We start from the raw sequence: 72,089 nt of genomic DNA, 5'->3' as shown, positions 1-72,089 counted from the left end.
AAAATTGATAACACAAGGATCTGTTGAAAGCCAGTTAAAATTTGTTCTATGAAATGCTTTTTTTCCCCTTGTCTTGTTCTCAAAATATATTTCTCCTGCCTTAGTTGACTCAAGTTTAGCAAATGAAAACTTAATGGAGAGCATGGAGCGCAATATGTCTTCACAATAGCAGTGTTTACAGAACAAATTGATCCATTTTTGCAGCTGGAAATAAGAGTTCAGAGAGATTCTAAATGTCAGGAAACTTACAAAGTAAAGGCACTTTTAAAAATGCAGGGATTTTTTCTGTATATTAAGTAATCTCATGATTTTTCTCATTTTTCCTAATTCCTTTCTATTCTATATATTTCCAAGTACTCTAATAGGCCAATTAAAAATATACTGAGATATGTACAGAGAATAATGACACAATGTTAAATATTAACTAATTAAATCTGACATAAATTTTAATTATTAGATAGTTATTTGTATCCTTTAAATTGCCTTCATAATTAGGATGATAGCCAAATAATCTTAAAAATACTTCTAATCATAAAGATTTTTTATACTAATGACACTGTTTAAAAACCATAAGCCGGTAGAGTCAAATGAGCAATGCTATTATTGTAAAATGGTCAATGTAAGCTATTTACCATATATCAAATATAGTAAATAGATTTAAGGTAATGTAACAACTAATGTGGTTGGCTAGAGTGCTAACTTAAAATGGAATGTGAGGCTGTCTTTTTTTTTTTTTTTAATTGAGTGAGCACCAAGATTGATAAGCGATAGCTGCTATGGGAGAGAAATTATAGCACTTCTACTTCAGCTTTGCCATTTCTGATATAAAGTTAAGTTTAGAATTATTTACCATATAGAAAGTAAACTGTATATGATCGGTTTCTATTAAAAAGAATTCTGTATTTGCCACAATATTTTCAATGCCTTCCTTTTACTGGTGCTTATCTCTGTACCTTCAAATATTTGTTGGTTCATTTCAAGGGAACAGTTCATTCACCTATATGTATGGCCCCATCCTGGAAATTGTTATTACCTGAAACTCTTCTGCCTTCAAAAATGTAATGTATCCACCTTAACCATTGTCTACAGCTCTCAATCAGTTATATCTTTATATCTGATGCAATTCTTCCTTGAACTCATGAAGACTCTACATCTTGGTTGCCATATTTTATTCCACTTACCATCCCTCCATGAAGTTCATGTTTTTTACTCTGTAGCTTAGATGTTATGATCTCTCATTTCCAACATAATTATGCCATAGAGAATAGAGGCTATCAAGAAAGTCGGCTTCCTTCCCCATGATTCTGTCCCTTTCCCCAGTTTTGACATTTTGTTTCTTTATACCCATCCTTACATCTTGCTCTTCTGACCCAAAGAGAATGTATCCCTCTGATGTTTACAAGCTGTTTCCTAACTATGTTTAAGAGGTCATCTCCTCCTGCTTCTCCTTAATGGTGTCATATAAATTTTCCTATTCTTCCTTATCTCCATCTCTACCAACATATTGCCCTTTGCAAATAAACATTCTTAGATTCACTTCCTCTTAAAAATTGCAGCAACAAACACAGAAATACCTCTCCAGTCTATAAATTTCACTCTAGTTACAGGCCTGTCTCTTTCCCTCCTTTCTCAGGCAAACTTTCCCAAACTGGAGTTCATACTCTGTGATTTACAAAAAAGGCAGTCCGTCACAGGATTGGACAATAATGAGCCTTGAAGTTGGTGTGGGCTAGAATCCTTCTTGCTATAGGACATTGCCCAAGTTGTTTAAGCAGTCTTTGAAAGTTTTTATATCTGTATAAGGAGATCACGCATTCTCTGTATGGATATGTGAAGACTAGACTAAATTATTTAAATTATGTAAGGAATTTAGTGCGCACAAGTGACAGCTTTTGTATTGTGCAGTTGATTCTTCTTTATCTTTTCCCACATCTTGTATCTACTCCTCATACTGCCGTAAATCAGACTTTCATCATCTTTCACCTAGATCATTCAACAACCTCCTAATTTATATTATGGCCTACTAACAACTTGTTCTAACCCATTTTGACACCCAACTACCAGAGTATTTATTATTTTTAAAAGAAACCATCCCCTATTACCACCTGGTGGACACTTTCAAAGGATTCCTATTACCAAGTAGTGGTCCAAAAAGTCTTCTCTAATTATTTGCATGAGAATTACCTGGGACATTTGCTAAAAATGAATATCTCAAAGCCTTACCTATTGAATCAGTATCTTTAGGCAATTATTATATAACACTGCATTATATGTTGGATTCCCATTTACTTTGCATTAAACGTAAGGTCCATTTTATTGGCTACTACTCTCCTTGCATATGATGTTATACCATACCAAATTTCTGTTGAAGATTCCCAAACATGAAACATTGTATCATATTGTAATGCCTTTGTATATGACTCTCCAGAAACCTGGAATATTTCTACCTTTATTGAATTAATTTTTCAAGATTCCCTTGCTTCCAGAAGTTTCCATTGATCATCAACTCCCATCTCTCTTTTTCTACCCTTGTATGAGTTTAATGCTCTTAATGCTGCTTATGCTTATATCTATCATTATACATACCCCATTTTAACATCTTTCCCATCATACTGTGATTTTCGTTAAGAAAATTGGAAAGAAGAGCCTTTTATCCCCACATCATCAGCACCTAGCACACTGTATTATTCATAAGGACTGTGCATTGATTTTGTCTATCATCACCTAGTTATTTATCTGTCCATCTACTTATGTAATTGTCTATTCATTTATTTATCTGTATAGTTCTTTATTTATATGGTTCTGGATCTAGTATAGTAAGCATCAATTAGTTCATATAATTACATAAAATATGTATAAGAAATTTATCAGCTACGGAAAAGGGAATAAACAAGGAAAGTTGGACTTTATTGAAGATGATGTATATCCAAACCTACCATAATGACTTATATACCTACATTATGATTTGTTCTTTATACACCAGACATTGTCCATAAGAAAATCAATATTATCAAATAGCTCAGTAATAATTCTCCTGGAGCTCAGAAATACTGAAATTAACAAAGAACACCATCTTCGAAAACATTGTTGAAAACCTATGCTATGTTTAATAGAACCCCAGCTATTCTATATTGCACAGCAGTTAGATGGAGCTATCTGGGTTCTGTTCAATGTAATATGGAAAGAAGTAAAGTTTATCCAATCTAGGCATGGCCTCTAAGATCCCTCTGATGAGGTATCTCATGCTTATTCTCCTCCATTTTCTCTAGTCCAGATGGGGAATACTCAGTGGGGGACCCTGATGACGTCACAGTGAGAAAGCCACTAGAATGACCCCAAGTCTCTCAATTATCAGACAGAAGGCTGCCCTACTAGACTGAGATGGAAGACATAATTAAGCTTTTATGATGTTAAGTAGCTAAAAATTGTGTGTGTGTGTGTTTTAAATCTAATAGCCATTAGCCAATTCTATATTTAAAAAAAAATTGTCAAAGTAGATTTTTCAATGGGTTCCTTAAGACAGTTTTTTTAAAGATTTGTATTTATTTATTAGGGAGAGAGAGAGTGCGCATGCACAAGCCAGCCAAGAGGCAGAGGAAGAGGGAGAAGCAGGCTCCCCACTGAGCAGGGAACACGACGTGGGACTAGACCCCAGGACCTTGGGATCATGATCTGGGCTGAAGGCAGACGCTTAACCGACGTCACCCAGGTGCCCCAGAATTTTTGTTTTTGTAATAACTTTTACCATAAGGGGCAAAATAAAATGCAATTTTTTTCCCCGAAGCACCAATGAAATGAATAGATACTGAGATTTCTGTTGATCTGGAACAATTTAAGAATATACTTTAAATGTATGGAAGATTTCATGGATTGACTATTTTTATAGTAAACTCTCTCAACATTATGTGTTCACCTTGGCTTTTGATAAATATTCAATGGCCACAGGTATTGGGTCCTCCTTCAGTTTAAATAAAAGTGTAAATTAATTTATTTCTCTTAACTAAAGCCGCAAGAAAAAAATGATGGAAAATAGAACGGAGGTCAAAAACCTCCCACATATGAAGATGAAGCACCTGTTTAAACTGATTTAAGAGCAGAATTTCAGGAATGTTTTCCCTATACCTTAAAGCTGTAACATTAATCTTTCTGCTAATTCTGATTTCAGCTGTATCTTTGGTGTAAGCTCTGAAATGCCCTGAGGATATAGAGTGACATTAAGTACAAATCTAGCTAGTAATTGGTGAAAATCAGTTTTCTCTACTACTAGCAATCTTAATGGTATTACAGACATTTAAATAATGGGTAGAAATCCTGGAAACAGAAATATCTTTATGTTATGTTTGTCTAACATAAGTTTTACAAGCTGACTCGTATGTTTCAAGGATACTAGGACTTTAAACAAATACAGAAACATGGTTCCCAAATAGCTAGTGTAAATGCCTACAAATCAAGAATGAAATCACTGATAGGTTATCCTTTTAAGTGATTGGGCTCAATGTGGGTAAAGACTAAATTTTATATTCTTACTCAAAACACTTTCACCACAACCATCACTCCTTTTACCAAAGTCAAGCTGTCATTCATTCACAGTTCTGATTTTCTCATGAGATTTTGAGTACTTCCTGCTCACAGTTCTAATCTGGAGTGTGAAATAGGAAGTTCTTCCCAGTGTTTTCCTCTTATTCTCCATCTCCTGTAATAGCTAAGGAAGGGCGGAGGCATGTGAAAACAAAAACTTGTGGGAAACAAAACAGAACAAAACTTACGGGGAAATGAATGCTAATAAATATTTGCTATGTTCTTAGTAAAGAATTGGATCAATTTATAGTTTATTCTACATAAGTCCCACTGATCCTTAGATTTAAATAATTCAGCTGCAAGGAATGATATGGAATCACAACACACAGTGCCAATTTACATGATGGGATCTGATATTCTATTATCTTCTTCATTTATCAAAATGGAAAAAGAATAACTAGCTTTTTTTTCTTTAAAAAAACATTCTATAGCTTCAGTTACTTTGGTAAGCTATATTTACATTGTGTATATAAATTGAGCAAGTACTTTCCATAAAACATCCTTTTACCTTAGTCTCATTGTCCTTGTCTAAGGGCATAAAAACATAGGTACAAGTCATTCTACCTCTTGAACATTTTAAGTGCCACGTGTGGTCATCACCTTACCAGTCTTTCCCTCATCTGCATGCATCTCGGCCTCCATTTCATTAAGCTGTCAGTGTCAGGCTGAAAGGAACTTTTCCTTATCTGAGCTGATAGATAGCAGTGAAGCTTGTTCCCTTGTGTCTACATCTTTCAGTGAAAAAGCAAGATTGGGAAACAGATTTATAACAATACATGGATGCGCTGAATTAGAAAAGACAGTTTCAGAGCAATGACATGCTTTTTTCCCCTCTGATGCACACTCCACCGAGATATGTCAAATACACCGTATTAAAGCTTTACAAGTTTTGAAAGCCTTCTCAACCTTTCTTTTGTTATTTTTGTTGCTGTTGTTCTTTCTACTTTTCCTTGTTTTGTTTTGTTTTGTTTTTCTTTCCTCTGAATAAGGAACACCCTTTCTAGATTGCTGTGTTGGGAAGAGGATTATAAATGAGAGTTTCTCCTCTTACATTCCATGCCTAATTGTTCAAACAGGAGCAGCAACTACTTCTTAAAGGAAGACTTTACAAAAAATTAAATCTGTCACATCAGCAGAGCAGCCCACATCCATCAATGAAGGATGAAGCTCTCTCAGTTTATCATAAAGGGCCACTGCTAGAATAAAAATGCTTTGAAAAAAATCATCCCCAAAATGAATTTATTCAGTTATTTGGAGGACATGAAAATAAGTTCAGTAGCTTTATTTTAAGTTGTTAATCTTTACAGCCAGATTAATCGAATAATGTGACTCATGACACATTGTAACTAATATTACCTGCTTTCACAAGTTCTGTCCAAGTGTTAGGGTTATTCAAGTTTTATATAAAATGACACAATAAATGATATGTCTTCAGGTTTTATTTACTAGCCATGAAATTTTCCTAAGCAAGATCAAACTAGGTAATAAATTTCTATTTGGTGTCTATGAATTTTCTGGAGTCCAACAACAGTCCCTCTAATATATGGACCTTTTTAATAATATCCCAGAAAGACGGTCCTCGTATCCTGTTTTGCCACTCCCACAACAGAGCAGACCACCAAACTGAAAGGCAGCACAGTAAACGCATTCCAATGGCTACCGGGTTGATAATGGCCTTCGTGTAAGATCCATCATAGACTGAGGTCATGTTGAAATACTGAAACACTGTTATGAAATTTCCCCCCATCCAACCTCCCCACTAGTTCCCTGTACTCCTCATTTTGAAACACTTATTAGAAGCCCACTGTGGTACCAGAACGTGGTAGGTGCTAGAACATACCAGTGAGCAGCACAGAACTTACCGTACCTTTAGGAACCTTATAGTCTAATTTGGGATGCAAAATATATGTAGGTTATTACAAAATAATGTAATAGGATAATGATATATACAGATGGATATGTGAATATATATAAAAATGATACCTCATTTTGTGCTGGCACTTCTGGGAAGCTTTCCTGGAAAGAACGATGCCTAATCAGATCGCTAAGTGATGAGCAAGGATTGGGAAAGTGAAGGGGTATCACCAAAAAAAGCCAAAAACGCGACCGAAACTCAAATCTAATGTGACTGTTCTGTAACTGTGCTAAGCAAATTGCAATGTTTCTGCATTTATTCATCACAACACCCCGACTTAGTAAGAATTTTTACTGTTTACAGGTAAGGAAACCAAGGCTCAGAGATCTAAGCAGATTATCCATGATCACACAGCTAATAAGTAGATTATTCATCTGACGAATACCTTTATCCTTTGTTGGATTATAATTTCCAGAAACGAGGGAACTGCCATAAAGAGTATGCACTCAATTTTGGATTGTCAAATTAATTAATGCATGAATGATTCCAATGCCATTCATTTATTGCTATATTATACTTTTATTTTACTAGGTAGAGAAAATAGTGTCTGTAAATGCCTGGAGGCTAGGTAAAGCATGATTGATGCTTTTAGATCTAAAAGTGCTTTAGCTTAACCAAAACTTTTATTTCCTATTTAAAAATTCCCAAATGTAATACAATACATTTCTTCCTCTTAAATTTTATCTACAGGGCAGGTAAGACAGAAGCCTGTTACATATTATTTGATGTCTCCAGCAAATGTGATTTAGAAGTAAAAAGTTAGTTTTGAGTTTCAGGGGAGATATTTACTAGATGTGTGATCATGGAAAAATAAAAATATGAAAGTTTTCCCATGTGTAAAATGCCATAAAATATCTCTCCACCAGCTTATTGTAAGATTTAAATTGAATCACCTATGTATGGTCTATCACAGTACCCGCCAATACTGAGCATCAGTAAATGTTACCATCCTTTCCCTTGTCCGATTTCTGAATCGAAGCTATTACTTTTCTTGAGTTGCAACTATTTTGTTATATCAACCTGAAAATCAGGTTTCTTCAACCTACACCGTCATTAATATAACGTCTAAATTTGAGGTGGTAGAAAATACATCATGTAGAGGTGTTTCTTTTATTGTATGTAAAATTTAACTTTAATATTGATTTCTAGTTATGTGATTTATTTGAAGGGAAGCTCCAATTTTAGCTTACGTTTCTGTGGAAAACAAAGGCCACAAATGATAGACTAGACAGCCTCTATTCGCCAACTACATGTGTCATGCCTAACTGGTATAGAGCACTGTACAAGGTACCCCAAGACATAAATCTGTCAGTGAGCCAATAATCTAATAGGGGGTGTGTAATGCTAGGGTAGTATTGAAAAGAAATGATAAGGGAAGGGTGGAAAAGATGTTTTGGAATTTAGAATTACATTATTTAAATATTAATTCATTGTGCTTGGTTTGAGAGAATAAGGAATGAAATATGATTGAGGTTTTATCCCTGAGAATAGGAAAAATGGTGGAATCATTAATGGAGAGAGGGAACTGAGAAGATGAGAGGTTTTAGGGAGGATGTTGAGCATAATTCTGTATATGTTGGACTATCCCCATGAGATAAGTGATGCAAATTATACAAAAAGCCCATCTGGAGTTTGATCTAGAAATAAAAATTTCACTGCTGCTTGAAAAATGGTCAAGTGATAAATGGGAGTCCCATGGGAGAAAGAGATGATTGATTGAAAGGTAGATAGATAGATAGATATGAGGCTAGGTAATAAATACGTAGATAGATTTTAAAAACTAAAGATAGAATCTAAACTGGAGGAATATTTGTACTTTGAAGAAAGAAGCATAAAGAGAAGCCAGCAAAAGAGAAAGAGGGGAGTAATAAGGAAAAGAAGGAAGGAAGGAAGGAAGGAAGGAAGGAAGGAAGGAAGGAAAGAAGGGTCAAAAAGAAAGGATTGTTCTTATAGTTAATTAAAGACTAGAGAATTCTAAGAAGCTAAAAAGTAAAAAAAGCACCGCTGGATTTGGCAATGTATTTTTGTTCATTATACGGTACTCAATTTTTGCTGCTTACCTCATACAGTTTAAATTATTAAACATATCAATATGAGGAAGATTCAGTGATGTTTGCAAATAGCAGAGTAAATAATCATCTTTATTAGAGGCATTTTAAAATATATTTCCTAAGTAGAGAGGGATTATTAGGGTACATCCCAGTTATTTTCATTAATCTAACTTCCAGGAACTTTAGGAAAACTTCAGGGAGAAGGATATTTCACATATATATAATAATAACTTTGTTAGTGTGAATCCACCGGTATTTTTATATTAATTTATTTTGGATTGAATCCTATTTTTATGATAGTTTTTTTTCAACATAATACCTTAAGATAGAAAAAAAAAAGAGTAGTAAGATAGCTCAAAATCAGGAGAAACACTTAGTTAAAATTAGTGTTAGTCATTATTAAAACAATAGTCACTTGGACCTTTAATACATCTCCTCACAGTTAAACCTGGCATCCAAGGCAAGCTTTTTTTTTTTTTTTTCTGTTGTTGTTGTAAAGACTCAAGGAAGGTTTATATAAACTTAGTCAATTATTAAAATTATTTCATTCTATTCTATTGCTTTTGTTGCTTAGAAGGATTTTTTTTCTCATGATACTTAAGTTTTACAAGTATTCCAAAAGAAAAACAAAACAAAATGAAAAAAACAAATCTTCCAAGAGTCCCCCAAACATGGTTTCTTTCAGGAAATTATTGCTTTTAATTTGTTCCACTGTGGTATTGACACTTGAGGGATAGTTCAGATAAGCAGTTTAGAGAAATAGTTTTTTAGCTAAACATTTTGCAAAATTATGATTTTAACTATAATCCTTTGGTTTATATGGGAACATTAGACATTAGGAATATGATACTTCCAGCTGTACTTTTTCCCAAATTATTAGGATTCTTTAAAAATTGCTCCAGTAAATGTTGGCAAATTCGGTGTTGATCCGAAGTACATAAGTAGGTGATTGATATCTTTAAAATGGAGAAACATATCTTCACTATTAGGGATATTTAATTTTTCCATGCCAATGTCAGAAACAATATGCAAGTATTCACATACATAGGGAAGCACCATAGCCTATATAAGTTAAAAGTAGCAATGCTTACAAATGGTTTAATGAAGAAATAAATGCGTTATCTTTCACCTTTCATTTCGCATCGCTGAGGAAATAATAGAGCACAACTGTTTTATGAAGAATGTATCAAGAGAGAAAGTTCCCATACTTTTTTGTCTCATGGCTAAATTCACCCAACCGAACAGATGTTCTAGGGGCTGGACCAATTATATCACCATCTAGGTTCAAAAGGACGGCCAAATAAACCTGGATCTATCCTTCCAGGATTACCATTACCAGGTTTGAATGCAGATCTGCTTACTCTGAGTGTCTTCGAATGAGTGGTGTATCTCCCTCAGTAATTCTATTTCTCTAAAAGGGCACTTTGTGGCATGGTGGCCATTAAGTGCCTTTCTTTTTTTCTGAGCTTCAGTTTTTGAGGGTTATTCCTCCTCTTCCACTCCATGTGGTTCATGGGACTGTAACAGAAAGATATACCTTCTTCCCCACTACTATGGTGGCTTCATATCCTGGGGTGGGACAAAAGAATAATTTGAGAAAACTTATATATACACTGTGAAACAGAGGGCTACTCCCCGCCTCTCACCCTGAGATCAGTAATTGCAAGCCTGGTGTGACTGGAGTTATACTGATAGAAATTATAAAGATACTTTCTGAAAATGAAGCCAACAGAGAATGAAAAGCAAAGAGAGAGGAAGCATCCGGTAGTATTTTGAACTCAGGTTCTAGCTTGAACACTGCCCCTTTCTCAGATACAGGAGCTAACAAATTACATTTTAGTCTAAAGTAGTTTGAGTTGAGTATAGACTATTTGCAGTTGAAAAACTGCCTTTTTGCAAGCACATTAGATTTAGTTTGAGTTTTTCTGAAGAATATTCTCGGATAAGAAGAAAAGGGAACATGATACTAAGCCATTATTCTAAAAGTCCTCTGCAGGTCCATAATGAGTATCATCTGGTATGTATTCATTTATTCAACAATTTTTTTTTTATTGAGTGTCTCCTTTGGGCCAGATGTTGTTCTAGGAAATGCACGTACAGTTATCTCCCAGATAAAGACTCTGAAACCTTTAGCGTGGAGTAGCATACATTAAACACATAAATAATTTCAAGTAGTAATAAATGCTACACAGGAAAAAAAAAAATACCAATGCCTATGAGCTATTAAGAGATGGGTAGTTAGGGAAAGCTTCTCTGAATAGAACCTTAAATGATGAGGCAGTCTAACACACAATAATAGAGGAGAACAAAGAAAAGAACGAGCTTGTCTTGCTCAAGAGACTTAAAGGTCAGTGCATTGAGACCCAGTGAATGAGGTGGAGGGCAGTTGGCAATGATGCCGGGGGCTGGGGTGTTGTTGGCTATTCTCATGAGTACGTATTCTAATTTTGAAGGAAAATGGTTGGAACATTTCCAATAATACAATGTTATAGTATTTTCTTTTTAATTCTTACTAACTGTTCTACAGAGACTATATCAAGAAAGAAAGAGTAAAACAAGAAGACCGACAAGGATACCATGTTGTAATATGAGAAAGAAAGACATTGCATGGAATACGGTAGCAATGGATATTCTAATAAGTAATCAGATTAACTATATGTCTTGGAAAATGATATAGTGAAACTGACAAATGGTTCGGGGAGTGGAGGGAAGGAATAGTCAATACTAAGAAAAATTTCAAGAATGAAACATGTGCTAAAACTGTGGGAGAACATTATATGCCCAGGCTGCTCTTCTGTTCTCAGGATAAGAGGTTACCTGGACTCCAAAAAGAGACAGCCGGAGTGGTTTAAAGTTTTGCTTTTAATTTAGAAATGTCTTAGCTCAATTCCTAACTCTACTATTTCTTAGATTAGCAACTCTTTACTTATTCTTTCGACACTTGTTAGGCAAACTGATGTCTGTTGATGTGTTAGGCATTGTAGAGACAAAGGTGAATAAGACAGCTATATCCTCTAATCCTAGTGGAGAGGCAGGCAAATGCCAACTAAACAAATATAGAGATAAATTAGCTAGAAATTATAGATAAGGGCTACACAGGAAATATGTAGGAATAAAGGAGACTGGCTTTAGAAGATATGGTAGCCATGAGAGTCCTCTCAGATGAAGTGATATCTATGCTGAGATCCCACTGTTGGGAGGAAACAAATTAAACAGAGATTGAGATAAGAATGTTCGAGGGGTAGTATGACATACAAAAAGCCTTGTGACTTGAGTTTCTTCATCTATTAAAGGGGAATGGTGATAATCTTTATAGAAACATTTTTGAGAATTAAATAACAGAAAGCCTATGCAAGACTAAGTATAGTTCTAGAGGCATAGTAAACATTAAATACAGGTTATAAAACTCTCCTAATCAGTAGAATTGTTAAAATAGGAAGTGAGTATTGCATAAGTGTTATGTGCAATGGTTTAATTTTAGACAGTGCGCCTAGTTGTGAAGCCCCCATCATTTATATACAAGCTTTATAATCTCAGGCAAATTGCTTATTAAGGTCACATAAACTCAGATTCCCCTTCTGAAAAATGGGATCAGTCCTGGGAGGTCAGCCTCCCAAGCAGGGAAGACAAGAGCAGAGACAAACTGGAGGGACAGAAGAAAATATCAGCACAGGGTCGTTATGTCAGGTTTATAGATGAGGACACTATAGTAAGAGATTTCCTATAATTACTGAGTACTAGAGGCAGATTCTGGATCCAAAGTCCATGATAGATTATACAATTGTATTGCCTGTGTATCTTAATACATTATAGTCCCCTTGTGTAATAGTTAAAGCTGAAAACTATGTAGATGACCCTGTACTGGTGTAGGAAACTTAGAAAGTTTTCTCATGCTCTAAGACAGAAGTTTACAACGTAGGATAGGAGCATGAAAGGGCCTCCCAGGGGACATTTGGCAATATGTGGAAACATGCTTAGTTTCCAGAACATGTGTAAGGAAAGAAAGAGTTGCTATTAGCATCTAGAGGCTAGAGGCTAGAGATACTGCTAAACATCTTCTAATACTTAGGACAGACTCCTATGACAAAGGATTATCCTGTTCCATATGTCATTGTGCTGATGTTGAGAAACCCAGAGTTAAGATAATAAAGAGATACATAGCCTATTGATGATGGAGGAGTGGTGTATAAAATAATAACAACAACAAATTACAGGTATTCTGAAAGGAATACAGAAAGTAGTTTCCTAAACCACAAGGGATAAAAGTTTTTACTTTCTCTGGAAGCTGTCATCTATAAAAATGGCATGAGGGATGGCCTCTATAAATAACCGCTTTTTGATGTAACTCACCCTTGGAAATATGACGTTGCTTTTCAGAAGTTGTAGTATCGAGGAAGATAATAAGTTTTAAAACCTAGATATTTTGCAAACTCACAGTTCTTATGTATAATTTGTGAACTATGTGATGACAAGTAGATGAAAGATCAATGAGCTCTTTCAGGAACGAGGGACAAAAATTCAGAAGGCCTATCTTAAATCTTACTGATGTACACGCTTCTGATCGGGAATTTGAAAAATTTAATTATTCAAAATCTTGTTTCTATCCTGCAGTGACTCTTTGTCCATTTTTTGGCCATCCAGTAACTGACAATTCTTCTATGCCCTTACATTTTGGCAGGAAATCTTTTGGTGGGATCTATCTCTTTCAAACCTCATGGGCGAGGAAGATGACAGTGGGATGGGTAGGAAGAATTGGTTGGCTCCACTAAAACCGTGAGTCGTAACTATCTGCTCAGGTGTCTAACAGAAACTGGAAAGAGCCTCAGTAAAAACAGACATGTGCTAAAGTGAATTCAGGTTTGGTTAAGAGCAAGAGCTCTGGATTCAAATCCAAATGCAGCATTTTACTCTCCGCTTATCCTCGAGCAAGTAACTTAATAGAACTCCACCTCACTGTCTTGAACGCTAAAATGGACATGAACGATAGTACTTACTTCATAAAGTTTTGGTAAGGAACAAGTTATATAATACATGTAAAGTTACTAGTAAAGGTCTAACATATTTTTGTAGTGTTATCATTACATAGGAATGCATGGTGAGCTAATGAAAAACTGGTATATTGTGATTTATTCCATTGTTAAGATCACATACTCAGAACATGTCTCTTCGTATGGATTCAAATAAAACCATTGAATATGTTATTTTACGAATAGCTTAACAGAGGAGCGCCTGGGTGGCTCAGTCTGTTAAGCATCTGCCTTAGGCTCAGGTCATGATCTCAGGGTCCTCAGATCCAGCCCCGCACTGAGCTCCCTGCTCAGTAGCGAGTCTGCTTCTCCTTTTCCCTCTGCTGCTGCCACCCCTACTCCCACTCTCCCTCCAACTCTCCAATAAATAAAATCTTAAAAAAAAAAAAAAAAAGAATAGCTAAACAGAACCTGCTGGGATTTAACAACATATTTATTAACAATGCAACTAGAAAATATTTTCTAACACATGAAACAAAAAAGAAAATCATTAAACGATACTTGTTCTGGAACGGATATAAACGCTAATTCCAGGACCAAAGGTAGTATGGTCTCAACTAATTTGAAATGCATGGCCCTTAAAAAGAATGACGCAATAGGCAAAACTGAACATTGGCACACTCTGATATGGGTTCTTCCTTTGTAGACAGTCCTTACATACACTGTGAAGAGTTTTTCTTCCTTTAAACAGAGGACATGAATTTGCCTGAGTAACGATAATGTTTCATGAGAAGTTTTTTGAAAAGGAATAAGACCTTCTTCAGTTAAAGGTGGGATAGGTTATATGACAATTATCTCCTGGAGCTCAAGCCAAGAAACACATGAGATGGAGAAAATCAGGCTCCCATGTCTATTCGTGAGTTGGGGAGCAGTCTCATGCTATTCCTAGCTGAATTGGGGGAATTGGATGTTTAGTTATTTAAATGCTGCTAGTTATCTCTCTTACTCTCTCCACAGTTAGAGAGGGGCATAGAAAATTTGTGAACATCTCACATCAGATTAGATGCTGGATCATGCACATTCTTTTTATGACATGTTTGGAGAAAGAGAGAGAACTCATTATTTTCCTTTTGAAAGGAACAACACTCCTTGGACCCATTACAGAGTGATAACTCTTTGGTCTTGGTTTAGCCACTGGTAATTGGAGAATAAGGTCTTATCTAAAAACGCAAAGACAAGAAAAAGTGGCTAGCAGCAGGAACAATAGGAGATTAGCAAAAAAAGCAGATAATGGGAAGTACTGAGAGGGAAGATTGGGTCAGCAAGGGCAGGGGTTGTGTGCAGCCGGTTCTCTGGAGTAAGAGCATAGGATCGCACAATCGCACTACTGAATACCATCTGAGGCTAGGTATTTTATTTTAGGGGCTACCTAGTGCTTAGACTCATATCTAGGATTAGCGTAAAAGTTCTGACAATAGCACAGTAATGAAACGAGCACCAATGTAATGGAAGTTATTTTTCTTTTGGTTTCCTCTGAAATAGAAGGAAAATAGGAATGAGCAGTCACTCCGTGATGAATATAGAACATCACAAAATCACTTCCCATCTGCTAGCTAAATAGACAAATAACCATCAATCTTCTAAATGATAAAACCAAGAAAATGTAGTACATATATCAAGAAAACTCTTTGACATCTCCTACCAGAAACCTAAGAAGAGGTATTTGTTTAATTTTTAATGTGCTGGGGGGTTTTATTTTTGTAGTGAGACTAATGCTAAGTTAACATTTAAAAAAATAAGAAAAAGTATTATAGAACAATGGAGAACTTTGAGGTTTTTCTAATGATACTCTCTAGGAAAGATGCTTTTTAAATGAGAAAAGTGCCTTAAGTTCATGGTTATACTCTCAATTATAAACAATATTACTATCTACTTTTTAAATAAAATACATGAAAAGTTTTACATTAGCCCTTTCTTTATGTAGTATTTTCTAAAGTCAGATTTATTAAAGTTTATTGATATTACTTTCATCCTTTTATGTGCATAGTTCTATAAGTGCTAACAGGCATGTACAGTTGTGTTTTATTAACATTTAATACTGATTTCTAGAGTCTTTGGGGGAGAAAATTGTCAATAAGTGTCGAGATCCTAAATTCCCAACTTTTAAAAACTGACTGAAGCTTGCTCAAAAATGCTTACAAGAATTTCAAAATTGAACCTTTAAGAGACTGAAATGCATATGCAGTCCTCTCACAGAACTGGGGTAAAGAAAAATGCATATATGCATACTAACATTAAAATATATGTTAATGGCTCTACAGCATAATACTTAGAAAATGATCACTAATTATTATTACATTTGACTTTAATGTTCTACTCATTTTTTAAACCCTTGATACTACAGGTATTTATTATTAAACACTTTTATATGTCAGTGATTTGGTGTCTTAATTGAGTATGTGCTGTCCCCGAAGAAAATTGTATCTTGTAACTAAATATTGGTAAATTAATTTCCCAATATATTTTGATATGTTAAATATTCAGTGCATGTATGTATAACTTAAAATAAAATACAAATATCTTTCATAGCTTAATGGTTTTAAGAAAAGGACACACATTCTTTATTAAGATCCATAAATGATAAAATTGATAACTTTTTCAAATGTTTTAGGTTGGTTGCACAAGAAAATAATAATGATAATGATATGATGCCAGAATAATGTTATATATTATGGCAAACTAATAACCTCCAGGGTGCTCAACTTCCATGAAATTCATTTCATATCTCATCTATTATGGAGGATCTGTGAAAAATAGTTTACTATTCCCCTTTTGAGGTATTTGGCAATGCAGGCCTGGCTCATGAAAACAAAGAGATTAGATATTGTCATTTTCAAAGGGTAAAATCTGTGAAAGCTGTTTTCTAATTCAAGAAATGTCTGAGTGATAAAAATCCCTTTATGCAAATAACATGGGAGGAACAAAACCCAGTCATTTTTCTCAGCTTTCAAAGTAGATATATTCTTTTGTTTTAAGCAGTATACTTCTGGGGGGGGGGGGTGCTATTTCTACATACACACAATCAAGGATATATGCTCACATAGGTGATGTTTACTTCCTGAAAGCATCTACCCTGGGAATTGTATAGTCCTTTTCAGAGAAGGGTTTTAATCCTTCCACTTCCAGGCAGTACCGTCAGAATTTTAAGTCCATATTGTATTCAGAGTTCTAATTGGTGATGATAGGATTCACATGGAATGCAGAAATTTTTTGCATTTTATCTTACTTTCGGATTCTCATTTAGTTCCCATTGCTTACAATCAGAACTTATGAATGGCTCAAGGCCCCTTGTGAAACCCTGAAACCGTGTGTAAAATGTCACCTGAATGGGCACATGTACCTGAGAAGTAAAAGTTTTTAGTGGATCTGGAAAGGAGTTTGTAACCCATATAAAGCAAATGTCTTTTAATTGGACCTGTAAAAGGTTTTAAGACCTTCCCTATTTTCTCTGACCTGAATTGCCAGTTTTATCCTCCACAAAATGCACCTTCCCTGGAAGTTGTCCCCCAACTTAATATTCCTGGGTTTATGCTGATTCCCTTCTTCTCCATCTCCAACTATACATATTCTATACACGCCTCCTGGCCCAATTTATGTACAATCTCATCCATTAGTCTGTGACATTTCTAGGAAAAATTAAACCTCTATGCTCCTATAGCCTCATTTCCCAACTATGGCTCAATTCATCACTCCTGGTTTGTGTTTCTCTCTTACGTACATCTCATCCCCCTTTGCTAAATAGTGAATGCTTATGGAGCCTTGTTTATTTTGTATCTTCAAAAGTCTGGTCCTGAGCCTTGCACAGAGTCACACACATTGAGGGAAATCAAGTTGTGTTCCCATTTTATTTCAGACCATCTCCTCTCCATGCATTCCATGATGAAGTCAGGAACCTGAGCAATCCTTATTTACCCTACCCTACCTTCTCTCTCTCTCTCTCTTTTTTTTTTTTTTCTGTCTTTATCTAGGAATTACTTTTTTCTTTTTTTCCCTTCTGCTACTTTCTCCTTTCAGTGGTGGTATTGGAGGGCAGATTTTGTTGAATTCCATTACTTTCTGCTATCTTCTAGTATCTTGTACGGAACAACACAATAATTTATTTCATAGAAACTTAACTTTTGGCAATTTTTTTAATTCCTTGAATTCAAATTACAAACTTGAACGTGCCGTTGTATGGTTTTGTTGATTTTATTTCACAATCTCAAAAGATGTGAAAATGAAAAAAAAAAGTACAGAGGTTCTCACCCATTTATTACTTTCCTATCATTTTCATGGCCACAAAGATGACACGAAAGGTCTTCTTTCCAGCTATGTATTTCTATATGTGATAAATCCAAATTTCTGGATTTTTCTTTCTCTACAGATTTGAAGACTATTCTGCAAAAGCTACAGACTCCTACCAAGTCAGCAATGTCCTTCTCCCACCATGATGCACGTCTCCCAAACCAGCTTTCTCAATCTCATCACTATATGTTGTGGATGTCCTCATCCTCCACACACTCTTCCACTTCTTTCCAACTGCTAGAAGTTGCTTTTTCTATGACCCTCTTTATTCTAGCCCTTTCCCAGCTCACAGGGAAATAGCCTCAGATATCTCATTGGATGATCGCTGAACTCTCTTGGCATAACTAATACTGGTTTCTCCCTCAAAATTGTTGACCTTTTTTTTTTTTTTTTTTTTTTTTTACAAATCCCATGAGTCTAGAATCATAATTTTCCTGTGTCTCATGTACATTTGATTGGGATGGAAACTCGATATTCTCTTAGATCCTACTGACGTTTCCTCACCACTCATCTCCCTCTTCTGAGAAGCCTTTTCCTCTTTGAAGCTTACTTCATTTGATTATATTATAAATTGTTATATTATTCTCTCTCTTCTTTGTTTCTATCTACAAATAAAATACTACAATCACTCTCCATCATTCACTGAAAGCTTTGGTACACTGAACTTTTGTAACCAAACTCTTTCTACTACTACACAAAATTTTTGTCTATATGGAGGTCCTCCCAAGGCCAACTTCAAAGTTTCTTGACTTTCATTAACAACTATTCTGCTTTAATAACCAGTCCCTTCTAACTCTAAGATAGTTATAATTCTTAGAACCAGACCACCTGCCATAAAATATCAGTAAGATCTCGGCCATTTCACTAAGGCTTCGCATTTATTAAATAGGAATATGGACCCTTGCTCTTCCCAGCTTTTAGTACTTGTGGGATGATCAGAACACATAACATGTGGAAATACTTGTACACCATGAAATCCTCATGAATATAAAGTAATATGACTTTGAAAACTATCCTTTAGTCCAGTAGTCACCACTGTAGAAGTATATGATTTTAGGTGGTCCCATGGAGGAACTTTGATTTTTATATCAGTGATTATGTGGTTTATGTGTTGAATGCACAATCTAGAACTTTTATGTCAAAATTAGAGGTCTAATCTGAAAATAATTCACTAGTATTGAAATGGCACTGCTGGGAGGATTTGGCAGACTCGAGAATTCTGAAAATCAAAATGCCGAATAACAAAACCAGCTTGAACAATCCCTCTCTTACCTGAGATAGCAGACACAGCCTTTTGCTGGAAAAATATAGCAATATCTCAAAACCATATCTAATTGTCATTTGGCTGGTTATCAAATCCAAATTCAATATGGTTAGAAGTGAACAAAATAGAGAGTAAAAAGAATAAAGGGGGTGGTTATTTTTTAAATGTATGTATTATATAATATGTAATTTTGAATATATATAATTTTGCTTCCTTATGTCTTCAAAAATATGGTAGAAATACATTTATTTAACAAAATAAAATTCTGTATTGTGGGCTGGGCATGGTACCATTTACTAGAGACAAAATGAGATGCAAAGCTGTTCATAATCACAGGCCTCTTAAAATTTTGAAGCTAATTGGACAGAGATTAGTCAAATAGTCACAAAAACAAAAATAATCACTATTTTGACAAGAGCTAAAATAGGATGTGAAGCTGTAATAGGGTGATTTGACTTGATCAGAGAGGTCAGAAAAGACTTTAAAAAGCAAGGCTCCAACGAAAGTGTAAAGAATAAACCATAATTAACTAGATACAAAGAGGAAAGAGTATGTGGGTAGAGGTAATGATAAGTAAAGGCCCTGTGATGAGGAATCATCAAGAGTACAATGGATTGAAAGACATTTAGTGTCCTTCAAAGGAGAGTGAGGGGAAGGAGGATAAGAGAAGCTAGAAGGGTAACTAAGGTATGGAAGTATACAAGGTCTTATAAAAGTCCATAATGAAAGGCTATTGATTTAATCATTATCTTACTTTTATTTTAAAATAACGGATTATTTTCATTGGATATACTTTTTTGTATGGCAAATGATTTGGTTTTCCATTTGTTTTCTTTTATCACTCTTTAGAGTAAAAACATAAATTTTCCTTTTAAAAATTTTTAAGTGAAAATTATTCAGGCAGTTTGAAGAAATTAATTTTGTGAAAATAATGTATGTAGTGCTCAGATAGAATAAAAACCTACAGGTAATGCAAGAAGACTACGATTTATGAAACACTGCTTTAGTCTAATACATGTTGTTTTTTAAAGGAGATTAAGCTTTCAGAGATTGTTTATCATTAAGTTTGGAATTTTCATTATAATCTATCAAATTTGCTGAAGGAAAATAAAACAAATAATAACAGTAATGCTGATATCATTTTAAAATATTTTTAAAGCATTTGAAAATAAAACACTTATATTTCTGAAAATTTTATGTATCTTATGACATATGAGATATAGGACCAGATAGTGATCTTTGTGTTTTCAGAGACACTTTGTGGCGTAACAAGTATATTCCTATGGAAATATTTAAGGGAGTTCTAATCTGAGGGTCCTGGTTTACGGCAAACCAAAAGAACAAGTTTCATCATTAAGTAGCAACTGTTAGTTGGGGATGGGGGGAATGTTCACAGACTTCTAGACTCTTTCTTCAGGACTAGTGGTTTGAAATAGAATTTTTCAGGCTCCATAAAGGTAATCAGAGCACAGAAATTAACAATACTGAGAAGAGTCTCTTGTGAACTTAACCCTTTCCTCCATGCATTCATAGTCTCTCTATATATTGTGCTCTCCAATAATTTATTTATAAAAAACCAACTGGGGTGTAAATTACTCATCCTACTTTACCTAGTTCATCACTTGCTGAGTGCCAACTAGGTGCCAGAAACTGTGCTAAATTCTATAAATTCATTATCTTAATTAATATTCACTGTAAAACTTTGAGGTTGGGATTTTAGTATCCCGATCTTGAGATCATTGAGAATCAATGAATATCAGTAATTTGGTCAAGTCTGCATGACTAGTTGAGGACCAGAACCGGAATGAAATCCAGGAAAACCTAACTTCGTAGTATTTGTGCTCTTTACCATTGTAAGATGCTTCTCCTCTCTCTCTGTCTCTCACACACACATTTCTACAAACTCATGTACACACATACATATATAAATATGTATAAGAATATTCATAAAGGTATTTATAAAACTATAAATACCTGGAAATAACATAAACAGATCTTATAAACTCATTACTTCGGGTGATTCAATGAGTGACTTAAAGAAGGAGCTTAATTGATAATGAATATGCTTCAGCGATCATTTACCATTTTCCTTTCTTATATTCTAATTACTCTGGGATCTATTTCCCACCTAGTAATTATGCAATATCAAGTGTTTGTACTTCTACCAACCAAAACACAAATACTGGTACCAACAGCCTAAAAATTACTTGTTGGCATATAAATCAATAAGAGATTATAAATTCGTAGTACTTTCAGATTGTATGTCAGATTCAGGAAGGACAGTTGCCAGAAAGCCACACTGCTTGGAACAAATTCTGAATTACTGGCACTGCATATTGCCATATTGATTTATTGATTAAAACAACAACAATAATCTACAAGCTTAAGTGGCATCCGAAATAAGTGAGTGATTTTTTGTGCTACTAATTGTGCAAGTAGTTTTTTTTAATATAAAATTATTACCACGCATTTAATTAACTTTGTAGAAATTATCTTTTAGGGTGTTTATCAAAAAAAATTCTAAGGGTTGAAGTGATGCATTTTTACTGAATTGATTTTTTTGGTGAGGATTCCTTAATCAAACCTAGCCACAATGCTATTATCACACATTAAAAAATAATCCCTTTATATTATAAAAATTTTCCAATTGTTTTCTTTTTTTTTAAGTTTTATCTGTTTCCTTGAAATGTGAATAAAAAGAAGGGCCATATTTTATGCTTAATTGAAATGTCTTTTAATATGAAGTTCACCATCTTGTCTCTTTAATTTCACCAAAATTTTCGTTGAAGATCCAGGTTCTCTTTCCTATGGTTTCCCACATCCTGGAATTTCTTGATTGCATCCCAACAGTGTCTTTAGTGTCTCTCCTGCATTGCCTGTTACTTGGTAATCCAGAGGATTGATCATATTCCTTTTAGGTGCTTTTGGCAAGTCCGTTTTCTAGGTGGTAGTGTATATTCCCATCAGGAAGGACATAATGGCTCTGGTTGTCTCTTTGTACTATTATTGGTCATTGTTGATTATTACCTAGATCTTTTATTTTATTACAGATTGAAAAATGATGATATTCTAGTTTTCACATTTATCTTCTCTTATTAGATAGAATAGCTTACAACAGTTCCCATATCAACTCTGATTAATAAGAATTAGAGGTTATTTAGAAAAAGGAGGGAAAAATTCCAATTGTTTCCTTTTAGGTACAAGCTATTTAGTTTCTTAGCATGTTTAAAGGTGACCAATAAAGTTTTTTCTTTAATTGTCATTATGAATTCTTGGGTTTAAGCATTTTTTATGTATTTCAATACATCAAAGCTATTATCCTTAATAATGCTCAAATGATTCCATCTTTGGCTGGTGGGAGTCTATTCCAGTTTGCTCCTGAGTGTTAAAGACATTATCCTTCAAAACTTTGTTGACACTTTTACTTTCTGTTATGACAAGATGGCCAGGCTCATTCTACAAACTTCCTACCTCAGGTCAGGAAGTAACCATTTCTCCAAGGAGGCCTAGATTGTTTCAATAGAAAAACACAAATGAACGATCACAATTAGGGCACTAAAGGAATTCATCCCTATTGGATTGGTCAGTGATTCTGGGTCTTTTCAGTGACGAGAAATATGAAATACGGGGCGTCTGGGTGGCTCAGTTGGTTAAGCATCTGCCTTCAGCTCAGGTCATGATCTCAAGGTCCTGGGATCAAGCCCCACATCAGGCTTCCCTGCTAAGCAGGAAGTCTGCTTTTCCCTCTCCCTCTGCCCCTCTACTTTGCTTGTACACTTTCTCTCTCTCTCTCAAATAAATAAATAAAATCTTAAAAAAATAGGAAATATATGTATAACTGTATGTAATTTTGGAAATATTAAATATATATTTATGTCATCTGTTTCATGTTATTTTTATTTTAAAATATTTTAAAAATTTACTTCTGTTTTATAATGAGAAAGCATATTTACACGATTTTAGTCTAATAAATAAAAAGGGTGAATGCAAAGAAATTGAGTTGATATCCTTCTCACCTTCACCCCCTTCTTTCCCTCCTTCATTACTAAGCTTTCTAAAATCGTGTGGATTATACCTCTGGAATGACCTGCAACATAGTCTATCTAATTTTCTCCACATCCTGACAGTCTTCTTCATAGAATGGCTACTCATTCCAGCTAGGTAGTCTTACCCAAGATGGATTTTTTTCACAGTTTACTTGAACAGCACACTTGGTATGTATTTGTATTCCTTCTACTTCAAATTGATTTTGTGTGTGTGTGTGTGTGTGTGTGTGATTATAATAGTGCTACCATAAATGGCTTTGTCCAGATAATTCATTTTGCATTATTGTCATTTAATGACTTGATTTTTATAATAATCATTTTAAGATAGGTAATTACTTCATTTAATACAGAAAGATAACTATTGGCCAGAAAACATAGTGCTAAGAATTGACGGATCGATTGATTGATTGATCTAGACGAATAATTGTAATGCATACTGGTGAAAGAAATTAGGACAGAAAGAAAGATCTCTTGACATTTCATTTGCCTGAAGGTCATATCTCCAATCAGTGGCAAAGCCTGTGGTAACTCAGATCACCTTCAGCGAGGTGTCTAGCGTAAGTCTTCCCTACTCAGACTCTCGTCTCTAGTTCTCTCAAACCATGCCTCTACTTTCATTGTGTTCATCTATTTTTTTTCTTTTTTTAACGCTTGCCCTTTCTCTTTTCTATCAATTGTCATCCATAATACATCATTTAAGAGAAAAATTAATGTTTAATAATTTTAGTACTGGAGCTATAGAGTGAAGTGTCATTTTCACATTAGTCAAGTAACTTGGCACACATTAAAGGTATTAAATAGTCTTCCAGGCACTTCCCCCTAGTGATGGGAAAAAAGAAATCTCCTTAACTCTTTAAAACTCTACCCTCTGCCACCCCCGTTCACCTGGCCTAGCTAGCTATTCCGTGTCCCTCGCACAGACTGCCTAATTCAGTTTCCTCAGAAAACCACCGCACTTGTTTGCACATGTTTGATGGGGATGTGTGGTTTCCCAATTTGTCTCAGAGAGTCTCTATTTGTCCCCATTTCATAACATTTTAAATTATTTAAAGTGTAACATTTGTATTGTAACACATCTATCACCATTCCTCTCCAGGATTGCCTCTGAACTGACAGTTCATTTTTCAGGGAGAATGAAGGTGACTTTTAAGCCAGATTCAAGGATCTGATTTTCATACTGCTAGAAGGCTTGCGTGGAAATGTGCGACATCAGCTATGAATCTGTGAGTCCTGACTTCTCAGTCAAAAAAGCAACTCATTTCACGGGGCGCCTGGGTGGCACAGCGGTTAAAGCGTCTGCCTTCGGCTCAGGGCGTGATCCCGGCGTTCTGGAATCGAGCCCCACATCAGGCTCTTCTGCTATGAGCCTGCTTCTTCCTCTCCCGCTCCCCCTGCTTGTGTTCCCTCTCTCGCTGGCTGTCTCTATCTCTGTTGAATAAATAAATAAAATCTTTAAAAAAAAAAAAAAGCAACTCATTTCTAGAGAATCACTAAAGCCAGATTGTTTCCTATTTAGCCCTTTTTTTTTTTTTTTAAAGACAGGGCAACAAATACCTGTCGTTTAATGCTGGTGTTTTGTTGTTTTTCTCTTTCCAATATACAATCATTTATACATAATTTGTATCATGTGAATCATAAGAAGACAGAGGATTGTAAGGTAGGAAAAGTTTGAGAGAAATGCTTTACCTCCCCATTTTCTGTCTCCCTGCATTACACACGTGCTGGCTTTCCCTTTCTGCTCCCGAAGATGCTCATGCCTCTTCTTGTTTCCTTACAAGGACCAGCATCTTTAGTGTGCTTCCTCCACTGCTATACTCAAATCTGCACCGAGATAAGTAACACAAGTTTTGCCATCAAATCAGAAATAAGTTTACTTGTTTCAATATTTCATGCATAATACAGACATAATCTTCATTATGGTTAAGTTGCTTGTTATTAGAAAAAGTCGAATGAAATATTTCTCAACTTTGACTGCATACTACTAATAGGTGGGGAATTTTTCAAAATACCAAGGGAGCCAGGCAAACCAATTAAGTCAGAATCTCTGGAGGATGGGATCCAGGCATCAGTAGTTTGTAAAGCTCTTCAGGTGATTTCAGGGTCGAACCAACCGGTCACCAGATGCCCTCTCTGAGGCTCATACACTTGCAGTTGAGAAGCCACAGTTAATAAGGAAGGTTGTCATGACCCTGAGCAGAAAAAGGAGTGTGAGTCAATGTCATCCATTCTGTAAAACAACAATTCATCAAGAACCTCATTGACCAATCTTCTATTTATAATTAAAAATAGCCAAGGTAAAATACTATTATGAAGAGTAAAATATAAAATGCCTCTATGTTGTGATTTTTTTTTAAAGAGTTAAATGTTAATATTTAAACTCTTCAAGATACAGAATACAAACTTCAGGAATAATATTCAGCTTACTCAAGGAATTTGACTAGTGTAGCATTTATACCACTTATCCTCCAAATCCATTTATACCCAGATATCCCATTTTATAGAGTTTTGCTTTTATCCACATACAAACGCCTTTAATGGAAATTGCCCATATGCCATACAATGCATGGTTGACTTATTTTACATTTGCTTAACAGCCTTATTCCATGATTTAAGGGGACTTTTGTAAGGGCAAAACAGTCAAACAATATCTTAATAACAAGATGGTTTTAAAAGGGCACTCAAAGGCAAAATGTGAATATGACATTTCAACATTGATTAGCAACATGAGTATAATGTAGATATTCTATGTAAAAATGAAATTCAGCACATCAATTTTGTTAGTGGCATACACAGGTTTTTCCCAAGTAAATGTTAATATTTTGTTTTTTTTATAAGGAAGGCGATTTTTTCACACATAAAGAATAAGGTAACATTTGTTTATATTTGCATATATGCTAGAGTTTGAAAATTCGGTTACTTCCAATTCTCATCATGAAACTTTTAAAATTTGTATCTTTTTAATTTGTGAGAGGTGATACCAGCTGCTTCATTATGCATTGTATCTGCTCAGGGATTTAACTCATGTGCCTGGGAGCATATGCTTTTTAGAAAACATTTTAGTAAACATTTGGATGTTGTCATACTTATAACTCTGGAGAGAAAGTGTGCTCTATTATTTTAATTATATTTTAGTATGTGGCTGTATGTCATTATATTTCCTTTAGGAGTTATACTGATATATGACAATTATATAAAGTAAATTATAAAAATATATGTGTATGCACACATATCTATATGTGTATGTTTACACTTACATTAAAATCCTTAGAGAAAATATGGTATTTTTGCTATCACAGTGACATCTGATTCTTATTTCCTTTAGCTTAATAATTTAACCAACTACTGAAATGGACTTAATTGATAGACCCTGGCTTATTGATATACGTTTGTTTTATTTTGGTTACAATAAGAAAATGATACCTGAAATTCACTAACTTGATTCACAAAGATAAGGTATAATTTGTTGCTTTTGAGGATCTCATTTTTAATTAATACATGCTTGTGTTCCATTATTCTTAACAATATCCCATACTATAGACTTCCGCAATACCTAAAATATACGTAGTTGGCATGTGTTCAGCTTCTATAAAGGTCACATTTGATATAATGCATTAACAAATAGAAATATGACTAAGGTCTCATTTATGTTATGGACATAGGCAAGCATGACAACTAAGGCTTGGTTAACCGCACAGCACGAGAGCATGAGGGGAGAGAATCTCTATACAGAACCTCTTTCTGGAGCACAGCAAATTCCAGGGCTCTCATCCAGAGCACGGAGATCCAGTGCAGGGGGCAGAACAGCAGTGGGTCTGGCGGTGACCCACAAACTGCCATTCTGTGAGCACTTGGAAGCATCACATGAGATCGTTAGTACTTTCATGTGTAGGTTGTGCAAACAATGAGGATTCCAGGGAAGATTCCCAAAGGAATGTCAGTATCACAGAATTTCAACAACTGATAAAAAGGCAACAACCAAAAAAGTTTGGACCAGGAATGAGTAATTTGGATTTGGAATGGCACAAGAATAAAACTAGCAAAACAAAGGAGCATCTGAAGGTCAACTGTAGAATTGGGACAGTAAGTGTAAAGGACACATCAGGTATAAGAAAGAAGATTAGTTAGAGCCAAGGATCAGGCTTAGGGTGAGACTCAAGACAGCATCAGTTATTGGTGGACACCGACATTCATACATCCCATCCTGACTCAGGACAAGACTGGTTCTAGATACACTAGGGCAGAGCCCGGGGAGGGGGGGTGGGGTACAAGGGCAGAGTTCCAATGGCGGGGCCCGTGGAAGAAGAGAGATACAAAAGTTGTGAACCAAACAACATTTCGCGTGGGTACCAGAATTCAAGAAACAAATAACATAAATGTCATTCCCATAGAGGCAAGTTTTAAAACAATCTGCAACCATGCTTCTACAGAGTAGAGTCAGGATTTGAGTCTACAACCTTATCGTGAGAGCCTACGTGGACTCTGTAAGTACCAAAGATTTATAGTAGACCCGTACCATGCAGAAATAACTTCCAGCATTTTATTCTAAGCAGTGAAAAAATTCTAGGTGCATGATTTTCTTTGTGGAGTGTTATCATTTATATCAAGACAAGATAGAAAGAATTCAGACACTCACTTTTATTTTGTCTAAGCAGCCTGGGGGCAATACATTTTCTGCAGATTCCACTAAATATTACCTATCTCCCAAACAGGAATTGAATTATAACAAACAATAAGCATTAGAATACCTAATGTGAGCAGTTTTTTTCTCCATTCACATGATGGTGAGTTTGAATTTTATCACCTAACATTTATTTTCTCCTGTGTTTTACTTGAAAAAATGGACATTTTGGAGAAATGGTATGTCGTTAGGTCACTTAAATTTATAATAACAAATATATAATCTTAAAGAAAATGTCTTTATTCCTAATGCCAAATTAAATATATATACAGAGAGAGAGATGTATGTGTTGACTTGTGAAATTCAAAGGAAAAGCAATATAATCAGGATCAATAAGATGGTTTCCCATTTCAAAGACAATATAAAGCTCAATAAATGCGAAGTTTTTAATAGTGACATCAGGAATATTATAATTTTTCCTAATTGTAGTCGCTGGAATAAAGTTTTACTTATTGCAGAAAGACCGCCTTGTAAACTTCCTCTCTCACACCCTAATTTTTTCATAAAAGTACAAATAAAGCTTCACAGCTTTCACCACATAACACAGCTTCCCTGGCTTTTAACAGCCCAATCATTCTTTTGTTGTTTCAAACAAAGGAGCCATATTCCATTTGAGCCAGATTGTTTTAATGCTTCTTCAAAATTAAGTTTTATCTTTAAGAAAAGGTGCAGTTTTTATATCACTTATTTAGTAACAAGGAAGGAGATTTTCTTTTAACCTTTTTGTAGTCTACGCATCAACAAATGACAGATTTCTGCTATTTAAGCTAGAAAACAGTCATACATTATCACCTCGATCTGGCCCAATGTAAACTTGTTAATAACTGTAGTTTATGAATATGTATCGTGAGACAAGTGGTTAAAGAGACAGTACAGTTTTAATTTTCAGGTAGCATTCCAGGTAATTATGTGACTTAACACTGATTAATCAGATTGACTGAGGCTTTAAAAATATGGGAAGGCCTGATTTTGTCATATCTTTTGTGAATCTTTCCCTCCTTGCATTTCAAGACACTCTGTTTCATCTCTACTGAAAATTACTCAAAACTCTTCTGGAGACAGAGCTTTAGTCTTGGCCAAAGCTTCTACAGGATACAAAATTGGAGCTGGGATCAGTGAGAACGGTTGACACAACTGTTGTTAACTAATCATAGTCCTTTAACTGAAAATATTAGGGGATCAAACATGGGCCTTTGAAATACGATACAGTCTTGAAAGATGTGACGTATGCCGTTACGAAGTGAAATAAAATTCCATATTCCCGAACCTCAGTTCCTTCCAGGTGTTTCTTTGGGTCCTCAGCCATTTCTCTGCTCCTTCACTCTCCATTCCTAATGCTTTCCTGTGTGTGATCTATTTTCCTGAGGAAACCTTCCAGGGAGCTCAAAGCCTGAGAACTCTTAAGTTCAGATGAATGATAATGAGCATTGTCAAAGAGGCAGTAAAATTGAGTCCTGGGTTCTGGCTGCTGAGCCCAGAGCCACAGGAGTTAATTGTGTGAATGGTAATGAGACCGGGGAGGCAGCAGATGCTCGCGTGCCTTTACAATCCAAATCCCACCAACAAATTCCTCCCACAGAAACTTTGAGGGACATCTTGGCACCCTGGAGATGGACATAGACCCAGCCATAGCCACATGCCACCTGCTAGACCTATTGTTAAAAAAAAAAAAAAAAGGCCCATTACAATAACAAAGTTGTTTGCTGTCTTTTGCAATGACTTTATGGCACTGGTTTTACCATGCTGGCAGAATGGAAGGAAAAGAAACATCTGATTCTTTAGAGAGAAACATTTGCACCCAAAACAGTTAACGACTTACGTGGAAAGACTGATGTTCAGTATATGATGCGTATTCTTCTGATAAACCATGCCTGCCTTTTCCTCTTGTAACTCCCCGTAGGCTGGTTACTCTAGAGCAGATTCACAAGGCCACGTGGTTTTTGATGACATTAAGAAAAGGAGTCATTTTTGTCCGTACAGAAAACTCAAAAGAGAAAAAAGGTTAGGATGTAGAATTGTTATAAATATTCATTTCTTAATAAAAATAAAAACACTTGACCTTTTGAATAGCCTTAGCCAAAATGTTCTGCTCTTACTGAGTTAGAGTTGTCGCTCACCAATCATTTAGTAATTTTTATTCGTTAGATATCTAAGGCTAGGAAGGCCAGCATGCCCTGTCTTAGAAAAATAAACGATCAGAATGGAGGCAAGCAAAATTAGAAGGGACTCTCACATACCGGGCATTCTAGGTTTGTGTGGCAGTATTTTCCATATGGCAGTTTAGAATTCTCCATGAGGACAGAACAGCGTGAAACAGTAAGAAACTCTATTATGCATTAGTTACTTTCACTTTTGAAGATGTATATATCTGCTTGGCAAAAATATTGGTACTATATTCTTTATAGGAAAAAGTGGACTTATTTCTAGTAGTGGGATATAGGATTTGTTTCGACCATGACCTCAGATCTGGTAGATTTGTCACGTATGTGCTGCCGGAAGAGAGAGGCTCAACGTCTCTGTGGAGGTTAAACAAAAGCTGCTTAGATTCTCACTTTTTGTTCAGCTGGTTGACCCTCATTACTATAAAAGCAGTTAGTTAGGCTGGAATTTCGGCATTCATTGTGGACAACCTTTGTCGATCTTGCATTAACAATACAGATTTTAGATTGAAATATTTGCATGCTCTGTACATTTATATCATTATTATCAGTTCAGGTTTGGGCTGTATAAACTCTATGGTGCTGGATTATTCTGTTTGTAAAAACCCAAGATTCTATAGTAAATAAAAAAACTGTGTTCTTTTCATAACAATAAAATATGTGCTTCTGACTTACTGAGAAGTCAGATATGGAAGCATGTGGGAGCAATATGTAAATGCCAGGCAAGCTGTTTATACTGGGATATGCTCCTGCATAATAATCATAATTCAGTGCTAGCAGAAACCTCTTGAATTTAAAACATCATAGAGTTACAGCAAAACAGAAAGAACCACAGCAAATGTAGTTGCTGATTATTTGGGAAAAAGCTCAAATGTGTTTACCTATTTTGCACATCAGGGATTTCTATAAGTTTAACACTATCCAGAAAAATCACTTGCAAACAATTTCATTGTGCTTTGGTAAACTACACTGGATAAATGTGGGGGGAGATGAGATTTGCTTTTCTATATTCTTATTACTAGAAGAAGCCATTAAAAAGAAATGTACAGCCATTTTGTCTAAGAAAGTTTGTATTGCGGGTCATGAAGGAAGTGAATATTATTTTATTATTTCATTAAGTTAATGTTAGAAAATCAGAAATTTGTTGTGCAGAATTGATGAGCAGACCATTCATGCTTCTTAAAATTTAAAGAAAGATTTTTTTATTGTTGTTTATTTGGATGGTTAAATTCAATACTTTTGGCAGAGCAACATAAAGCACAGTTGCTTGCCTTAAATTATGTTATTTTCTTTGCCAGGAATGTTAGTGTCTTTCATTTAGCCTCACAACAGAAAGCAGAGTTTCTAGAAAAGTTTGTCAAAATAAATGATATACTCTTGAGTTCTCAGTGTAAGCAGGATATCCAGGTGCACTTTTTATGTCTTTCTCCCCAATTTAAGATTCATTACTTTATACCAAAAAAAAAAAATTGTGGAGACTTATCTCTGAGAAGACTGGTGATGGTATGAACAATGATGCAACATCAAAGAGCTGTTGAGTGGGAAGTGGGTTTCTTTGATCTCAGGGCGGTATCTCTTGTACTGCATTATGCTACTCCCTCGTGTCAGTCCCCTGGCTAGCTTTTGCTCAAACACTGGAATGTTTCTGATTATAACGTACATATGAATCTGAATGTCTACTTTCCTTTTCTCGGTTTCCCAGACTTTCTATTTGTACCTTTTAATCTACAGATAATTCATTGTGTTCCCTTTTAGCTGAGCCTGGTCTTAAAGAAATATCACCTAGTAGGTGAAGATGTCCTAAGGGATCTGAGATTTTTAGAGTCAGAAAAATATCACCTCTACCTTTGTTTTCTTCCTCTGTTTTCCCCAGCCCCGCCTACGAATCACTTCAATTAATCTTGTAGCATTGATAATTTTCAAGGATAATATACAAAGGACAAAGCAGTGACAATTTTTTTGTTGTTGCATGGGTGACAATATTTTTCCATGAGGCAGTTTATCTTGATGTGTACTGATACATTTTCCCATAGCTCCAGTTTTGAAAAAAGAAAGAATTCTAAAATGTGACAGGCTTTCTCATTTAATATCTAAAAAACAAGTAGTTATTACTGTATAGGAAGATTTTGGAGGCAGATATAGATATATAATTCAATATCAAGTATGTATTAGCTGTGTGAAGATTTACTTAAACTTGCGAGTGTTCGTTTCTTTATCATGAAATTGTTCTAGGATTATTGTGGCAGAAAATACTTCTCTGCTCTCCACTCAGTATCCACTCTCCACTGTACTTTGTTTTTTTGTTTTTTTTTTTTAAAGAGAGAGGGAACACAAGCTGGGGGAGTGGGAGAGGAAGAAGAAGTTTCCTAGCGGAGGAGCCCAATGTGGGGCTCGATCCCAGAGCACCGGGATCACGCCCTGAGCCGAAGGCAGATGCTTAATGACTGCGCCACCCAGGTGCCCCTCCACTGTACTTTGTTAACTGAACCCCAATATTTTACCATTTTCGTGTGAAGTGAAGGAATTATTCCTATAACCCAGGCCTAAAACGTTATTAATCTAGGCCAATGACAGCAATTTCTCTCTACTTGCTGGAGATTAAAGAATGCTCATGTGACACAAATCTGACCAAAGAGCATTAAAAGGGTATCAGTAGAAGGCTCCTAGCACATTTCTTCTCCTTCTTCTTCTTCTTCTTCTTCTCTTCTTCTTTTTTCAATTTGAACGTTGTTCACACGCTGGTACATTAGTTTCACAACTTGGTGATTTGCTAAGTCTATACAGCATGCTGTGTCCACCACAAGTGGACCTTGTTCTGTCACCATATAACGCTATTAGAGTATCACTGACTGTAGTCCTTAGGCTGTGCCTTTTATTCTGGTGACTTACACATTCCATAACTGGGCAGCTGTATCTCCCTCTCCCCTTCATACATTTTGCCCAACCACCCACCTCCCTCCCCTCTGGCAACTGTCAGCTTATTCTCTGTATTTGTAGGTCTGACTCTGCTTTTTGTTTATTCTTTTTTTTAAGATTCCACTTTCGAGTGGAATCCTATGGTATTTGCCTTTCTCAGTCTGACTTACTTCACTTAACATAGTACCTTCTAGGTCTATACTTTTTTTCTTGATGAAAGAAGATCTATGAAGGAAATACTGCCTTTTCGTAACTCTATTCAGCTGAGTAGGGAGATATTTCCTAGAATTGTAACCATCTTGGGAAGGTGAAGGAACCCATGCAAAGAGGAAAAGGCAGCATATTGAAGAAGAAAGAGCAGAAGGCTGGGAGAAATCTGGTTCATGATGGCATTACTGAGTGCTTAATTATTCTGTCAGAAATGTCCTATCTCTGTGGAGTTGTTTCGAGATAATAAACTCCTTGTTGACACTTCAGGTTCTAGTAACCTGTGCAATTATAAACATTTCATTATTGAGATGATGGTGAAAATTAAATAAGGAAATATAAATAAAGCACTTGGTGCCTAATGGTGTTAAATAACTATTGCTTTTACTTGTATTGTGTTCCAAGACCCTGACATTTAGCTGCTATGTGAAATGTTACTGTTTTAGATGGTATTTCTTATGAGTAACTCGACCTCAGTGTAAACTCTTAAATTTGTCCTCTCAATTACATCTTGGAGTAGATATTTTCTAACATGTTTTACTACTTTGGAGGCTGACATTTTCTAAAATGCTTTATGGTTTAGGTGAAAATGTTCTTTGGAAATTAAATTCCTGTAAATAGAAATCAGCCATAACTGATTAGTTTATTATGACCAAATTAAATTATCTAAATTCAAAATAAATATTAGATGATAGTAGAGAGGTACCATGTTGTCACAAATGATAGCCCACTATGTGCCATACAGGAAATAGGCAGTATTTTCGAAGAAGGCCTCTCAACGTTCCTCAGTTTTATTCCAACTGAAACATTTTCTGTAGTATAATTAATATACATTCAGACATCTATTATGGAGAAAGTGTGTGCAAACTGTTCATTTTCTTCCTCGTTTGGTAAAGGAGTAGGAAGTACACCCATTTCAGAGACCAGCCATATAGCTAGGCATCTATGTTCCAAATCTTTCAATCAAGTGTTTCCTTCATTTTGTAAAATTTTAATGAATTCTTGATAAAAATTGCTTTCTGAGAGAATATCTTGAATCTTTTCTTTTCCTTGTAAAATTGAACCTCCCACAATGTGATAAACATTACCGCTCGTGCACTACAAATCCTAGATCGCTCCTCACTGAAAGTAGTTCAACTGGTGAATAGTAACGGGAAACTAAATGATTTCGCACAACTTCTCAGTAAATAAGCAATTGGACACCGAAGTCACACTTCGCTTAGCTGAATTTACTAATGGTACCTTTTTGTACATAATTGAAGCTAATATTCAGTAGACATTTACTTAAGCTTAATGTACTATATTAAAGACTCCTTTCACCCAAAAAATTTAAATCTAATCTATGTAACCCAAAGGGCATTCATTTGATTTGCATCGCTTAAATAGATGCTTATAGTTCGAAGTCATGTTAGTTCTCCTTTATACTTTCAGAAATTTTATCTTAAGAGTAGACACCAGTCTATGGAGAGTGGGATGCTCCTAGTTGAAAAACAAGTTGGATATATTATTTATTGGAGACACCCAGAAGTACTGTACATGAGATGGAAGCATTGAAAAGAAACTTCTTCTCATGCTTCAATTTCTTTTCCTAATCCTGAGCTAGAAATACTGAAGGATAAATAAAAGGTATATCAAGATTCGCTTTCCCATACACTGAAGGGTGAAGGAATACTGGCACGAACAAAACATAAGGTAAATTTGTCATTTATAGGTACTTGCTTGATGCAAAAACACACAACCAGAGAAGCCTAAGCATATGCATATATACAAATGTACATGTATGTAATGACATTGGAAGTAATTTTGCCTTCAGGAATAACTCTTCAAAAAGAACTAGATCTCTTTTTCGGAGTATTTCCCTCTCTAATGCAAACTTCACTGCCTAAATGGTTGAGGACAGGGTGATATAAAACATTGGATCCAGAGGAAAGCTTAATTTCCCTTCTCTATGAATTTAGCCAGATAAAGATGTTTTCTTATATGACTTGCACGTATATTCTTGAACAAATGGGATTTAAACCTGGCCTTTTCTGTGGTGATCTTCACCATATGCCAAGTGCTTAAATTTCCTGGAGCAGCAAAATCTCACAGTACATAGGATGGGAGTCCCGTCTTGTACTTCAGGATTTCTACCTCTTCAGACAATAAATTACTCTTTGCAACAGTGTGTCTCAAACTTTAATATGCCTAGGAATCGGCGGAGGATCTTATTGATATGCAGGATCTGTTTGAGTTGGTCTGGGGAGCCGTCTGCGAGTCTGCATTTCTAACACACTTCGGAATAACGCCCACGCTGCTGCTCTCTGGACCCTGCACTGTGTGGCAACCCTCTAAACTAAGACCTGAGACTCAGCTCACTGAAGACCCACCTCCCTGCAAAGTCCCTCACATCAGCAGCAGATTTTGGAACACAATTTATAGGCTTAGTTTTCTGCCTCAGAATTCTGCCCTGAGGCAAAGGAATTTAAGAGACTCTAACAGGTCATACGATTAATTCTAAAATCAGCCTTGCTGCCATCTCGTTTACCTTTGTGATCTGGTCTCAGCTTTGGACTCGGCTCCCGGAATGTGCCCATTTTCAAAACATTGGATCTTGGGTGCTTGTCTTACTCTCTCATTCTGATTTCTACTTCTATTACCTGTCTGGCTGGGAAAGCCTGACGTCCGAAGACAAGCAGTAGCTCGCCTTCGTGGTTCAGGTCCAGACTTAGTTGATCACCTGTTGCCAGACCCTAAGTCACTTGCTGGAACTTGGCATGTTATCTTTGGCAGGACATCCCAAGTACTGATTGCCTACTCAGACAAAATTGACCTAGCACCTGTCACTGCATTGCATGGGCTCCAACTCTTCCTGGCCCTCTGCTGATGGCCTGCTCTTGGCACTTGCAGAGCTATGCCTCCAGGTGTGTGACCCTCCTGGGGGCATTTAATTCATTCAGTTTTGATCAGAATTCCACAAAGTCCATTTCTATTCTACAAGTCTAATGTTAGTTTAGGGCCCGTTTTCATTTCCTAACCCTTGATTTTATATTGATAACTTTGTTCCAATAAAGAGGTTATATTGTTCAGTGATTTTTTTATTAGTATACTGTTGAATAGATTAGTAAATGGAATACAAGGAAAACAACATAAAGAGATGTAATATGATTGATAGAAGGTCTAATGGTGCTTTCTAAATGAAAATCTTATTTGATAAGTTTTATCTCTCCTTGTCATTGCCAAGATATCATATCAAATTATATTCTTTTGCCTTCCCAGTAGAGTGTGACATGATTTTTTTTTTAAAGTGTTCATTTCAAACTATTTGAGAACAGGCAAACACTAGATGTGTATCTTACCAAATAAAAGAGATAATTAAGCACCTGATAGACTTCTTTCATCTGTATTATTAGATATATTTCCATAGTCAGGGTCTGGAGGTACACTTTGGTATACTTCATAGATCTTTGAAAATTTTCTTCAGTGAGCCAGCAAGTTTTCAAAAACATCCTAGATCAGTACTATTCGTTTTGTCGATTATGTTTCAAAGGTGACATTCATAAATCAAAAATGGAGAGAGTTTCGGGGCACCTGGGTGGCACAGCGGTTAAGCACCTGCCTTCGGTTCAGGGCGTGATCCCGGCGTTCCGGGATCGAGCCCCACATCAGGCTCCTCCGCTATGAGCCTGCTTCTTCCTCTCCCACTCCCCCTGCTTGTGTTCCCTCTCTCGCTGGCTGTCTCTATCTCTGTCAAATAAATAAATAAAATCTTTAAAAAAAAATGGAGAGAGTTTCATCTTCCCAGCATAAAATTATATAAGCATCTAAACCAAAAGTTTGAAAAGCAACAAGGACTGCGAATATAATCCAGTTTTTTTTTTCTTCAGTGCATGTTAGGAAAAAAACAGACCCACATAGTCTAAGAAAAAGAAACTAATCTTGGTTGTATATTTACTCTTGGCCAGCCTCTATAGGAAGCTTCAATTATTTAATTCTTACAAGAATTCTTTATGGCATATTATTATTATTCCCAGAGGTTTAGACAGACTCAGGGGAGTTAAATAATTTGTTCAGAATTATACAGCTACCAATTGGTGGTACCTGCATTCACACATATATTGGGCTCATATGAAAGTCAAACTCTTTATCCTAAACAGTTCCAAAGTACTGGGATTCCTTAGCTCTCCCAACTTTTGTCTGGTAAAACTTTTGCTCTTATCTAATTTCCTAAGATAACACAGTAGAATAATTATTTAGGCTTGTTAGGGACATGTGGTATCAAACAGGACCAGGAATTCCTCCTACAAAGCATTTCACAACAAATGCTATGAGGAAAGATTGTAACATTTTCTCTATCTACAAGAAGTCTGTGAGAGTCCTGTTATTCTTTTGACGATGGGAAAGATATGATATGGTCAGACAGAAGTGAATAGTTATCTATCTACCTAGTTTTTTGCATTTCATATGCTCTAATAACATACAAATAACTAAGAATTTTTTTTAAGAACTCCACATCTGCTTATAAGAAATTTTAGTGACTTTAATTTTCTATTTCAGTATCACAAAAGACATTATTCACGTGATGGAAAGACATTTGAGCTTTGTAGTTGAGGCTTACTTTCTCATTCCTCTTCAGTAGCAAGGAAAACATTAAAGATTTAGAATTATAAGGCTTCATTTTCTTTAAAACAAAAGTAATCAAAGTAAATGGCATGATAAAACTATTAATAGAGGTGACAGGATGTACTGCAAATGTTAATGAGTATTTTTCTCTAGTTTAGCAGTTTTCAGCCAACTTAGGTTAAAGTGGTAAAAGGAGCTTTGCGGATAAACTATCCACGACAGGATGGAAATAACCAAGATTCTCTTCCAGGAGGTGAGGAGCACCTTGCTCTCCTGCCTAACGTCACTCAGAATGCCTCCGGAGGTGCAGCCATCTCTTTTCTCTGTCAACGAAGGCTGCCATTCCGAAGTGGATGGACTTTAAGGAGCATTCAGTCCTCCTTCACTGGGTATCTGAAAGTAATTTTAGAGGGTCTAAACTTCTTCATGACTACTTCTTCATGACTTTGTAAAATTCTAGAAGACTGAGAAAGTTCAATCAAATCACCATTAGGTGACAATTAACAGACATTTATCAGTTATTCTCCCCTAATGCAAACCATTTCACACACAGCAAATAATATGAGATATGGTTTTTTGTTTGTTTGTTTGTATTTTCTTTGCAGGGCTACCAAATAAGGACATTTTGAATTGCCGGAGCTAATGAAAAGTGCAAAAGAAAGATTTATTTTCTACTTTGTACTTTCTGAAAACAAGTTTGAAAAACAGAGTAGTGCACACTAAGGAGAAATCAAAAGCCCAATACTCTCAAGCAGGTACATATAATTTCTCAGGGAGAGATTGACAAGCTGAACATGAAATGGTATTTGATAAAGATGATATCGCAAGTGAAAACAAGCCATTCTCCATGAAAGAATTCCAAATTATTTAAAGACTTATTCATAGAAACACATTCTTTATGAGTATATGTTAATTTACAGCCTATTCTAAATATTTCAGTAAGGTAGTCTGAAGCTATTTTGGCAATGACTGAGTCTGTTCAAACTCATTGTCAGAAATAAAAGAAAGATTTTAAAATTTATTTTTACTTTTTAAGCATTAGGAAAAAATGTCCTCTACGTTAAGGTAATCAAGGCCATTGCTCTTAGAGATTTTGGGGGTAGACTTATCAAATCCACAAGGAAGACTCTCCTAGAACTCATGGAATTAGATTACCTTTGAATTCTCACCCCAACTTTGAATAGTCACTGATTCCTTTCTTTGCTCTTTTGGTGTTTGCCAAGGGGTTCGCTAAAGCCTGAATTGATATAATTATTGGCTCAGATTGTTAGAGATCTAGGCCAGATGGCTATGGATTTCTAAAGTCCCAGTTGCTTGTGGTAGTTTCCCTAGTTTGCCTATAGGGTTTGGGGATCAGCAATCTGAAAGGGCTACAACCTTGTAAAACAGTATTATTCATGCGGGCAGAATGTTCATCAGCGTGACCCACTGCTAAATACATTCATTATAGGCATTTCTATTCTGCACAATTTGCCACACAGCGCTGGTTTCTGGAGGGGGAAAAAAGACAATGGCTTATAAAATGCTTTTGAATGCCGAAAAAGAAGGAGAGTTCACGCTGAGACTCCTCTGCTTTCTTTCTTGGAAGGAACCTTCTTAGTGACTTTAGCTGAGCTCTGCTGAGAGTAAGCAAAGTGGAAAAATCAGAAAATTACCTTTTTTATATGTTTCTGGGGGGCAAAATAAAGAGTGGGAGAAAATAAATGGAAAAAAGTGACAGTGAGATTATGTGAAACAGCAAATCTGCAAGTGGGTGAAGACAGCTGAGGAATAATGCAAGAGGTACAAAAAAAAAAAAAAAAAAAAAAGCAGCAATAGAGCCGTGATGATAAACTTAAAAGAAATTGCAGAGCAGAGAGAACATCATAAATAATCATATTTTCAAAGAAGAATACCGTATCAGTTTCTGTGACCTGGATAGAGCACAAGCCTCCCATGATATTTCCTAGCATTTTGATGCACACAAAATGCAATTTTCAGCTCAGGCATTTTATTCTTCAATGTAAACAAGCTTTGGGTTCTTAAAATACATATCTGAAAAGTGCTTTCATAAATAATACATATATTATAAAAATTTGACTTGTAAACTATTGAGTCCATGTCCCCCCAGTATTCATTGTGAAGACTCACCATGTGTAGATAATACCTTTTGGTAGAAAATGGCACGCTAAAGCATGGAATGCCTTTTACTCAAGGTAAATAGGATTTTTTGAAGTACAAGACAAAGAAATATCATAGCCAGTTTTGCCCCAACTCAAAGAAAGAAGTGTTATATGGTAGAACTATATTGGTAGTTTCAAATCCTAAGGTGCTCCTTTAAATCTTGCTAATTAGGAGAAATCAAGAGTGGAAAATAGCCCTTTTCTTATCTTCAAAGAATAAAGATGAAAGAAAAACAGAAAATGAAACCTCCTTACTTGTTCTGTTCTTTCAAACAGAGCCCCAAGAAAATCTGCTTGTGCTCACGGGAGAAAGACCCAAGTATTTACAGAGGGGGAGGGGAAGGAGGCGGTCTGAGACGCATAATTAGAAGCAAGTTTTCAAATTTTATTAAATTCCTTCACCAACAAAATGCACTTAGAGGTATTTTAAGTTAAACCAGTACTTAAAGACTATGAAAAGCAAGATGATTACATGTTTGTGGAAGAAGAAAGGCCAATTAAGAAAACCAGAACAATTTAAAATGCCATATAAATAAAGGCGACCAGAAGTTGATTTAAAGTTTTTCTTCTGTAATTTGTCTCCCCTTTGTCGTGGCACGCTCAGAGAAAGTGAATGCAGTAGATTCAAAGGAGGAGGGGGAGGAGGGAGGAGGAAGGGAGGAGCAGTGTAGGAGCGGCTCCCATCCTCCTCCCCCAGCCCCCACCAGCCCTCCTCCCCGCTCTCCCCGCCGCGCCCCCAGCCCCCGCCTTCCTCCTAGCTGGTCTCTCTCCCTCTCCACCCTCCACTCTCGACCGCCCTCGCTTTGGGGACTCCATCAGCTTTTGATTTGGAAGTCCGCTGATTGGCTGGATGCTATTCAACACACGCCGGGCAAGAGAGCTTTGTCTGAGTTGAAGTGAAGTTGTACAGATTTTAGACTGGAGTCAGCAATCACGGGTGTTTAGTCTGCAGCCGAGCAGAGAAAGGGAGAAAGAATCGCTCGAGAAAGATTCACTGCAGACTCTGCCGGCACCCTGCAATAGATGGATTCCGACTGCACAAGGGGGGAAACGCGGAGGTGACACTCTTCTGCCTGCAGAGAGGACAAACAGCCAAACAAATGCAAGGATCGGACTCCATGCCGTTCGTATCTGGAAGTCGTGACACGGTGTGTATAAAACAAAAGTTTGCGAGCTGTTAATTGCTGTGCTGTGTTATTAAGAGACGCTTTCAAGTTTCAAGTACCAAATGTAGCTTAGCTGTAAGTTGCCAAAGGAAGTTTGGGAATTGCTTTGCTGTTCTAACTTGGTCTGTGTGAGGAATCTCCGAAACTGACCGATGTGCCAAATGAATGCTAAAATGCACTTTAGATTTGTTTTTGCACTCCTGATGGTATCTTTCAGCTGCGATGTGCTGGGCAAGAATTTGAAATACAGGATTTATGAGGAGCAGAGGGTTGGATCGGTTATTGCAAGACTATCAGAGGATGTGGCTGATGTTTTAGTTAAGCTACCTAATCCTTCCACTGTTCGTTTTCGAGCCATGCAAAGGGGAAATTCTCCCCTCCTTGTCGTAAATGAGGATAATGGAGAAATCAGCATAGGGGCTAAAATCGACCGTGAACAACTATGCCAGAAAAACTTGAACTGTTCCATAGAGTTTGATGTGATCACTCTCCCCACTGAGCATCTGCAGCTTTTCCATATTGAAGTCGAAGTGCTGGATATTAATGACAATTCTCCCCAGTTTTCAAGATCTGTCATACCTATTGAGATATCTGAGAGTGCAGCGGTTGGGACTCGCATCCCCCTGGACAGTGCCTTTGATCCAGATGTTGGGGAAAATTCCCTCCACACATACTCTCTCTCTGCCAATGATTTTTTTAATATTGAGGTTCGGACCAGGACCGATGGAGCCAAGTATGCAGAACTCATAGTGGTCAGAGAGCTGGATCGGGAGCTGAAGTCAAGCTATGAGCTTCAGCTCACTGCCTCAGACATGGGGGTGCCTCAGAGGTCTGGCTCATCCATACTAAAAATAAGCATTTCCGACTCCAATGACAACAGCCCTGCTTTTGAGCAGCAGTCTTATATAATACAACTCTTAGAAAACTCCCCCGTTGGCACTTTGCTCCTTGATCTGAATGCCACTGATCCAGATGAGGGCGCTAATGGGAAAATTGTATATTCCTTCAGCAGTCATGTGTCTCCCAAAATTATAGAGACTTTTAAAATCGATTCAGAAAGAGGACATTTGACTCTTTTCAAACAAGTGGATTATGAAATCACCAAATCCTATGAGATTGATGTTCAGGCTCAAGATTTGGGTCCAAATTCAATCCCTGCTCATTGCAAAATTATAATCAAGGTTGTGGATGTTAATGACAATAAACCTGAAATTAACATAAACCTCATGTCCCCTGGAAAAGAAGAAATATCTTATGTCTTTGAAGGGGATCCTATTGACACATTTGTTGCTTTGGTCAGGGTTCAGGACAAGGATTCTGGGCTGAATGGAGAAATAGTTTGTAAGCTTCATGGACATGGTCACTTTAAACTTCAGAAGACTTATGAAAACAATTATTTAATCTTGACAAATGCCACACTGGATAGAGAAAAGAGATCTGAATACAGTTTGACCGTAATTGCTGAGGACAAAGGGACACCCAGTCTTTCTACAGTGAAACATTTTACTGTTCAGATCAATGATATAAATGACAATCCACCCCACTTCCAGAGAAATCGATATGAATTTGCAATCTCCGAGAATAACTCTCCAGGGGCGTATATCACCACTGTTACAGCCACAGATCCTGATCTTGGAGAAAACGGCCAGGTTACATATACCATTTTGGAGAGTTTTATCCTGGGAAGTTCCATAACTACATATGTAACCATTGACCCATCTAACGGAGCCATCTATGCCCTCAGAATCTTTGATCATGAGGAAGTGAGTCAGATCACTTTTGTGGTTGAAGCAAGAGATGGAGGAAGTCCCAAGCAGCTAGCAAGCAATACCACAGTTGTGCTCACCATCATTGATGAAAATGACAACGTCCCTGTGGTTATAGGGCCTGCGCTGCGCAATAACACTGCTGAAATCTCCATACCCAAAGGGGCTGAGAGTGGCTTCCATGTCACGAGAATACGGGCCATTGACAGAGACTCTGGTGTGAACGCTGAACTCAGTTGCTCCATCATAGCAGGTAATGAGGAGAATGTCTTTTTAATTGACCCACGGTCGTGTGACATCCATACCAATGTGAGCATGGAATCCGTTTCCTACACAGAGTGGGAGCTCTCAGTTATCATCCAGGACAAAGGCAATCCTCAGCTACATACCAAAGTCCTTCTGAAGTGTATGATCTTTGAATATGCAGAGTCAGTGACGAGTACAGCAATGACCTCAGTAAGCCAGGCATCTTTGGATGTCTCCATGATTATAATTATTTCCTTAGGAGCAATTTGTGCGGTGTTGTTGGTTATTATGGTGCTGTTTGCAACTAGGTGTAACCGAGAAAAGAAGGACACTAGATCCTACAACTGCAGGGTGGCCGAATCCACTTACCAGCACCACCCAAAAAGGCCATCCAGGCAGATTCACAAAGGGGACATTACACTGGTGCCGACCATGAATGGCACTCTGCCCATCAGATCTCATCACAGATCGTCTCCATCTTCATCTCCGACCTTGGAAAGAGGGCAGATGGGCAGCCGGCAGAGTCACCACAGTCACCAGTCCCTCAACAGTTTGGTGACAATCTCATCCAACCACGTGCCAGAGAATTTCTCACTAGAACTCACCCATGCCACTCCTGCTGTTGAGGTAAGATCATACCCTGCACCAATTCACTGATCAAGTCAGCTGTTAGTGTTCAGAAGTTGTGTATGTGCTAGTTCTTAAATGTTTCCATTAGGAAGTAAACAATAGTAACAATATTCAAATTAAACAGGGTACAAGTTGCATTATGTGTATGTAGCAAGTATACATACTTTAGCTGACTGTTTTGTTTTTCTTAAAGAATTTGCTTGCATGTATTATGTATAATATTGAAAAATGAATGTGAAGCTCCCAAATGACTACCTAATTAGCAAACCCTTGCTTCCCAGATTAAGATACTGGAAGCCAAAAATAAAAGGACTTGCTTTATTCTCATAGTTGTGGTTCCTACTAACCCCCTCCCCCAAAACAAAACCAAACAAAACAACAAAAAACCCCACAAAACTGAGGCCTCCAGAATGCCATCTGAATGCATGCCACATTTGTTTAACTTTTGAAATTTTTCTGACATTATTTTAGCTGCATGTGTTCGAATGTTGTATTTTACAACATTTTTTCACATATTTTTATCCCTGATCACTTTCATCTGAGCTAAAAAATAAAGGAAATCAATCTGTTATTTATCAAGGAGTTCTCTTTCCAAAAGAAAAAGTCAGTGTATGAGATCATTCAAATCTCTCTGGGATATACGCAGTTATGTGTGGTGGCTGCCTGGGTAGTCGGCCACATTCCAGCGTGTGTAAATCTTTAAAACAGAGATAACATGTTCAATTCATTAGGATGAAATAGTGAGCAACTGCTTTTCCTTGCTTCAAGCTTGTGAGTATTTGGGGGCTTGTTTCCAGAAATCAGTTCTGTCTATTTGGTTTCTAGCAGGTCTCCCAGCTTCTTTCAATGCTTCACCAGGGGCAGTATCAGCCAAGGCCAAGTTTTCGAGGAAACAAATATTCCAGGAGCTATAGGTATGAATTCTCCTCCTTTTCTCTATTGAGTCCCACTAACATGAATGCTGAAGAGTAAAAACCTTCCTTTCTCTGATTCATCTTTCTAGATATGCCCTCCAAGACATGGACAAATTTAGCTTGAAAGACAGTGGCCGTGGTGACAGTGAAGCAGGAGACAGTGATTATGATTTGGGGAGAGATTCACCAATAGATAGGCTGCTGGGTGAAGGATTCAGTGACCTGTTTCTTACAGATGGAAGAATTCCAGCAGGTAAGAAGGTAGTGACAGATGACAAATCCTTAGTTTCAGATCTGCTACACCAATGAAGTGAACTGTTTTTCCCATGCTTATATTTTTCTTTGTCCTTTGCACTGAAGTATCTGTCACCTGTACAGTCTTAGCAATGAACATGACCTGGCACACTTCAGAATCATTTTCTTAAAATTCTTATGAAGCAGTTGGTAGAGAAGGAGTAAGCAAGAGAGCCTAGCAAGACAAGAAGGAAGGAGTGGGGAGAGGAGGCTAGAAAACCACACCCCTTCTTTCCTCTTCCTGCCCCATCCAGGACTGCCACAGGACACTCTTGAGCAACTCTTTATGAAATTACTGGGTGGTTGTTGTTATTCAAACAGCCTGTTTTGGTGCCTCGTGGTGAACTAGACTATAATTTGGAGGACACAAATTTCCTGTGATGGGAACCAACTCACAGAATCAGAGATTAAAATACACTAGGAAATGGTCCACTTCTATCACCAAAAATAGGACAAAGAATGCATCTTTGTAGGTGGTAAGCACAGAATATTTTTGCCACCTTTCATTTTCTATCTGGAAGGTGCACAGAGCACCTTCCACCATCGTGGAAGGGGAACAGGAGTTTAAGAGGGGAATTTATAAGTACGTAGCTAGCTGGAGGAGATCCTAGTAAGTTATGAGACACATCTTCCTTAGAGGCCCTCCTCTCCAGTTGTGCAGTAGAAACTCTCTGAACCAACTGGATAAATCCTGACTACACTATTGTAGCAACTCTGTTACTAGAGACTGTGATGGTAAATCAACTCTTAGGAACACAGAAATGTTGCTTTGGCTGCTTATATTTCTAAATCCCAGGGAATGTTGATCAAATGACTGCCATTTGATAAATGAAAGAAATGTGGAACAAAACTATGACCAGTCTGAGTTCCATCAAACATCCATTTTCTAAACAGAGAAGTAAGAGAGTTTAGGAAATAGTCATGAGGGAGCTTCAGAAGCCACGGAAATGCAGGTGAAAGCACGGCATAGAAAGTTCTAGTGGTAGTGGCAGCAGTTGCCACCAGTAGTAACCAATGATGTTCCAGCACTTACCCAGGCCCCATGAGGACTTTGGGACCTGCGTTCTGTCTCCTAACGCTTCGACAGACACAGGAATTAGTAGTGGGGTGGTGGTAAGAGTAGTGTTCTTGTTTTTTTGTTTGTTTGTTTAGGTTTGAAAACTGAAGCTTATAAAGGTTAAAAAAGGTGTCCCAAATCAGGCAGTTTGTACATGGTAGAGGTGGGATTTGAACCAATCCCCACACTCTTAAATACTAACTTAGTAAGAGTAATATGAAGCAACAGTTTAAAAAAAAAAAAGTTCAGTAATGTATGTGTTTATATTCTTAAATCTCACTACTGTCTATGAAATGATGGAATGCTGCCTGTTTTATTATGATATTACAGTACTAGATACACATCTAGATACGCATTTCTGGCAGATTGGAAAGGGCTTCTAGTAGCACTGAGGGCGACAGTGTATACGAGAACCAATGTTTGCACAGTAGTGTCTTTGTTTCTTTGTTTTATTCATAGACTCCCTATTTAAAGGAAGAAAATAAACCTCTGAAAATCTAGTGGGATATATACAGCCTCAGAAAACTTGCTCAAAGAGAATCACTTTTATTATTTTTACCAATGAAATGAAGGAATCGTCTGGCTGAATTTCTGTGATTCAATGATACTGATGGAACTCTAATGTTGAATATTGACCCCCAATTTTGAATAATGTGATTTCCTAACCTACATTATTTCATAAAACAGAAAAGTAGTATAATGGGCATAACATCAGTATTATATAAGTTATTTTTTTAAATTGTATGAAGTCTATTCATTGAAATTTTGATTTATTGGCAGAGTTAAAAGGAAAATAACTTTCCCTACTTAGATAACCTTCCCATTTGGGAGCCTCAATGATGCCTAAAATCCTTTTTAATTCAAAAATTGTGCAATTGTAACAGCTAATCTGTTTTAGAAAAAGGCAAGACTTCTCTTTCACTCTTTCAAAGCTTCTAACACCAGATATGTTCATGGAGGAGAGTTTTCTAATGCTTGCATTAAAAAAAATAAGATAAAAATCAATGTTAATAAAGCCATTGAGGAAACAATGGGTAAAGTCTAGGGTATAGTGAGTCTTATTTAGTGAGTGGCTTTAGGCTCCTTATAAGTTAATGTTTCTTTTCAAAGCTAGAGGTTCACTTTTATATTGTCAGTAGTAACACCACTTAATATATACACAGTCCTTTAAAAAACTCTGTATGTGCATAATCATACTTAATCTAGGTGTGTAGCAAGAGAGCTGTATTGCTGGTATATGGTGTTGTTTTACAATAGACACATTTCTTTCTTACCGGCTACTTGCCTCCATGTGGGGAAAGCATTCTGGTGGCACAGAGCACCGGGATCTCACCAGTGATTTATAAAGTATTTTAAGCTTTATTCATGTCTGGCAACTATGGAAAGAAATGTGCACATTGAGTATCTATACAGAGATAACCAGCCTTTAATTATGACCATCATTCTGATGATACTTCAACCATTTTCTGGTTTATTATTCCTTAGGGTATAAAACTTGTGCTTCGTAGACTTATATTCCCAGGAAATAGCCCAAGTAGAAAAAAAAATGCAAGTCCACATCTGAATGCCATTAACAGAATCAGTACAGTCTTCAAAAGCATGTATATTTTTAGGACTTAAGCGTCTTATTCCAACTATTTTTCTGCACTAAACTGTGATCAAATATAGATTATGCTATGTTGCATTGCCTGCCAACAAGGTCATTTCTGGTCATTCATTCTATTAATTCCCACAGAAATATCCTGCATTCTGAACAGTAAAATCAGCAAGCATTTTTGTCTGTTAGCTCATGTTTGTCAACATACTTTCTTCCTTACTCATTCAACTTTGAACTACAGTGCTACACATATTCCTGCAAAATTTCCATTTTCCCAATCTATCAGCTGCACCAGAATGATTTATAAAGGCTCTTGATTTTGTTTCTTCTTCTTTACTGGGCTCATTCCACTTTCCATTAATCTGCCATCTGTGATTACTTAACTCAAACATTTCTCTTTAATTCCATGTTCTGTCCATTGTCATGGCTGGTATCCCAGTTCTGGCCTTTTCTTCCGTGGCTGGTTTACTGTACCAGCACACAAGCTGATATTCACTCTCTAGCACCTCCTCTCTTTGTCAAATATTTCTTTTATGCAGCTTGAACAACTTTTGCAGAACATTTTCATTTACCTTTTTTGGGGTTCAAAGTCAGTAATTGACTTTTGTTGCCCAGCAACATCTAATAAAACTACTTCCCTTGGCATTCCAAGGCCAATAAAATCTACTCCTAGCTTATTAACTCTCCATTTTGGCTTTTTTTTTTTTTTTTGGTATCTTTTTTAATAGGCAGAGCCATCACTTCACATACCACATCAGTCTTTTGCTCATGTTGCCTTCCTTCCTGAAAAAACTGGCTTCTCTTCACTGTGTCTGAGTCCTTCTCTTCTCTCAAAATTCTTTTCGGGTTTCTCTTCCTTTAACTACTGCAGCCTCCCGTTCCCTCTTTTTTTTCCCTTTCTTGACATGCCTTCAGCATCGTATAGCCTGCATTTTAACTGGACATTTAGGGCTTCATTTGTTACCCTTGACTCAGAACTGGATCGGAAACCATTTGCAAACAGGGAGCTATCATATCACTTTGCATATGGCAGGCCCTGAAGACATAACCGATTGGTTACTCGGTAACTAATGGCTTGATAGACCTTAGGCCCAGGTTTTTTACCTGTTCTTCTGTTGTTAGGTGCTACCTACAAGGTATAGTACATCACAGAATTGATAGTCATATGGTGGGAAAGAGGAGTTCTCTGCTTCCTCACATCCTCCCGTTCCCAGAGGAAATTGAACCACCTGGCCACCTTCAAGAAGAGACAGAAAGATTAGCCACATGCACCACTTGCCAGTAAGTTCTAACTTATTGGCTGTGGTATGAAACCTCTGTGGCACTGAATTATGTGTACACTGAGAATGTTTTTAAATAGTTGAGTCTCCAGGGAAAAGTTGGAAAATATCAATGAAACGGAAATGCCCTATTTTGTGCCACTGCCCCCTCCCATCTCTATTATTTTTCCCAACCTTCTCTCCATTAGCTTTTCTTCATCAATGTTCCCTACTTTATGAGTTTGAAAAATTGTATGTTAATTTATTATTTTATAATTAAAGCTCCACTTATTTACTGCAAAGTTGTAAAACAGCATTCCCTGTTTTAAAAATCCCTGTAACCAAATTACTTTTGAACATGAACTATCATTTTAATCATCCAGATTGTATTTTTGGTTATGTGTTCATTACATTCAGGTCTTTAGAAAATTGAGCATATGCAGGATTCTTAGAAGCCTATGTCATTTTTCCTTTTTTTCCCCCTCTGTCATTAAATATTAAAAGAAAGCAAAGCCAATCAAACAATCAAACAATTAAGTCCTTCCCACAGAGTTAAAGGCCGGAAAACAAATGAAAGGTGTCATCAGATCTGTTTCCCTTCCTTCTAACAGGATGTGTGTAAGACAAGATAGATCTCTTCTCAATTTTCAGAGACCCAGGGAATTAGGGAAAAAACTTCATGACCACTTTGAGAATTATTTCACTGCTGAGAAAACCTCATTGCTACTAAGGCATTCTAGTTGCTTTTGACTCCTTTTGGTTTTGTCCACATTAAATGATGAGCAATAGTTGGAAAATATTTCCAAACAGTAGTAATGCATGAAGTCAGTACATCTAAACATGCTTTTATTCTTAAATCATCCATCCTTATTTAAACTTAGCCTTTCTTCACAGCAAAAGCACACAAGGATTCTCAGTATTTGCCCTTTGTCTTACCCACAGTTGGCACCCACGCTATCTCTGCATTTTCCCTACTTTCTTTGTATTTTTAGCTTTCCTGCCAATCAGACTTTCGTTCTCACCCAGTACACTTGCTGTCATTTTTGTTCCCTCGGATTAACCCCTTCTCTATTAAGAACGGAGGTCCAGAGTTGATGAGGTATAAAACTGAACTATCTCTGAAGTTTAAGTGATGAAGGGCAGTGACTTCCACTCCTTTCAACAAAGTTCTCCATTTCTTCTTCTTCTTCTTTTTTTTTTTTTAAGAGAGGGAGGGAAGGTGGGGTTAGAGGGAGAAACAGAGAGAGAAAGAGAGAATCTTAAGTTGGACATGGAGCCTGACACAGGGCTTGATCTCACAACCCTGAGATCATGACCTGAACTAAAATCAAGAGTTAGACACTTAACAGACTCGGCCACCTAGGTGCCCATTTCTCTTTTTCTGAGAGGAAACATTTACTCTTCACTTTCCTTTTTTTGTGCATAAATCTTTTTTAACATTTTATTTTATTCCATAAGGACACCTAACATGAGATCTACCCTTTTAACAAATTTTTAATTGTACAATACAGTATTGGTAACTACAGGTACAATGTTGCATAGCGGATCTCCAGAACTTATTTATCTTGCTTAACCAAAACTTGATGCCCATTGACTGGCAGCGGCCCATTTCCCCAACCCCCCTCCCCCACACACCCTTTTAGCAAGCGCCATTCCACTCTTGGATTCTATGAGTTTGTTCACTTTAGATACCTTATATACATAGAATCATGCAGTATTTGTCCTGCGACCAGCTTGTTTCACTAAGTATAATGTCCTCAAGATTCATCCATGTTGTCACATAGTGTATACTTTTCTTCCTATTTTAAGGCTAAATAATATTCCGTTGTATGCATATACTACGTGTTCTGCATCCATTCATCTGTTGGTGGGCATTCAGGTTGTTGTCACGTCCCCTATTGTGAAGAGTGCTGCAGTGAACAGGGGAGAGCTACATTTCTTTGAGATCCTGATTTCAATTCTTGTGGATAAATACCCAGAAGGGGGATTGCTGGGTAATATGGTAGCTATAGTTTTGGTGTTTTGAGGAACTTCTGTATTGTTTTCCATAGTGGCTGCACCATTTTGTGTTCTTAGCAACAAGTATTCTAATTTCTTTACATCTTTGCCAATATGTTATTATTTTTTTATAACAGACATCCTGACAGATTTGAAGTGATATCTCCTTGTGGTTTTGATTTACATTTCCCTGATGATTAGAAAATATATCGTGAATGCTTATTCTATGCAGACACATTACCCGGTGCTGGGGATACGGCAATAAACACAATAGAATACTGGCATTCCCTGATAAAGGATTTAACATTGTTCAAGAATCATCTTTTTTGGGGTCACCTGGGTGGCTCAGTCGTTAGGCATCTGCCTTCGGCTCAGGGCGTGATCCCGGCGTTATGGGATCGAGCCCCGCATCGGGCTCCTCCGCTGGGAGCCTGCTTCTTCCTCTCCCACTCCCCCTGCTTGTGTTTCCTCTCTTGCTGGCTGTCTCTCTCTCTGTCAAAAAAATAAATAAAATCTTAAAAAAAGAAAAAAGAATCATCTTTTTTCACAGTAATTTGGGAAGAAGAGAAATCTTTCCTAAGTGGCCAGATCTAGAGAATTAGCTTTGAATAGAGAGGTATGGTTGATATCAATCTAGTTTTCATTCAAATATAAGATAATTACTTTGCATTTTCTGCATCCTGTCACTTGCTGTAAAATAAAATCATGATACCGAAGAGACCTGTCACTGAAATAGATAGTTTGTGGAGTATATTTTACATTTTTATATTCCTTCATTGTTATGTAGTTTAGCTATTGTATTTGGCAAATTTAGAAATCGTTCTCCTTTTTATTTTCTGCTTTTCTAATATCATCTATTATTTTCTATGAGTGTGGCCACTCACATTCCAATAGGGCATTATAACAACTGGAAGAGATAACCAATGGATTTGTTAAATCCCTCAGCTTTTGATGACTTTTCCATCTATTTGAATTTCAAACTTTTAGAAGAAGATTTCTTAACAGACTAACTATGGATACCTGGTAGTTGAGGAAAATGTGCAGTGCTATTTTAAGTAACAAATCAATAAATAATCCAGAATACATTAGAGAGAGACTACTAAGGATAATAACCTGATAGCTTATTATATTCCCAATGCCTCCATTAAAAGTAAAGTTGGTCAGATAGACCTCAATATCTAGAAAGCTACTCATAGGTATTACTCAAAAATTATCTGGTGGCATTCTAAGATTATGAATTTCACCTTACAGCCCTGGGTTTTTGAGAATTTATGTTCAGCAAATATTCCATTACCATACCTTTACTCTTTGTCGGTCATCCTCATGTATAAGTTATAAATCCATTTCTCATTACCTGTGTAGCAGAAATATTATTCTTGAGAAGTGTGTGAGTCATAACCCTCCTTTCCTTACTTGATAAACAGGGGGGGGAAAAAACGTCCATAAAACTGATATTTAAATTAAATCCATAAGTGTAGTCCATTTAATGTGTAAAATAACGGGTATCATGGTCGTGGTTTAAAACCGTCTCGTTCTATTTTTTAAAAAACTGAAATTACATTTTTCTATCGTTTTGAGTTATGCTAAGCATGATCCATGAATCCCTATTGTTTCCCTTGGTGTAGCTATGAGGCTTTGCACGGAGGAGTGCAGGGTGCTGGGACACTCTGACCAGTGCTGGATGCCACCGCTGCCCTCGCCATCCTCCGACTACCGGAGTAACATGTTCATTCCGGGGGAGGAATTCCCAGCGCAGCCCCAGCAGCAGCATCCGCATCAGAGTCTTGAGGATGACACCCAGCCTGCAGATTCCGGGGAGAAGAAGAAGAGTTTCTCCACCTTTGGGAAGGACTCCCCAAACGATGAGGACTCCGGGGACGCCAGCACATCCTCTCTGCTCTCGGAAATGAGCAGTGTGTTCCAGCGCCTCCTCCCCCCTTCCCTGGACACCTACGCGGAGTGCAGCGAGGGGGATCGCTCCAACTCTCTGGAACGCCGGAAGGGACCTCTGGCAGCCAAGACTGCGGGTTACCCGCAAGGCGTGGCCGCCTGGGCAGCCAGTACACATTTTCAAAATCCCACCAACAACTCTGGTCCCCCCCTTGGAACTCACTCCAGTGTGCAGCCTTCTTCAAAATGGCTGCCGGCCATGGAGGAGATCCCCGAAAATTACGAAGAAGATGATTTTGACAATGTGCTCAACCACCTCAATGACGGGAAACACGAACTCATGGATGCCAGTGAGCTGGTGGCTGAGATTAACAAACTGCTTCAAGATGTTCGCCAGAGCTAGGAGATTTGAGCGAAGCGTTTTTGTTTCCATATACATGGAAAGAGGGGACGGAGAAAACCCTGAAAGAACTGGCATTGCCAAATAGTTGCATTTATCATAAATGTGTCTGTGTATATTGAATATTAAATACTGTATTTTCGTATGTACACAATGCAAGTGTGATTATTTTAATCTGTATTTTAAAAATACATTTGTACCTTATATTTATGTGTAATTTAACAAATTTTATTTTTTTACTCCCATGACAAATATGTCTTTCCTAATCATGTAGAAACTAGCCACTGTTCAAATAGAATATGGTAGTCAACCACAAAGTATAAAGGCACTGTGTAGATTAGTTATGCTGGGGAAGAAATTGCTATGCTGTAGGAACAACCCCACTAAAGCATTATACGATTCTTAGTTTCGTTAAGTGATCCAGTTTCTTTTTTCAATACTTAAAAAATAAAATTAAGCATCAATAAAAATGTTAAACTATTTTATTATTATCATTATTTTTACCGTTCTCTGCTAGTTCTGATAGTTCAATTACAGCAAAATTGAAACATGAGGTGAAATTTCATTTTAGGGCTGGGAAGTATCTTTTACAGACAATGATGAAAATAGGGCTAGAGTCAGTGCTTCCTAACCCCCAGGGTCCTACTATTCTGGGCCATCACACTGGCCTGTTCTTGAGAATATTTCTCCTGAAGTATTACTGTCTATTTGTAATCAAGGTAAACAATGAATTTCATTCCATCCTTGTAACAGTAGACATGCTCCAAGGAAATGGAATCTGTCCTTTAAATGGGTAACAGTATGCGTTCTAACAGCAAAAAGTATTAGTGGACGAAGACCGTTATGTCAGTGTCTTCCTAGGGGAGGAAATGTAACTGATTTATTCTGAAATTGTTCTATTTGAATCTTCCACTCTCCTCTCACAATACTTGAACATTTTTTATCTTTTGAAATGTTTTTGCTATAACTATTCACTTTTAGCTTTTTCTCCAGTGCATGATCTCATATTTTTGCTTTTATTTTTAGTATAAGAACATTTATAAAATTATGATTTTGTTATTGCAATTCTGTTGTACTTGTGTGACAAACAACAAATTCTTTAATTATTGTGCTGTTTTCTCTCTGTGTGGAATGCCTTGGTAAAGGAGATCGTTATTATGACTGTTCTCATCTACGACCAAGTTTCTATTAATGTTATTTCTATGAATACACTATCTTGATTGTACTCTTCAGAAACTTTTGCTGTCAATGAAAATAAAAGGAAAATTAAAGTAAAGCTAAAGAACTGTCCATAAATCAGAGTCCTGTTCCTACATATATGTTCAAAAGCTTTGCATGAAGGATTTCCTTCATGAGAGGATAATTCAGAGTTGAATTTTGAATGATAAAGAGGGAACATTCAGCTGGCTTGGCAAACAAGAAAAGCACAATGGAAAAGGAATGAATTTAAGACCTGTAATGGGAATGAAAGAAGTCTACCATATTCCCAGTAGATTAAAGAATTTAAATGCATTTGAAGTGTAAGGGGGAAAAAAAAAAAGAATAATCAAATAGTAACCGCTTGAACATTTTTCAAATTAAAAAAAAAAAATTCTTTCTCAGAACATTTTGTATTAAGTTGGGTCAAAAAAATGTGCCTTACAATGTTTCCAAGAGGTGAAAATATTATCCTCCTTGGTTTACTAGCAGGCAATTGAAATATGAAGAAGGTTAAATAGCCTAAAAGAGGCTAAACTCAGATATTTTAAATCTCAAATGAGCACCCCATCAAATAGATGTGTTATGTCTTCTGAAAGGCGCATTTTCCTTTATAGGAGGGATTGCAGTTACAAGGGAAATATCCATTTATTTTTCGGTAGATTGCACACACAAATGCTAACCACATTTAAAAACATTTTTTTTCAAATTCACTTCCTTTGAGTGCATATTATCATTAGAAACAAATTTTCATAACTTCGCTGTTCTTAATTTAAAGCACCACTAGTAATTAGGAAGCAAAGCCAGAAATCAATGTTTAAATAATGTGAAGTAAATAAAATACAATATTATATTAAATAACAAAATCTTTGTGTATTGTCTGTATAGTAGACGTTCCACGCTTTAGACTCCTTGCCTCTCCAGCCTTCTCTACTTATTATGGCTTTCCAGATCCACAGGTAAAAGGGATATTAGTGCAAGATTCCCACTTTTCGCTCCTGTCCCTTTCACAGATAATATAATCTCAGTGAAAGCTCAACTGTGTGGTGCTATCATAGCAATTTAACCTTTCATCAAATTTATATTTTCTCTTCTTTGATACCATGACCCTCCTCACACTGAAAGAGCTGAAAAGCACTTAAACCAAGGAGGTTCTTTTCTCCAGTCATGATTTCTTAATCCCGTTGGTCCCATTCAGTTCCTTTAAATGTTCATCAATGTATATATACAGAGAGAGCAAGCGAGCAGGAACAGAGGGAGGGGCAGAAGGAGAGGGACAAGCTGATTCCCCATGGAGCAGGGCCTTGATCCCAAGACCCCTAACTGAGATCGTACCTGAGCCAAAGTCAAACGCATAACCAACTGAGCCACGCAGGCACCCCAGTGATCATCTTCTTTTAATAGGATCATCTTCCAAAAATGTAATTCAATATTGAATCTGTTGCTTAATTAATCTTCTTTTTCAGTGTTTATTTATATGATGATTAGAATTGGCTTTCTTCAAATTCTTACAGTTTATTAATAATGTTATTCATTTATCATTTCTTTCTTTCTTGGTATTTAGAAGATGAGACTTACGACTTTATTAATCATTTTAATTCTTGCTTCTGTCATACATCTATCAAATGTACCACTTGCCAATAGATAACTATTTAGGCAGAAAATGGTTAAGTTACTTTTACTGGAGTTCCTGAAGAAGTCTCATTTGTGAAAATCAACTTAGAATCCTTGTTTCATTGCTTCGATACCAGCTAATGTCAGAAAATATTCAAAACTGAGTTTGAATTATTGGCACATCAAAATTCAAACATTGTGAATCTACTTAAAAATTAGTTGTGTGGGTGAAAGAGATATTGCCTGACATAGCAACTTTCAATCCTCCATGAAATCATAGAACTGGTCCAACACAGTTCAGGTAATTTGCCAAACTATTGAAAAGGTTTTGATGTTCCTGTTTCAACCAAATACATCGTGAATGTATCATCGCAGTTTCAAATATTGGGGATGTGCTGAACTCTGAAAAGCAATAAATATCGCTATGTAAAATTAAATTCAAACCATACAAAAGTCTTAAAGATTTACGTTGAGTTTTAAAAAGAATAAAAACAATACAGGCATTTTAAAAGACCCCGCATATTGACTTCCTTAATTGCAAGTTAAATTCATAAAACAAAGCTATCTTATATGTAGAAGCAGTCTTATAAATTGTGAAAGTGTGAGTTGCCTTATTGATTATAATCATTTTTAATGTATTAGGATGTTTCCAACTGTGAAGGATAGAAATAATTTTATGTGGTTACTTAAAGTTTTATTTTGATAAATTAAGCTTTTTGAGCCATTGAAGATTCATCTCATTCAGTTTAGTTCCCAGAACAAACAATAAGTCACTTTTTTTGAAAATAAGCAAATGATATCTAAAATGCTGGATTGCAGTTGAAAAACCTTCATTGCCCAAGTTGTGGTTCAGTCTTCATCTGTGTAACTAGAGACATAGTCAATTATATACAATCTGTATACCAGAAATAATAGGACCTTTAATATACTCTAAACCTATATATACATATATATATAGATAGATCTGTTATATAGTGTCTACCTATTCTGAAAGGGATAGTGTATGCTTCTCATTAATTTATATTTTTATTATATGATAGCTTATACAACTTGTGGAACTGTTAGAAAAATTTTATGAGGAGCTGGCATTGCAAAAATTGCTACCAAAATTGACATACTTCTTGACTTTTAAAATTGCATTAACATCCTACTCTGGCACTTTAAAATAATAGTTTTCTATTTCCTTTTATGACTTCTGCAAGTTGCTCCTAATTCTTGTTTGCTTTTTCAGATTTTATCTTTTCAATGTATTTATTTTATGGTACTCTTCCTTGATAATTTACCCTACTGTCCACATTTTATAGCAATCTTCTCCAAATTTTTGCATGTATATAGCTCTTTATATAACCACTTAGATTTTATCAATTTTTTCCACATCTTTTCTTTGTTATTAATACAATAGGGATCATATTTTTGAGATATGAAACTAATACCTTTTCATTCACGGTAAACCTTGCTCTTCCAATTCACTACTTTAATGGAAGGGTAAATTTATACAGTTAAGAATGAAGGGATCGTTTCTGTTGTTCTGTATTAAATTAAATGTTTTTGAGTGCCTAGGGAGACATTAGTGTAGAAAACTTAACTTATTGAGGAGGATATTTTTTTTCCCCTAAATATAAAACCCTTCTCTTTGTGTATTAAGGATTGGGCTAGGAAAGGTAAGCTTGGAATCCTAGTATAAGCCAAAGTTAAGTGCAAGGAAATAAATGTGAAAGTAAGAAAGATCCATTGCCACAGAAAAGAAAGATAACCGAGCAATTGTTAAGAGCATAGAGCCTTAAAGGGGAATAAATTGAGAAAGGCAAAATCTCAGATGTTAGTATCTTCCTTATTCTCACCTCCCATGATCTTTAAAAGAACCTGTAGAACAAAGCACTACTTTGGGGGAAGATGTTTCTCCTTTCCCAGACTCCCCCTGCACAGGAGTGGAAAAGCTCGTGCCAAGGTGTGTGTGTGTGCCTCTGACATAGCATCCTCCCTCCTTACTGCCTTTGGATGGCCTGCAGAAGATTCCGATTGCCTTTCTTATCCAAATAGGGGAGGGGCTGATAGTATAAACTGCAACACATTTCAAAGTGCTTTTATCTAAATGAAGGAAAGCTTTCTAAAAGGCCAGGTACATTCTTGTTTTATTAAAACAATCTGCAGCTTAAAATAACTAACCACACAACATTCTAGACAGAAGAGACATAGACTTCTTTGGAAGTAGATCGTTGTGTTAGCCAGAGGTTTAGGTTCCAAAAAATCTACACAACTTCCAGTGGATCTTGTTACATGAGATGCAACATCCAAAAAATGCAATTAAGAATATTTATGAATTCTAACCAGAAAAATATTTTGCCAGTCCCTGACTTGTGATTTGGATCTGTTCTGCAAGCATGCCTGGAGGCTGTCCATGTGGTTGCATGAACTTCCTCTATAGCATTTTGGTAATTGCTGGGTGGAGGGTGGCAAGTACACAAGAAAATCATCTGACAACAAAGTGTCATTGTAGGAAAAGTCTCCAAAGGACCGACCACTACAACTCACTCAGCTCTTCACTGCCTTTTCTTCCTTTCCTTTCTCCTTACTTTCTCCTTGGATGGCAACTGAGCAGAGGGGCAGCGTATAGATCAGTTCTTTATTCAGCAAGCATTCATTGTGCACATACTATGTATCAGACACTGTTCCAGGTGTTTGAAATACATTGATAAATAAAAAAGGCAAAAAAAAAAAAAAAAAGGAGATAGAAACTGCTACACACCTATTAGAATGGCCAAAATTCAATACCAAATGCTAGCAAGGGCATGGAGATACAAGAACTCTTCATACACTGCTGATAAGAATGCAAAATGGTACAGCCACTTTGGAAGACGGTCTGGAGATTTCTTTAAAAAATAAATGTAATTGTACCATATGATCCAGCAATCATGCTTCTTGGTATTTACCCAAGGCTTTAAAAATATGTGCACACAAAAACCTGCACAAAGATGTTTATAATAGGTTTATTCATAGTTGTCAATACTTGGAAGCAACTAAGATGACCTTCGGTCAGTGAATGTGTACTGGGTCCCATCTAGATATGGAATAATGTTTAGTGCTAAAAAGAAATGAGCTATCAAGCCATGGGAAGACATGGAGGAATCTTAAATGCATATCACTACATGAAAGAAGCCAATCTAGAAAGGCTACCCACTGTATGATTCCAACTATAGGACATTCTGGAAAAGGCAAAATAATGGAGAAAATAAAAAGATCAATGGTTGTCAGGGATCAGGCCAGGGTGGGGAGAGGGACACAGGCAGATCACAGAGAATTTTTAGGGCAGTGAGAATACTCTGTATGATACCTAATGATATACATATGTCATTACACATTTGTCCAATTCCTTAGAATGTAAAGCACAGAGGGTGAGCAATAATGTAAACAATGGACTTTGGGTAATTCTGATGTGTCAATGTGGATTCACCAATTGCAACAAATGTACCACTCTGGTGAGGGATGTTGCCAATGGGGGAGGTTTTGCATGTATGGGTTCATGGGGTATACAGGAAATCTCTGTTCTTTCCTCTCATTTTTGCTGTTATCTAAAATTGCTCTAAAATAATCAAGTCTTAAGAGCGTGGGGGTGGAGGGAGAAATGAAAAGCAAAGCCTGTAGGCAGAAACTTCCCATCCAGCGTAGTAAGTAAGAGGAGGACAGTGAAATGACCGGTGGCCCTGCTTTGTTTACCTGTACATCTCCGGTGCCTAAAACAGTACCTGGCCTATTATAGATGGTCAATAAATGTTTGTTGAATACACGGTTGATTATACATTTTTTTTCTGAACCCAAATGCTACCCACGGAGAAAGATTAAAAAACTATTGCATTATTACCATAAAGATCTGAGTTACTACCCAAACATGCTTAAGTATTACGCCTCAAAGAACTTAGACAGTATAATATAAAATAAAATCCAGTGTTTTCTGCCTGCAGCAGGAACTGGAAATCAAGAAAAACTGACACTAGATATGACTGCATATGTCTATTTATTTTTCACTTTTTCTCAGGACCACTTGGATATTTTGGGATATTTTGCCCTTTTCCTTGGGCAATTTTTTTTCTAGATCAGGTGGTCCAGTCAAAATCTCAAAGTTGCTGTTCCAGAACTACCTCCTTCTGGCAGAATAACTTGAAATAAGTCACATGACAAATGAGCAATTGGGTCTTCACACTTGTACTACAATGTTGATGATAATAACACTATTCACCTTAATTGAAACAAATAATGAACTTTAGAGGAGGAAAACACAGAAGAATGTAAAACAGGAATAGTCCATTTCCTTGTGTCATTTTTCTATAGAAGAGCTCATCAGCTCAGGTGCAGATATGAAGAATTAAATAAGTTTCTTCCCCATCTGTGATTTTACCAGATGGATTGTAAGGAAAAATAATTTTATATGAAAAAGAGAAAGTATCATTTATATTGTTACTTTTAGTTGGGGAAGGCTAATAGTTACAAAAATAAACTCAAAATGAGTAACTTTTCAAATATATCAGAAGTTTCTTTCTTCTTATAAAACAGTCTTAAGTGAAATTCATTCGAGGACCAGTCTCATGGAGACTCTACCATCCTTAACCCGTCATTTCCAGGGTTACCTTGGGAAGGCTCTCCTTTCCAGCCAGACACAAAGCAAAAAGCCATGGAGCAGTACACTGAAGAGGTCATTAGGGAGCAAGCCTGACAGTGGCGTACATCACTTCCACGGGGAGCACACTGGCTAGAAACAGTCATATGGCTGCATAGGGAGGCTCCTAAATGCTGCCCGCTGTATTTTGGCGGGCAGCACAGTCCCTACCACACACTCTTTAGGAATTCCACACTGTCAGAACGTCATTACTTGTCATTCATATCATTTTTACGGTAATTTCGTTATTCCTCCAATTCCTGCACTAGAATCTCTACACCTTGACAGAGGGAGTAGAGATTTTTATTTTTGATTTTTTTTTTGGTGTGTCTCCAAAGACTAGTACTGTTACTGGCCTGTCAAAGATAATCCATGAATAAGTAAAATAAAATAAAAAAACAAAATAGCATTTAAATCTTACACAGTTAAACTTTTCTTAAAGATTTATTTATTTATATGAGAGAGAGAGAGAGAGAGTGAGCGTGTACATGAATGGGGGTAGGGGCAGAAGGAGAGGGAGAGAGAGAATCCTCAAGCAGACTCCACGCTCAGCGGGGAATGGGACCAGGGCTCCATCTCACAGTCCATGAGATCATGACCTGAGCCAAAACCAAGAGTCCGACACTTAACTGACTGAGCCATCCAGTCATCCAGCCATCACTTTACACAGTGATCCTTAATGGCTCAGGGTGGGATGAGGGCAGGGAGTGTGATGGGGAAGTGTTAGTGGATATAGTTATTAACAGAATCAACCTTTTTCAAAATAAATATGAACTCTTTCCCAAATTCTGATAGATATCAAAAAACGACTTCCCTGGTTATGGGGGTGTGGAGTGGAGCCGGGGGAGACTATCTGCAAAGCAAAGTGAGGGAAATCTTTATGGTAAAGGAAATGTTCTCTATTCTGAATGGGGGTAGTAGATTACATTTGTCAAAACTCATCTAAATGTACATTTAACATCTGTGCATTTTAGTGTTTTCAAATTATACCTCAATAAAATTGAAAAAAATCACAATTAAAAAATATGGCTAAGAAGCAAAAATTAAGAAGAATATGGAAACTTCTCACTGAATGCAATCAAATCTTCTATAATTCAACAAGTCAGTTTGTAGAAAGTCCCCAGCAGGATACTCCATACAATGTTGCGCTGGCAGTGACTCAGTTCCATGACCTAGCTACTTGTTATAATTTAAGGCTTTTTAGGGAAAGGGTCTACTTAGACCTGATCATCTTAATGTCTAATGCGACAAGAAGAGCAATGCTGAAGAAATCATCATGAACAATGAAGATCAAACTTCATTTAAGGAGCCCTTCCACATTTAGGAAAAAACCTTACGATTTTGTTTCACCTTAACAGAAACCCAGATTGTCACACAAAATCTATGTGTATCACCAGGGTAACAAATATTGAGAAAAAATAGGTATATTCTCTGCCAAAGTATATTGTGTATGTGTATATAATGTATTTAACAGATAGAATTCTTACCAACCTTTCTGATAGTATATTTGGAACATTTCATGTCAGCTACAATATAAGAGAAACCTGAGACTTACCCAGAACTATCACATGAAGATTTTGAGCAGCAAGCAACAAGAGTGTTGCTCCAAAATTATAACAATGGAACAGCCAGAGAAGCTGTCAGAATGAGCAGTAGACCCAGCCTGTCAGTTCAGAGCTGACACCATGCATTACGCATCCAACCAGCCCACAGAGGATTAGGGGATACACATGAAATTAATGACAATGCCGCTCACCACGGAAAAGCGTTTGCAGAATGCTTTCTCTCCTATTGAGTAAGTCATTGTTGAAGGTTTGTGATTCACAGCATTAGCTCTTTCATGACAACAAAGAAGCAAATAAACAACTGGCAAAACCAAACAAAAGCATAATCTCTTCCATATCCTTCATTTTTATTATAATGCATGCAGTCTGATAAAAGCAAAGACAAGCCATACATTAAACTAATGTCCCAGTTGAAGGAACACATAATGCAACAGATTTACAGAATATCTGGCCTTCTGTAGAAAGAATCTCTCAACTATGTAATTTCTTTTAATGTGAAGGGATGCTTCCTGCTCATATAGCATGAAAAATCTCCACTGATATTTAACTCTCTGAATTTCAATGAAAATATCCAAATTCACTAATTGCACATATCTTTGATGGTGGTTTTGAATATAACTCAGAATAATCCAGTTTAGTCCATGATAGAACAACTTTTCTTAAATTAATTTTTATTCTGAGTGCTTTTCAATTTTCTTTTCCTGCTAACATGCCTTCAGAAAGTGAACCACTGTTCACGATGTCATATTCTGAGTATCACCCCCTTCTATGCAAAGAAAATTTGATTTAATCACATCTCTCCTTGACTCTTCACACTTTCCTCATTTTATTTGATTCTAGTTCAGGCAAAAAGCTACTGCTGATAAATGTTCTCCTTCAATTTGTATAGTATATATTTTTTTCTATCAAGCTCTCAACTGTGTTTTTCATTTAAGCAATCTTTTGACTACAAACTCATAAAAAATGAATCGTATGATGGTGAGCGATTGATTAGTCTCAGATTTTGAAAAGCTAATAGCAATAACATAAAAATATCAATGCTTGTAGTGCTTAACAGTACAGAAATTGCCTTTCTATTCAGTATCATGCTGTTTTAATTATTAGAAGTTTAAAATGATAAAACTAGAGAAACATAATCTCTCTTTCTCTTTCTGTCTCTCTATTTTTAGGACATTTCTGACAATTTTATTCCTATTTTAACTTTGGAATCCATTTGTCTAGTTTCCAAAAATATTCTGTTGGTATTTTTATAGGATAACATTAAATTTATAGAATAATTTCACGGAAAACTGATGTTGTTATGGTGTCACATATTCTTTTCTAAGAATGCGTCTTTTGGGACGCCAGGGTGGCTTAGTCGGTTAAGCCTCTGCCTTCTGCTCAGGTCATGATCCCAGGGTCCTGGGATCAAGTCCTGCATAGGGCTCCCTGCTCAGTGGGGAGGCTGCTTCTCCCTCTGTGCTCCCTCCGCTGCTCGTGCTCTCTCTCTCCTGCTTTGTCTCTATCTGACAAATAAATAAGTAAAATCTTAAAAAAAAAAAGTGTCTTTCCATCTGCTAAAGCCTTTGTTTGTGTCTCAGTGGCATGGGTAGTTTTCTTCAAATAAGATTTTATATGTTTCTTGTGAAGTTTCATATTTTATTTTTTGATGTTTTACTCTTCTACCTAGTTATTGTCCATGAGAAACCCATTTATTCCTATGTATCAGTTGTATACCGAGCCCTGTAACTCTTATTATTTATAATAATATAAGACAATTATTACATATAAAAGTCTTCGAATTGATCCTTTTAGATTTTCCAAGGGAAAAAAATAAATTATTCTCAAGTACTGATAATTTTAAATTCTCCTTTCCAATTTTGTTTCTAAATTCACCCCTAATGTATTCTCCAATATCATTGGCCAATACCTGCAGAAAAACATATGATCAAAATATTGATGATAAATTTTGGTGCTTTATTATTGATTTTAAAGAGAATACTTCTAATGTTTCCTCAATTAGAATAATATACTATTTTTGCATATACATATAAACATCATCATATAGAAATTATCCCATATTATTATGATTTTTAAATCAATAATAGATGTTGGATTTTACTAAAAATTTTTACCTCTAGTGAGATTTATATGACTCTCTTGACTTACTAAATATGTTGATTTGCATTCATAGCTATCTTAATATTTAACCACATGAACATTCCAGGAATAAACTGCATTTGCTTTACTATTTATTAAATAAACAGCTGAATTTTGCTACTTATTTTTAAAAATGCATTTATTTTAATATGTTTGAAAGTTCTGTAATTTGCTTTTGTGTATCTGTAATGGGATGGGATTTTGGTATCAGTGTGATACACACATTCTAAAAGAGATTAGAAATTCTCTTTTTTTCTGTGGTCTGAACAATTGCAGTTCAATTGCGGTTATTTATCACTTGAAGTTTTGGAAGAATTGCCTTGCAAAACCATCTGGGTAGGCTGGCAACTTTATCTCTTGAATGGTGAATCATGTATGTAGTTGTCTAGAGCCTCTTTCTCTGGTTAGTTTCGGTAGGTTATATTTTCCAAGAAAAGCATTCATTTCATTCATGTTGTTGAACTAATTTGAAAAGATTTGAAAAGATTAGTTGTTTAGAATTCTACTAACTTCTAGAATTTTTGTTGTTATTTCTTTTTCTTTTTTTTTTTTAAAGATTTTTATTTATTTATTCGACAGAGATAGAGACAGCCAGCAAGAGAGGGAACACAAGCAGGGGGAGTGGGAGAGGAAGAAGCAGGCTCATAGCGGAGGAGCCTGATGTGGGGCTCGATCCCACAACGCCGGGATCACACCCTGAGCCGAAGGCAGACGCTTAACCGCTGTGCCACTCAGGCGCCCCTGTTGTTATTTCTTTATTGTCATTGTTAAGGTTAGAAAACTGCCCCTTTTATGCACGTTATCAATTTTATTTACCAAAAAGAGCGACAGGATTTATTTATTGGTTCTAACATTTAACTGCTTAAACTTAATTTTTTTTTGTTTTTCACTTCTTTCCTTACAATTGTTTTATCTTTTTTTAAACATTCAAAATTGAAGCATGATGCTTTTGATATTATATATTATGTTTCCTCTGTGCATGATTTTAGCTGTGTTTTTCATAGGTTTAGAAATGTCAATTTTAATTGACATAATTTTTCGTTTGCTTTTTTGGTGCGTAGATAATTGGCTGGTATGCCTGTACCCATTTATTAATTTTTAGTCAATATAAATATCTTTGTGTGAAGAATGTTTATTACAGAATATTGTGCTTTGTAGTCCAACATGAAAATGTTATTCTTTTTTTTTAAGATTTTGTTTATTTATTTATTTATTTATTTGCAAAAGAGAGAGAGATAATGAGGGAGCATGAGCAGTAGGGAAGGGCAGAGGGAGAGTGAGAAGTAAACTCCCCGCTGAGCCGGGAACCAGATGTAGGGCTCAATCCCAGGCCCCTGGGATCATCACCTGAGCTGAAGGCAGACGCTTAACAGACTGAGCCAGCCAGGTGGCCAAAAATATTATTCTTTTAATAAATAAGTGTAGTTGATTTACAGTTAGTGGTTTGACATATGCTTTTGTCTGGCTCTTCAAATTCTATGTTTAGATTATCCTATTTATTATTTCTTTCTGTGATTTTGATATTAATTAGCTTCGTTTTTTTCTTATTGTTTTCTTTTTTTTTAAATTAAATCTTCTTTTTAGACAATGTCTATTAACTTCCTACTATGGGCAAAGACATTCAGTGTCTCTATTTCCTTTTCTCCCTCTTTTTGTTCCCTGTATTTCTTTCTCTATCTTGTTGATTTTTATGCATTAAAATACACATGTAACTTCATTTATACCGTTAAGTGGTATCATTTAACTTGTGTTTATGAAAGATGAATCATTCATGCTATTCACCATAGTTCCTGTTGTTTTCCTTCTACTATAATTTCAGCCATGTCATCCCTACATTTTCAGGGCATGTAATATTTTCATTTTACGTATAATCAATTGTGCACAATTGTTTTTATCCTGGCTTTTCAGGTAAATTAATTTAATGCCCGTTGTTAGTTCTTTGGCCATAGTGTCCCTGATGCTTACATAAACTGACATAGAAGAGATGATCCATTCCTCCTGTCAAGGCTTTGCACACACTGTTCTCCTGCTTCTAGTGGTAGATGATGCAACAAGGAATCAGGAGCCCAGAATAATCTTGTTCCCCTCAGAGATGACTTGATCTTTTTTGCTTGGATTCCAAAAGATTTTTTTTTCCTGTTTATTCAAAGTGCAGTAAAATCTATTAGACTATATTTCAGTGTTTATATAATGATTGTTCTGGGTCAATTTCTCTCGTGATAGGTGTCTTTTCTTTTTTTTTTTTTCCTGGTAACAGATAGGTGTCTTAGTCTATATATTCACATCTTTTATTTTTGGAAAATTTATATTATTTTTATTTTATCTGGGAAGGTTTTGCTTTATTTTATTTTAGAATAGTTTTACTGCTTTCTTGTGTAATAATTATTTTGTATTCCTTTGGGACACCAAGTTTGCAAAACGAAATACCATTTGCCTTTCTTTCCTATCATTCATTATTCTCTATTTAAAAAAAAAAACAAATAGGGGCGCCTGGGTGGCACAGCGGTTAAGCGTCTGCCTTCGGCTCAGGGCGTGATCCCGGCGTTATGGGATCGAGCCCCACATCAGGCTCCTCCGCTATGAGCCTGCTTCTTCCTCTCCCACTTCCCCTGCTTGTGTTCCCTCTCTTGCTGGCTGTCTCTATCTCTGTCGAATAAATAAATAAAATCTTTAAAAAAAAACTCATTAAAAAAAAACAAATAAAACTTTGTCATTTTAACATTCATCTATGTGGGTTTTTTTGTTGTTGTTCCAATCTCATCCTCCATGTCAGTTATTGTGTTTTTAGCAGTGTCTGATTCATTAGTTTCTAAATCCAACAAAGATTCACTTCCTTGATGGTTTTGTATATGTGTGGATCTATATTTGTTCCTAAACTTTCTTCCTGTGCTTTGTTCATACTTTATTTTCTTCTGAATCCTCACCATAAATCCCTGGGCTTTCCAAATTGTACTTTGTGTTTGTTTTTTATTAAGGTGGTCACTTGAGAATGCTTCTTTGCAAATATGGCTTGTGTTTGTGACTTTTGTTTCAGGCCCATCTTGTATGAATCCTGAAATTTATTTCCAGACCTGTTCCTCTAAGGTTTAGCTGTTGAATGAAATTTCTAACCTATTGTTTGATTGGTCAATTGTTCACAGAGTAGGCCATTATTTGAAGAATGTGCTTTGGTTCTTTTTCCGAATTCTAAAACTGAGGGAATCTGTATTAGTTTCCTAAGGTTGCCATATAAATTATCACAAACTGGTTGACTGAAAACAACTGAGATTTATTATCTCAGAGCACCGTGTGCCAGAAGTCTGAAATTAAAGTGTCAGCAGGGCCATGATTCCTCTGATGGCTCTTGAGGAGAACCCTTCTTTGCGTCTTCCAGCTTTGGTGGGTCAGGGCATTTGGCCTGAGGTAGCATAACTCCAGTCTTAACCTTCATGACCTTCTCCCTCTTGTCTTTTTCCCTTCGTTTAAAAGGACACCTATCATTGGATTTAGATCTTATCCCGAGATCCTTAATTTAGTTACATCTTCAAAGACTCTTCCAAATAAGGTCACGTACACAGGTTCTGAGTCGACATATTGTTTTGAGGTCTACTATTCAGTCAACTATAGGATCATAGTGTGTTTCTATCTGCCTTTCTGACTTTATCAATAATCGTCATTCTTTCTTCATAATTTATGGTTTGAGGTTATAAATATCTCTGTTTTATCAAAATATGAGTTTTATTTTTCTTATTACTTTTTTCAAGATTTATTGAGATATAATTGAAATATAACAATGTATAGGTTTAAGGTGTACAAGGTGTTAATATGCTGCAAGTATATATAGCAAAATGATTACCACCATAACATTAATTAACACCTCCATTCCATTATATAATTACCATTTCTTTTTTGAGGTGAGAACACTTAAGATTCACTCTCTGCAATATTCAGGTATATACCATAGTATGATTACCTTTAATCACTATTCTGTACAATAGACAGCCAATTAAAGTAATTATTTATACGTATGGGTTTACTAATGCCATCTTCTTTACTGTTTTCCAGCTGTTTTATAGTTCCTTTGCTCCTTCCTTTCCTCTCTTTCTTTGCAGCTTGATGATTTCCCACAGTGATATGCTTTAATTTCTTTCTTTCTCTTTTGTGTATCTACCGTAGATTTTGTGTGTTTGTGTGGTTACCATAAAACATCTTATGTAAATGCAGTTTACCTTAAACTGATAGCAACTTAAATTTCTTGCATATAAAAGCTGTACCTTTTCATTCCCTTCCCTCCACATTTTATGCTTTTGATATCACAGTTTGCATACTTTTATACTATGTATCCATTAACATTATTGTATCTATAATCCAGGACAAGGTCCTCAGGGATGAAAGGTAGGGAAGTGGAGGTCTGCAACATTGGCAAAGGCTGTTCAGTTCCTCAGCAGGGTAGGCTGCTGGGGTCTCCTGCTGAGCAGGCCAGTGGGAATCACTGTGGCTTCTGCTACTGGGCTGATGTGGGTAGTCCCTGCCCTTCTTCCTCTTTCTAGCTGTCTCTAGACAGCTTTGCTCGTCTCCGGGTGGGGTAAAATTGAACTGGGATTTAGTGCAGTGTCCTGAAAGGATGGGAAAGCTGGTTGCTCACTAGGTTCTCCTTTTCCCAGTTAGGGGAAGTCTCTTGTGCCAGGAGTTCCCTCTTGCTTCTGAGCAGAGCTGGCCTGGGGGATGAGATTGCGGGCATATCGAGACTGTTCTTTCTACCCTTTGGCTGTAGCTCTTCTTGGTTATTTTGCTCTGCTGTGCTGCTGAAGCTTCTTGAATGGATTCCTGAGCGCTCCCAGAGCTGTTTTCATTTGTGGATTATTGTCTAATTGTTCTTCAGGGGGGATGGAGGCTAGGGTCTCCTACTCCACCCTCTAGTTGACACTACTACGTCTCTGATTACTTTTGTTGATTTTGAGGTGATACGCAAAAGAAGGGAGAGACTTCTGTCATTAAGCCACTATTTTAAAATTCTTAGTCTCCTTTTTTTGAAACATGTAGTTCAACTTTACAGAGGTAATGCAATCAATTGAATAGATATACTTTAACTTTTTGTGTGCAAATCTATCTCCAGCTGTAACCATAATTTATATTCCTTTTATTTTAAGAATGAATAATTGTAAATAAATGGGTCACCACCACTTTTCTACAACATTCCCTTCCCAGGAATATTGCCCCATTTTTTCCCTGGTGTGTCCAGACTCTATATTTTTACTCTCCACATGTCAAATCCTACATTATTAATATATTCTTATGTGTATTTCATCTTAAATCCTCTGGAACAAGGCACTACTCCGATTACCATACTTTCTTCCCATATATTCTATAACCGAATTTCTTAAATACGTTCTGCAGACTCACTAGCCACATTTTCTAACTCTTCCTTCTTGACAGTCTTCTACCTTCCATTCCCATTTTTTCATCAAACGGCTCTGACCAAGGTTATGAATAGCTTCCAAGCTGATCGAGCCGGAGGATGCTTTCTGGTCCCCCTTTTATATGACTTTGTGCCACATTAGGCACTATCCACTATCCCATCTTTCTTTAAATCTTGTTATTTCCTTGGTTCTTGTAGTAAGTATATACTGTGTGTAATAACTTACCTCAAAACTTAATGACTTGGAGCTACATAAATTTGTTACGTCACAGTGTCCTTGGGTTAGGACTTTGGGAGTGGCACACTTGGTGGTTCTGCTTCAGCATCTCTCATGAGGTTACAGAGGTTACAACCTCTCATGAGGTTACAGACTGTTGGCAGGGGCCACAGTCATCTGAAAGCTTAATTAGGGTAGATGATCTGCTTCTAAGATGGCTTACTTGCGTGGTTATTGGATGGAGGCAACAATTCCTTACTCTGTGAACATCTTCTTACAATATGGCAACTGGCCGCCCTTGGGGTGAGTGACTCAAGAACGAGTAAGTGACTAGGAAGCTATAGTACCTTTTATGATCTAGTCTCCCCAATCACACCACATCACTTGGGTTTTATTCCAGTCATTGGAAGTGAATCACTAAGGCTAGCCACACTTAAGGAAGGGGAATCAGGTTCTACCTCTTGAAGGAAGGGGTATCAAAGAATTTGGGGACTTACTTTAAAATCACTGTGATCTTCTAATCATAATGTTCTAAGAACTCTTTTATGGACTCTCTGGGTGCTCCCTTTCCATATGTACCTTTTCCTCACTTCTTCTTTTCTACACACTAACGGATCATTGATGTACCTCAGAGATTTCTCCAGCTGCTCTTTGACTATCTGTCCATTCCGTAGAATCCATCCTGGTATTACGATATATAGATATCTAAATGGAAGGAAGCACAAATTATCATTGTGGTTTGGATGTGTCTACCTAAAATGAGAAACCCAGACAAATAGTATGGTCATAGTAACTCTCATCCTGGGCATCAGGTTAGGATAGACAGGGAGAGTTGGAGGAATATAACATATTTATACAACATATACCACATACAGGTATAAAAGCCTCATCCCACCATTTATTTCCTTAATTTGTTGGTGGTCATAGTATTTATTCTAATTAGAAATTTCAAAGCATTATAAGAGATGAGTAGTTTTTACTTCTAATTTCTTTTGTCTGTTTTTCAAAACTGAGACACAGACTAGAACAGTTTGAAAAGTACAGACTTAAAGAATGTTGGTTGCCAAGGCTAAATGCTTTTTGAGAATACTATACATTATTTAAACAGCAATATTTGGAAGGAATTAATAACAAAATATTATGCATATTCCTATCTTTTGCTTAAAGAAAATGGGTAGACCTTAATGAATTTACCCTTTAGAATGGGCCAGGAAATGTCTGAAGAATACAAATTGTCTAACAGTAGAGAAAAGGGTAGTTAGCAATTATTGTTAAAACCTTTGCCTCCCTGCTCTCATATTTTAATGCTAAGGCATCTGGAAAATTTAACCTTTTCCCCTCAGGCAATATTTTGTCTTGATATTCTAGATCCCTGAAACTTTGTGAAAAGATCACTATCCATTTATCTCTTTTCGATGAATTTTCAAAGGACACAAGCCTCAAATTTATACTCCAAACCGGCCCTGGGTCATCAGTTCTCTCAGTTTTGCACGTCTAAGTTGCTATACTTCATCACTCAAACTACAGGCTCCATATTACCTACCCGAACATTTCTTTGTTTTCTGTGTGGGTTTATTTTTTTTTCTGGCACAAATACCAAGGCAACAAAGTTGACTCTGCACACTGATGGTTATTTTTAACTTTCTCCAGTTAAAAGAAATAGTCTAGATATGTGCCAAAGTAACTCTAGCAAAAAAAAAAAAAAAAAAAAAAAAAGCCCAAAAAACAAAACAAAAACACCCCACAAACATTCCTTTAGCTGGTTTAGTAATGTATGCTTAATGCATTTTCTTTCCATGTGCAAGATCCACCGTGGGAATCTTAGCTTTTTAATTTTCTTCCAGGTATAGAATAAAAATGGCAAGAGGTTATTTCAGGGCAAATTTTTGGAGAATAATTTGAATTAACATAAAGTTAACATTTCCTAAATGGTTATTTCAGAAACTAGACCATTAACCTTTAGAAAAGACAAAAAAGAAATATATTGTAACTTTGTTCTAGTGTTATTGGCTTCAGACAGAACTTGGCATGAGAAGCATTATCTCCTGGACCAACTAAAAACAGTACTATTCATCAGAAACTAATACAACTTCATAATAAAACACTTCTGCCTATAAGGTAAATCCATTCAATAGAATGTATTAAAAAGTGTTATCTAGAGCTACGAAATAAAACAGCATGAAAAAATCAGATACATATTTT

General features: G+C 36.4%; 1 protein-coding gene across 2 annotated transcripts; it reads left to right on the top strand.

Moving 5' to 3' along the window:
* The first annotated feature begins 40,638 nt into the window (after positions 1–40,638).
* PCDH18 (protocadherin 18) lies at positions 40,639–54,388 on the top strand. 2 transcript variants are annotated; one of them, XM_026499351.4, is made up of 4 exons: positions 40,639–43,694; positions 44,526–44,611; positions 44,701–44,864; positions 52,442–54,388. In XM_026499351.4, the coding sequence occupies exons 1-4, from the start codon at positions 41,208–41,210 to the stop codon at positions 53,107–53,109; spliced, it is 3,405 nt and encodes a 1,134-aa protein (XP_026355136.1). In that variant the 5' UTR covers positions 40,639–41,207; the 3' UTR covers positions 53,110–54,388. The 2 variants fall into 2 exon arrangements, with proteins under 2 accessions (XP_026355136.1, XP_026355135.1); XM_026499350.4 differs by having other exon boundaries at positions 40,668–43,694; positions 44,523–44,611.
* Positions 54,389–72,089: the final 17,701 nt, after the last annotated feature.

The sequence above is a fragment of the Ursus arctos genome, unplaced genomic scaffold, assembly GCF_023065955.2.
Source record: "Ursus arctos isolate Adak ecotype North America unplaced genomic scaffold, UrsArc2.0 scaffold_11, whole genome shotgun sequence".
NCBI lineage: Eukaryota > Metazoa > Chordata > Mammalia > Carnivora > Ursidae > Ursus > Ursus arctos.
Note: the sequence above shows the minus strand (reverse complement) of the source record. Positions and strands in the feature narration are given on the sequence as shown.

Coding starts and splice junctions, on each gene's coding strand:
- PCDH18 (XM_026499350.4), top strand. CDS start 41,208: ATGTGCCAAATGAATGCTAAAATGCACTTTAGATTTGTTTTTGCACTC. Junction 44,612..44,700: donor AAATATTCCAGGAGCTATAG/GTATGAATTCTC, acceptor TCATCTTTCTAG/ATATGCCCTCCAAGACATGG. Junction 44,865..52,441: donor AGATGGAAGAATTCCAGCAG/GTAAGAAGGTAG, acceptor CCCTTGGTGTAG/CTATGAGGCTTTGCACGGAG.